This window comes from Protobothrops mucrosquamatus, unplaced genomic scaffold, assembly GCF_001527695.2.
Source record: "Protobothrops mucrosquamatus isolate PMUCROS unplaced genomic scaffold, P.Mucros_1.0 scaffold6, whole genome shotgun sequence".
In the NCBI taxonomy this organism is placed as follows: domain Eukaryota; kingdom Metazoa; phylum Chordata; class Lepidosauria; order Squamata; family Viperidae; genus Protobothrops; species Protobothrops mucrosquamatus.
In genome coordinates, this window is record NW_015386393.1 from 3,331,032 (window position 1) to 3,395,117 (window position 64,086).

At 43.0% G+C, this 64,086-nt stretch overlaps 2 protein-coding genes across 2 annotated transcripts in view; one reads left to right on the top strand and one right to left on the bottom strand.

The window, feature by feature from the left end:
- The window catches only part of ANO8 (anoctamin 8), a 64,031-nt gene extending 36,947 nt beyond the window's left edge, over positions 1-27,084 (bottom strand). Inside the window, exons 1-5 of the mRNA XM_015809923.1 lie at positions 27,042-27,084; positions 26,406-26,540; positions 15,349-15,459; positions 4,805-4,937; positions 1,107-1,245 (exon numbers count right to left, since the gene is read on the bottom strand). Coding sequence (XP_015665409.1) covers positions 1,107-1,245; positions 4,805-4,937; positions 15,349-15,459; positions 26,406-26,540; positions 27,042-27,084 — 561 coding nt within the window. The remainder of the gene's footprint in view (positions 1-1,106; positions 1,246-4,804; positions 4,938-15,348; positions 15,460-26,405; positions 26,541-27,041) is intronic.
- Positions 27,085-33,248: 6,164 nt separating this feature from the next.
- GTPBP3 (GTP binding protein 3, mitochondrial) lies at positions 33,249-56,952 on the top strand. The gene is made up of 9 exons (XM_015809924.1): positions 33,249-33,316; positions 37,491-37,717; positions 42,843-42,929; positions 43,041-43,243; positions 47,901-47,973; positions 48,642-48,785; positions 52,865-53,030; positions 55,651-55,941; positions 56,721-56,952. The coding sequence occupies exons 1-9, from the start codon at positions 33,249-33,251 to the stop codon at positions 56,950-56,952; spliced, it is 1,491 nt and encodes a 496-aa protein (XP_015665410.1).
- Positions 56,953-64,086: the final 7,134 nt, after the last annotated feature.

Genomic DNA, 64,086 nt, shown 5'->3' on the forward strand with positions numbered 1-64,086 from the left:
CTGACCCTGTTTTGGTACACAGCACATGAAATAGCAGGAGTTAGAAAGGGAAGCTCTAAGTCAGGGATCTCCAAACTTGGCAACTTTAAGACTTGTGAACTAACTCCCAGAATTCCCTAGCTACCACAGCTGGCTGAGGTATTCTGGGAATTGAAGTCCACGAGTATTAAAGTTGCCAAGTTTGGAGACTACTGCCCTAAATGAACAAAAGCATTTGGCAATGAAGGGCTAAGTGAATGCTCCCACGGGATCCCACAAGGAGGAAGAACGTTTGATCTCCAAAAATGGAGCTCATGGGGTAAGAAGGGAGAGCCAGAGGAGGGTGTGTCAGTGTGCTCTCTTGTGTTCAAAATGCATCCAATGAATGCAAAGTGGGTGAATTTGCCTATTAGTCTAATTGAAATATTGTGCTAATTAGGCTGCCAGATTCAGAAGTCTGGATTATGACACGCCTAGCCATGAGGCATTCTTCACCTTGAATGACATTTGATTTCGTTTCCACTGAATTTCATTGAATTTCGCACTAAATGAATACAATCCTGTCAACATGATCCTCCCTCTTTGCCTTTAATAAACACTGCAATTTGTGGGCAGTGTTCACAGCGATTTCAGATGCCTCGTCCAAAGCTTTGGGGACATGAATGCAACGCATAGTCCTGTTTATTAACCGAGTTAGAAAGAGAAATGGAGGGCCATTAGCTATAAGGACTCTGCAGAGCCTCCGTGCAGAGTGGCAAACTATTAATAAAAAACAGCTCCTTGGGGACAGATTGGAAAGGTCTCTGCCTCCTTTCCTGAGATCACTGAAACAATAAATCTTTGTGGAACCCGGAGTTTGTCTGACCCAGCAAATCTTTCGATCAACCCTGCAGGATCGTCTGTAGAGGTTTTTAACAAACAATGGATTTCCTACCAAACAGCAACTAGAACCAAAGGGAAGGAGATTTTTCTAATAAAGGAGAATATTTGTAGCTCAGGGTTGACATGAGGGTTCCCTGGTGCTCTCTGAGCTTGCTTGTTTTCTTGTCAACGTTTCACTACCCAAACTAGGTAACATCATCAGCGCTAGGAGATTTTTCTCCTTTTCCCTGCCCCAGAGGACTCACCTGAGAAGTGAAAAAATAGAGTTCATTTTCTATGTTCTCATAGATGTAATCTTCCTCGCAGGAGAAACTGCGCATGCCACCCCCAAATTCGGCCTTCACAGGCTTCCGCAAACCAATCTCGTCCGCCCCCCGGAGCAAACTGCCAAGAGAGGGGCACGCAGGAGAGTGAGAAAATGAGGTTCACCTTCGGATTTTAGATGAGAAATCTGAAGATGATCTTGATAATGGAAGTCTGCAAAAAATGTTAGCTAGTACTGGAATCCATGCCAGTAGTTTTTGGCTGACCGAAAGGTGGGTGAAAAATATTTCAAATCAGCAATGGGAAAAAGGCCCTAAGAAAATCCACTTAGAATTAGAACACTAAACCTGTTACCCTTCAAGCTGCTAAACTACAGCTCCCAGCATTCCTTTTCCTTCACTATGCTGGCTAGAAATGTAAAAGAAGGATCACAATTTCTGCTCTACCTTGTCGTGTTTTCTACATTTGCTGGAATAATGTGGCTTCTCTCTGCCCGGAAGCACCTGATGGTGAGCTGGGTAGCATATAAATTTAATAAATAAATTTGTCATGTATTGATTTTGATGTATATATACCAGTCATTGGCAAGTTGGTGCCCCTCAGTACAACTATAAGACACCAGAATGAAAAAGACCGATCTACAACATTAAATATAGTAAGATCCACCTACTGCTTTCTGTAACTCGGCAAGTAGTTTTACTATTTTATGTTTACTTTGATTAAGGAGAAACTGGACTCAGCAGATGACCTTTAAGAGACTACAAGAATGTCACAGATTATATTACCTACAGTATGTTGCATTCTGCACTCTCTCTCCGATGGAAATGCAGTGGGGCAGAGGAGCAGTGGGGCAGAGTTTTGGCAACACAGAGCTTTATAACGGAATAACAGAGTTGGAAGGGACCTTGGAGGTCTTCTAATCCAACCCCCCCTGCTCAGGCAGGACACCCTATATACCAGTGATGGTGAATCTTTTAGAGACCGAGTGTCCAAACTGCAACCCAAAACCCACTCATGCATAGTCGGGTGCCAGGTGGGTGTGGCCCATTGGGTGGGTGTGGCCCATTGGGTGGGTGTGGATGAGGTGGTAACGGCAGACTGAGTGGGACTAAAAAGTTCAATCAATCAATTCCAACTTTGCAAGATCTTTTTTTTCCCGCGAGAAGTTGAAATTGACTGATTGATTGAACCTTTTTTTTTTACACGGCGGCGGAGGCCTAAAGCGAAAAGGTTTTATAAAACCCAGCTGAAGGCCTAGGACTGGGGCGATGGCGTGCGTGCCTACAGAGAGGGCTCTCAGTGCCACCTCTGGCACCCGTGCCATAGGTTCGCCACCTCTGCTATATACCATTTCAGACAAATGTGTGTCCAATCGCTTCTTAAAAAGTTCCAGCTTTCTCAGAGAAACTGTGGAGTCTCTTATGGGGAGGATAGCTACACCCTAGATAATCTCTCAGGATATATCTAACAGAGCAGAAGGTTACACAGGTAGTTCTTGACATACGGCACAATTGGGACCAGAATTTCCATTGTTAAGGCAATAGTTAAGTGAGTCACACCCAATTTGATGACTTTTTTTGCCATGGTTGTTAAGTGAATCATGTAGTTGTTAAGCAAAGCTGGTTCCCCCATTGACTTTCTTGTTGGAAGCCAACAGGGAAGGTAATGAATGGTGATCACATGACCCTGAGATGCCGCAATCATCATAAATACATGCTGGTTGCCAAGCAACCAGAATTTGATCATGGGAATGCTGTTACAGTCGTAAGTGTGAGTACTGGTCATAAGTCACTTTTTTCAGTGTCCTTGTAATTTTGAATATTCACTAAATGAATGGTTTTAAAAGAGGACTGCTTATAGCTTTGTTTGGGACAATGCTGTCAATTAGGTATAAGCAAATAAAGCGTGAAACTCAATAGGATTTTGCTGTGTCATCTCTGGGTTTGGGCCTGACACTGTCCTACATTAAAAGACCAGGAAGAAATGTATTTTCAGCCATCTTTTCTGTAAGTCTCACAGTCACTTGTCTGAGATGGTATAGGTTCTCCTGCTTGAATGGGGGACTGGACTAGAAGACCTCCAAGGTCCCTTCCAGCTCTATTCTATTCTATTCTATTCTATTCTATTCTATTCTATTCTATTCTATTCTATTCTATTCTATTCTATTCTATTCCCATTCCATTATTCTATTCTATTCTATTCTATTCTATTCTATTCTATTCTATTCTATTCTATTCTATTCTATTCTATTCCCATTCCATTATTCTATTCTATTCTATTCTATTCTATTCTATTCTATTCTATTCTATTCTATTCTATTCTATTCTATTCTATTCTATTCTATTCTGTTCCCATTCCATTATTCTATTCTATTCTATTCTATTCTATTCTATTCTATTCTATTCTATTCTATTCTATTCTATTCTAATTTTGCATGCATAAGCTCTTGGGTTCAACTCCAAGCTCTCCAAATTAAAAGGTGATAGTACAAAAACTGTCTCCCGAGACCCTTGAGATTTGTTGACGTTAGAGAAAATAATCCTGGCTCAAATGGACTATTACAGGTAGTCCTCAACTTACAACAGTTCCTTTAGTGACCATTCAAAGCTACAACAGCACTGAAAAAAGTGACTTATGACCGTTTTTCACACTTACAACCGTTGTGACATTCCCATGGTCATGTGATCAAAATTCAGACATGTGGCAACTGACTCATATTTATGACGGTTGCAGTGTCCCAGGATCATGTGATCATCTCTGGCTACCTTCTGACAAGAAAAGTCAATGGGGAAGCCAGATTCCTATGTTACTAACTTAACAATTGCAGTGATTCACTTAACAACTGTGGCAAGACACTTCATAAAATGGGGCAAAATTCACTTAACAAATGTTTCACTTAGCGACAGAAATTTGGGGCCCGGTTATGGTTGTAAATCGAGGACTACCTGTAGTCTGATTCTATATACGCCTGTACCATGTAATATTGGAAAATATATCCATTTTCATAGTTTTGCTCCATCTCCAAGTCTTTAAAGCAATGTTTCTCAAGCTTATCAACTTTAGGATATTTGAACATCAACTCCCAGAATTCTCCAGCCAGCATGCTCAAAGGCTGAGAAACCCTGCTTTAGACTACCCTTCTAATCTAGTGCCTCCTCCAGCAGTAGTTAAATTACTAGGCCAGTGGTGGCGAACCTATGGCACGGGTGCCAGAGGCAGCACTCGAAGCCCTCTCTGTGGGCACACATGCCGTTGCCCCAGCCTCCCCTCCCCTGAAACCCCCTCCTCTCCAGCAGCCCCCGTGAAGGAGAGTCGCCCCTGAGCGTGGCCCACGCGGAGCAGCACAGCCAAGGACATGGCAGCCAGGCAGCGTAGACAAGACTCTGCCCTCACACCGCATCATGCACAGTTGATGCTGCAGGGCGCGGGCAGAGGGGGTGACCGCCATAGCGCTGCTGGGCTGCCTGGATGATCTGCGGCGGGCCCTGGAGGCGGTGAGTGGCCCTGCGGGCAGGCGGGATGGGGGATAGGGGGGTGGAACGGGGGCGCGGCCAGTTTTGGGGCACTCGGTCTCTAAAAGGTTCGTCATCACTGTACTGGGCTGTCTAAGTCTTTTTTGCCCATCTATTGCTGACAGCTTGCCCATCTTTCCCTCTTGCCAACCTCCAAGAGGATTTACCTTTCATAAGTTGCTGTGACAAAAAATGCATAGACCCGGGTGTGCTTGTGGTGCCGAATCTGGATGATGAGCTCTGGGATTCCCAAACGGATGTGGTTCAACAACCATAGTAATGTGTGGTCATCAGTTGTATCTGGTAGGATGAAACACAATTTCTAATTATGCGAAGACTAGTAGCGCTTCCCCCAATTGGGAGTTAATGGCATTCATTCATTCATTCATTCACTCACTCACTCACTCACTCACTCACTCACTCACTCACTCACTCACTCACGCCAAACATAAAAACACACCCCAAATACCCACATGCATGATTCCAATGCTTTTGAGCAGAGCTGGAAACCTACTATGGTACTCTCTGGATCCCTGATTATTAGCTATGTTGGCTGGGCCTTCTGGGGATTAGAGTTCAGCTATAATTAGGAGGCACCAGTTAAGTCTTCCCTGCGTCATAAATAATGCCCAATATGACATTGGGTAAGACTGACACTCCCAAGAGACAGAAAATAAAAGAGCAATCACAGGCCTTGGCATAATTTGGTATAGTGACATGGGGCCTCCATGTCAGCAAAAACCAACCTAATTGGTGGACATCCATTCGTGTGGCAGCTCTGTCACAAACTCTCAGATGCTGAGATGAATATAAAAGTGTTCAACATGATGTACGTGCCAAACAACTTACAAAACAATGCAGAAAACCTTCTTCCTGGTTGACATCAAACGTATCTCCCATGGATAGCCACTTCCAAGGCTCTGTGCATCAAAGTCAGCAAAATGGCAGAGTCACTGACACAGAGTCAGTGCAAACTGATGGACTTTTTTTGTGATACTCCATTTGCCATCTTGCCAATTTTGACACAGTAATCCAATTTTGCAGAAACTGCTGACTATAGGGGTTCTCTTACCGGTATATACTGTAAATCTTCCTGAGGTTTCAATTAGCCCAGGAACCAAATGGCAATCAGTGGTATTTTATGATAGCAGCTAGCCATCTCACTTGCTGTTGTTTGTTGCATTCACTGCAGTTTTCAAATCATGCATTAAGCAATTCCCCCATCAAAACTGACACATCTATTGCATCAGCCTGATGACTCTATCCTTGTCCAGGAATAACTTTAGCCTGCGCATCACCAAAAGTGTGGTTTAGTGTTCAAGGTCAGAATCTCCTCTTTTTCATCTGGTTACACCTAAGCTAAAGTCTCCCACACTTCCATTCCAGCACAGCCAGTGCAGAATCTTTATTGCTCACTAGAACCCAGCAGTTAATTGTCTTCTGACAGTTGTGGTTGCTGCAACCATGTTATAACCTTCAACGTCCTCCCTCCTTTTTCACAGCTTAGAGAGGATGCCCTCCTTTATGCTTCCCATCTCTGTGCAAGGTCACAGTGGATTATTTACATTGTCAGCACTCCTGTCCTAGGAGATTCTAGCTCCCCATATATTTTGCTGCAGTAAATATCAAGGATCAAACCCATCTCCACTATGAAGTACACTGATGGACTTGAGGTCAGTCCTTGTCTCTCAGCAAAACCTGCCTCACAGGATTGTGGCTGTGAGCAAGAATTGGAGAGAAAGCTAGATACGTAGACTTTCTTGAGTTCTGGGAGGAATGCCAGAATATAAATCTAATAAGCTTGGTAGGCCTTTAGTGAAAATAGTTTTAGGCTCATTCCCAAAGTATGTAGTGATGCTGAGTGAACGCAACCCAATTAAGTATTATTTTCCCAGGACAGTGAAAATAATCTCCACGAATCATTCTATTTACCGCCTCCTATTGCTGCTGTTTAAAACCTGCACAGTCTCTTCTGTAGTAGAGAAAAAAAACAAACAAACTGGCACATTTCTTCTCACTCCAATTCTCTTGCACAACTTTCTGTCTTTCTGTCTCTTGAAGTTTCCAGCTGTCATGTGCCTATGATGCTATTTAAGTCTAATTAATTAATTGCTGGACCACATATGATCTTGTTATGGACATCGCTGAGATGACTGCAGGCTTATTTTAGAGAAGGCCAGGTATTAATATTAATACAAAGTAGATTAAAGTCATTAACGAGCATAAAGTAATGTTGGGAGTGAGCATGTGCTTTTAAATAACAAGCAGTAAGTGCTATCAGTCATAAGTCACTGTAAAGATATTCCATCTTTCTCTATTTAATGGATTTTGTGAACGATGAGAAAAAAAATGGAAATGACAGAGGAAAATAGAGAAAAGTTGTAAGAGAGGGTAGTGGTATCTGGGCCCCATAAATCAAGCAATATGATTGCACAATATAATCTATGATTGCTGACACTCTGGACAGATTCAGATAACAGCCTAAAGCAGGATAATGAAACAAGAATTGCTGTGCTGATATGTTTTAACCAAATAAACCATACTATGGATTAACATAATGCCTTGGTTCCAATCAAATGTGAAGAAAAGAATTGTGCTCTTGCAGCACAATAGATCACGCATTACCAAAACCCATTTTAGCCTGGTGTAGTGTGAACTCAGAGTTGCTGTGTTTTCTATCACATGGTTTGGACACATTTTATAGTGAATAACTTTACATGATAGATAGATAGATAGATAGATAGATAGATAGATAGATAGATAGATAGATAGATAGATAGATAGATAGATAGATAGATAGATAGATAGATAGATAGATAGATAGATAGACAGACAAACAGATAGACAGACAGACAGACAACCTTCATTGTCATTTTTTTACTGTGAGCACAATGGCACACATTAAAAATGAAATTTAGTTGCTTGCTCTCAAAGTGTACACATACATAACACACATTTAAACATACTATATATACAACATATGTATAGACCTACACCCTTACATCTGATCTAGTTACAGAGAGTGTACAGTTTCCCGTGACATTATAAACAGGGATACTTTTCTTCTTTCATACCAACAAATCCATGAACACAATAATTAGTTGAGCCCTTAAATCCATACCAGCTTTGTAAATTCATGTCACATTTTACTTCCAAACCAACTCCTTTTTACAATTTTTCTGTTTAGGGCAAAACGTGTACCTTGTTAATTTGTGAAAATATCGGAATACTGCATATGCTTTTAAATGGAACCCAACATTTGCAAGAATTTATGTTTTTAGAGATCTATGTTAAGCCCTAGCATGGAGTATTTGGATTTGGTATTTAGCGTGAACCTGTTTGGTAGATACTGGCCTCTGGTATCCAACCTTTGGACATCAAATCTCCCCTCCCCCCTGTGAGATTGGCCCCAACCCTTCCAGAAATTCCTTAAAACATGACTTTTTCAGGAAGGCTGGGGATCACCCGCCAACAGAGAGCCCACGTGTGGGCTGCATCATGTATAATAATCTGATATGTTCCCTTTTGTCACCTTGTTTTTTTATTCATATTTAACTATTTTAAATGGCTTTTGTATAATGTTTTATGGGTAGTCCTCAATTTACAAGAATTTGCTTAACAACTATTCAAAGTTAGAACAGCACTGAAAAAAGTGATTTACAGCCAGTCCTCACACTTACAACCACTGCAGCCTCCCCACGGTCATCTTATCAAAATTTGCTTGCTTGGTAACCGACATGTATTTACAACTGTTGCGGCATCCCGGAGTCATTGTGATTGCCATTTGCGACCAGGCCAGCAAGTTTCTGACGAGCAAAGTTAATGGGGGAAGCCAGATACACTTAACGACTGCATGATTCACTTAACAGCTGCAATGATTTGCTTAACAACCATAGCAAAAAAGGTCATAAAATGAGGCACAACTCACTTAACAGCCACTTTTCTTAGCAACAGTTCTGGTCACCAACTGTGATCGTAAGTCAAGGACTACCTGTAGTTTGTTGAGTTTTATTGCAAGTGTATGCTGCCCAGAGTCACTTCGTGTGAGATGGGTGGCCATATACATTTGATTGATAAATAAATGGGAAATCCTCTGTGAATGAATGAATGAACGAATGAGAAATTCTCTCTAGGTCCAGATGAATCCACTACCATGGATAAAGTGAAGGATGCTGAGAGGACCTTGTTGCTCTCTGAGCATGGTTGCTTTCTTGCAGATGTAACATCATCAATGCTCTGATGATGTTACTTGGTTTGGGTAATGAAAGATCTGCAAGAAAACAACCAAGCTCAGAGAGCAACAAGGGCTCTCATGTCAACTCTGAGCTACAAATATTCTCCTTTATCAATACTGGAAGAACTCAAATCCATCACCACTGGGTAATTCATTCCAATAACGAACCACTTTGGACCAAGAATTTCTCCCAACATTCAGCCAAAATCTTGCAACACAAGATCTATCCACACAACAAATGTCACACATAGACTCATGCCAGCTTGATATTTTCTTTAGATTGGGTTAAGGTTAGGGTTATATTTAACTCACGGTAAAGAGCCTATGTTATATCCACATTTTTAGAAGGAAATGCTAACTACGCTATTATTCTTTTTTCACTGACTGTATCATGTCCCTTAATCATAATTTGTTGAACTGCATCTCTATTTGCTAAGTGCTGTATTCTTTATTCTGCGGATTGAAAAACCAAGTGCCATCAATTTTTAAGTTAAGGGCACATTAGCAAAACACTGTCTTTCAGTAGGTTATTGCTGTGACTGAAATATGCATCTGCAGCAAAACTTATGTAAAACAGCTGGATGCCTACTGCAGGATGCCCTAATGTTCATACATATCCATTGATATCAAACAGAGAAGATGCATCAATTTGCCCATTAGCAAATTAACTGCTAGAAGGCTTGGAGGCCATGCAGTGTTGAAGACATAGGTCAAAGCTTGCAAAACGGACGATGAAACCTATGCCTGAACAAAACCGTCAGGTAGGAACATTGATTGTGATGGGATATAGTAGGCTGCATTCCCAGGAGAGTGCATTCCAGAGGAATAAGAGGCAGCTCATTCCAGATATTAAATGTGAGAGAAAGAGGATGAAGACAGCCCTCCCTAATAGCTCAGAATATATGCCGGATGTCGCTAGTAGAGTACTTAGTTGCCACAATTCTGTCTATCGGTGTGGAACAATAAAGAAAATTCCTATTAGTATTAGTACTACTTTATAAAACCTTAGTAAGACCGCACCTGGAATACTGCATCCAGATTTGGTCACCACGCTACAAAAAAAGATGTTGAGACTTTGGAAAAAGTGCAGAGAAGAACAACAAAGATGATTAAGGGCCTGGAGACTAAAACATAAGAACAGTTGCAGGAAGTGGTTATGGCCAGTCTAGAGAAAAGGAGGACTAGGTGGTGACATGATAGCAGTATTCCAGTATTTGAGGGGCTGCAACAAGAGGAGGGGGTCAACTTATTTTCCAAAGCACCAGAAGGCAAGACAAAAAACAATGGATGAACACTAATCAAGGAGAGAAGCAACCTGGAATTAAGGAGAAACTTCCTAACAGTGAGGTCAATCAACCAGTGGAACAGCTTGCCTTCAGAAGTTGTGGGTGCTTCATCACTGGAGATTTTAAAGAAGAGACTGGACAGCCTCTTGTCTGAAATGGTATAGGGTCTCCTGCCTGAGCAGGGGATTGGACAAGAAGACTTCCAAGGTCCCTTCCAGCTCAATTCAGATTCTGAGTACCTCATGTGTAGCCAACCAATGAGATCAAGACAAGTATAGAAAGTGGAAAGAGGGACACATAACTAAGTCAGAATATCAGCAAATAGCCCGAACTTGCAAAGACAAAGTAAGGAAAGCTAAGGCTCAAAATGAACAAAGGCTTGCAACCAAAGTCAAAAATAACAAAAAAAAGCTTCTTTCAAAATGTAAAAAATAAGAAAAAAGTGAAGGAAACGATTCGTCCATTACTGGGCGAAAGTGGCAAGAAGGTGACAAGCAATAGGGAAAAAGCAAAACTATTTAACTCGTTTTTTGCATCTGTCTTTACACAAAGGGAAAAAACAGACCAACCTATTAAAAATAGTGCCATAAAAAACACAAGTTAAGATAGGCAAGAAAATGATAAGTGAGCACCTGTCCAGCCTAGACAAGTTCAAATCACCAGGACCAGATGGATTACACCCCAAGGTTCTCAAGGAACTGGCAGATGTGATCTCAGAACCACTGAACTATATTTTTCAAAGATCTTGGAGCACTGTGGAACTACCAGAGGACTGGAAAAGAGCTGATGTAGTTCCCATCTTCAAAAAAGGGAAAAAAATGGATCCAGGAAATTACAGACCTATCAGCCTGACCTCAATACCTGGGAAGATTCTGGAAAAGATAATCAAACAACAAATCAGCGAACACCTAGAGGCAAACAAAATCACTACTAAAAGCCAACATGGGTTTGTCAAAAACAGATCATGCCAGACAAACCTTATTGCATTCTTTGACCAAGTGACAAAATTAGTGGATCAGAGGAATGCTGTGGATATAATTTACTTGGACTTCAGTAAGGCATTTAATAAAGTAGATCACAACTTACTACTCGATAAGATAGAAAAAAGTAGGCTAGACAGCATCACCACCAGATGGATTCATAGCTGGCTGACCGGCCGTACTCAGCGTGTGATCCTCAATGGAACCACATCTACATGGAGGGAAGTGTGTAGTGGGGTGCCCCAGGGCTCTGTTCTGGGCCCAGTGCTCTTCAACATCTTCATCAATGATTTGGATGAGGGGATAGATGGGGAAATCATCAAATTTGCGGATGACACCAAGCTGGCAGGAATAGCCAACACTCCAGAAGACAGGCTTAGGATACAGGAGGACCTGGACAGACTTGAACACTGGGCGCTATCTAACCAAAATGAAATTCAATTGTGAAAAAAGATTCCAAGATGTAAATCCGTTCTTTTTGGTTTACATGTCCATATCATATCCCCCATGGAACGAGTTATCATCATTGACACTCTCCCTAGAGCCTCAGGATCACCTGTTAGTGAATTTATACTCGGTCGTCACACGACGTCGACGGTTTTTTCGGTTGAGTCACGACCCGACGTAATTGTCTCCCTATCTATCAAGATCATGTGAAGTATTAATACTACTTTACAATGCCTTGGTAAGGCCACACTTGGAATACTGCATCCAGTTCTGGTCACCATGATGTAAAAAAGATGCTGAGACTCTACAAAGAGTACAGAGAAGAGCAACAAAGATGATTAGGGGACTGGAGCTAAAACATATAAGGAACGGTTGCTGGAATTGGGTATTTCTAGTTTAATGAAGAGAAGGATGAGGGGGGACATGATAGCAGTGTTCCAATATCTCAGGGGCTGCCACAAAGAAGAGGGAGTCAAGCTATTCTCCAAAGCGCCTGAAGGCAGGACAAGAAGCAACGAATGGAAACTAAGCAAGGAGAGAAGCAACCTAGAACTAAGGAGAAACTTCCTGACAGTTAGAACAATTAACCAGTGGAACAACCTGCCTCCAGAAGCGGTGAATGCTCCAACACTGGAAGTTTTTAAGAAGAGACTGGACAGCCATTTGTCCGAAATGGTATAGGGTTTCCTGCCTGAGCAGGAGGTTGGACTCGATGACCTCCAAGGTCCCATCCAACTTTTTTTATCATCATCATCATCATCATCATCATCATCATCATCATCATCATCATCATTATTATTATTATTATTATTATTATTATTATTATTATTATTATTATTATTATTATTATTATTATTATTATTATCTGATTCCAAATTGCTTGGAAGAATCAGCACGTGTCTTTCTTGGTTTGGGGCCTGACATTAATTTATCAGTTATGAGAACTTTGGGGCTCCTCTGGACTTGTGGGTGAATCATTACTCCTACAGAATATCCTTAAATGTCGTAACAGATCATCCTTTGCAATAGTGGCTGAAGAGCTGCACAATGCAATTAGTCATTAGTTTTTAGCTATGTTTTTGAATGACTTGGGGTGATGCAAGCTCCTTTCTCCCAAGTGATATCTGCTTGTAAATGCCTCCCCACTGGCAGTGCTTCAAAAGGAATCTGAAAGCTTAAGTGCAGAAGTGTTCCTTCCCCCACCTTTCCTGCACCTCCATATTCCATTACGATTTGGCATCTGTCCTGGGTTGGTATCTCCTTTCAAGCACACGTTCTTCCTTCTGCTAACACAAAGAGGCAAAAAAACAACTTCTCACACCCTGGCTGAGCTCACCTATCACGTTAGGTCATGGTCTGTTTTATCCATGCTTCCTTGAATTAATCATAAGCGTCTGGTTCACATATATTGGTAATCCCTAAACTGGTTTCTAAACCACACTGGTTTAGTTCTATTCATCACCTAAACTGAGAATTAGTTTGGAATAGTGGTTAAGGTGTTGACCTAGAAACCAGGAGGCTGGGAGTTCTAGTCCTCCCTTAGGCATGAATTTACAGAGCTGAGATAACTGTGGTTAGGCTTTTATTTTCCCAGCTGTATCCTTGGAACTGAACAACACAGTTATGGATGGGAAAAAATATAAATTGGATGTTTGAGAAATGCAGTTTTAGATAGGATAGGGAAATTAATTAAGCTGCAATTTACAAACACAAATAATTAAGTTGGTCTGCTTACTTCAAAATATACCCCATAGAATTCCAAGTGGCTTATTTCTGAGTAAAGGTATGTTGGGCCTATAGAAGCAGTGGGAACGACTCACATATGTTGAACTATAACTCCCATCAGTTTCTAGCCATGCTGACCAAAGGCAATGGAAATTGTAGTCTGACACACCTAGAAGCACTAGTACAGGTAGTCCTCAACTTACAACGGGTTGCTTAGCAAGAGTTCAAAGTTACAACAAACTTCCCCAGGCTACTTATGAACCAAATTCAAAGTTATCATGGATGCCCCTCCCCCAGTTACATGATTGCATTTTGGGGCTCAGCAACTGGCCCAGATGTGTACGGCTGTTTGTGATGTCCTGCTGTCACTTCACCAGATTTACATTTTTTTGTTAGAAACTGGAGTTTACTTCGGATTTCTGACAAAAACGCCCATTGTGGACAATTTGCTTAATGAACATTAGAAAAAAACACATATATTTGGGCATGATAATATGGTGACCTCCTTAACAATTAGCACAACTTACGACCATAATTGTGGGCTCAATTGGAGTCTCAAGTCAAAGATTCCCCATATAAGGAAGGTTGCTACACTTGTATTTGGAAATATGTAGAAAAATAATTATTGGTGGGAGGGGGGAACAAGTTAAAGTAAAGGTATATGAAAGTGTATAAACTCTATTCTAGAGTTGACCAAAACATTTCTGGGCTTAGCATATTTTCTTTAATTTGATCTGTCTTCCTAACTGAAACTGTTAGCTGGTCTTAAATTCTACTGGAAGAATTCTCAGTCAGCATGTGGATCATTCCATTGTAACAGAAATGCAAGCCAGGGTCTAGTTACACGATGCCTTTCAGCACTGTGACACATGGGATATTTTTCTTATATAGCGTGAAAATTATTTTAATAATAAGTTTAAACAATAGCTGTCATGTGTGAAGTCTCCAAAAATGTTGCTGTTCCAACCTGACATCTTGCAACATTTTCCAAAGAACACAACATCTTGTGAAATTTGGCAATTTCCTGAGGTTTTAGTCATTTTGGGCACTTGCAGCTAGGTTAATCTGGACCACCATTGCCGGTTCTCACACTGGGAAATGTTGCTTTAGAGACAGAGCAATCTCACCAGTTTGAAGTTTGCTAGTTCCATTGTTCTTCACAAGAACAACTATATATGGAGGCTGTCATCAGGAGTTAATCCAAGGGTAGATATTTATTTATTTTTATTTCTTTTGTTTTTGCTGAATCATTTAGTTTTGATGTCTCACTTGTCCACCTTATTACTTTTATTCAAAACAGATCCTGGTTGGATATATTGAATAAAATTCCCCTAGATTAGTATTTTGGCTTATGCACTCCTCCCATATAATGGATATCTACTCTCAGGTAGATATTTGTAACCACGTTGTCCTTTAAAAATAAAGCTATAAACTTTGGAGGAAACAACAAACAAGGATTGCCATAAATCATTTCCTCAGGAGTAGGATAATATTCAACCAGCTATATTGCACAAACATTACGTGCAAAAATTCACAAAGTTATGAATTTTTAAAGTATGGGTTTATCAATGTCTTGAAATTGGATGAGCCCATCCAACCTATTAAGCCCAAAGCAAGCACTTTGGTGCACTTATTTATGAGATTGATCTGAAATGCGTGATTCTGGATGACTAAACATGTGAAAAAAATACAAAAAAACCCATAAAACCCATAGCAGCCGGTGGAAAAAATTATAGAAGTAATAGATCAACACAGCTCTAACAATGGGTCTACATAGCCCTAAACGTGATCATCTGAATCCAACTCTAATTTGGTTACTGTGAATCCTGAGAATAGAAGGCCCAGCACCTGGAAGCCACCACAATCTACAAGATTACCTTCAGCAACTCTATTTCAGCAATCAAAACTAGACTGGTTCAGAATGTCAAACTGCAGAAGTTCTTTGAGAGAAGCCGCAGAGAGAGAGAGGAAAATTAAAATCACAATTCTAATTACATTTGGAGAGAATCAACGGCAACCACCTCCCTGACCCCACACACCTGCCAGAGTCATCAGCACATCACAGTTTTCTGTGGGGACCGTTTTCATCCACGATTTATTGGACATGATGTAACGCCCAGCCTGCAGCAGACGTTTCCCAAACAGCTTGTCTGTAAAGAGAGAAGTACAGATGGTGAATCATGGAGTGCTTTTGGAACCGGCATCTTTTAATTAAGCTGAGATGCATTGAAAGGAGACTTGGATGCCCTCTCTTTTCTCTCCTGTGAGACACCTGCCTTTCCTCTCCTCTGAATCGTAGAAATGTCAGGACCAAGCCCGGAGAAGACACAGCAAAATCCAATCAAGTTCAGTCTTTTATTTGCTTACATCTAGTGAACAGAATCTTGCCAAACTAAAACTATAACTTTCTAACCTACTGGATCAGTGGTGGCGAACCTATGGCACGCGTGCCAGAGGCGGCACTCAGAGCCCTCTCTGTGGGCATGCACGCCGTCGCCCCAGCAAAGTTCACCAGAGTAGCGAGCATGTGGCATTTGGAAGTGACAGGGCAGGAAGTGAGTGAGTGAGTGGCATTGGCCCCCTGGGGATGCCCCGGAGATAGCGAGGGACTGGTCCCTACTACCCTGGTCCCAGCCCACCCACCCCAGCCATGCCCACTTAGTCTGCCGTGACCACCGCAACTGTGACCACTGCAGCTATGCCCACCCAGCGGCCATGCCCACCCAGTGGGCCATGCCCCCCTGCTCCCCCTGAGAGCACCACAATGCTGATGCGGCCCTGGCACTTTGCAATAAATAAGTGGGTTTGGGGTTGCAGTTTGGCCACTCGGTCTCTAAAAGGTTCGCCATCACTGTACTAGATATATCCCGAGAGATTCTAAGATGTGACTACCCTGAACCTCTTTCTCTTTCCCCCATCCAGCTTAGGACTGCTCAGGCTCTGAATGCTGGCTTGTCTCTGGGGAAGCTCTGGGTTGCCAAAACTCCCCCCATTGCTCCTCCAGGTGCAGTTTCCCTCACATGAAGAGGTTGGAATGGGATGCTGGATTAGGAGCACCACCCTCTTCTGATCCAGCAGGGCTTATCTTAGGGCTATCAATTGCGACTCTACCTTACAAAGCCACCAGAGCTTTCATGTTCAGAAGATGTTTCAGAAGACCAAGTGTCAGAGAAAATAACAGGGAAAGATTTTTTTCCCAATGAAAAATCTTTTCCCACCCTCTCATTAGGTTAGGCTACTGGTAGTCCTCGACTTACAGCCACAAGTGAGCCCAAAATTTCTGTTGCTAAGTGAATTGTTAAATGAGATTTGCCCCATTTTAGGACCTTTTTTGCTACAGTTGTTAAGTGAATTATTGCAGCCGTTTGGTTAGTAACATGGCTGTTAAGTGGCTTTCCCACTGACTTTGCCTGTCAGGTCGCAAAAGGTGATCACATGACCCTGGGACACTGCAACCGTCATAAATATGAGTCAGTTGCCAAGCGTCTGAGCTGCAATGGTCATAAACACTTACAAGTGTTTATAACTTATAAGTCACTTTTTTCAGCGCCGTTATAATTTCAAACAGTCACTAAACAAATGGTTGTAAGTCAACGACTTCCTATACAATTATGTCCAGCTAGTGACAAGAATATTCGTCCTGGCTCAGGATGATGGATATTGCAGGCAAGAAAATTTGAAGACACATGGCTGGATACCTACCTAGCCACAATGGGAAACTGATACTGAACAAGCCAGAATCTATATTTTTAGCATGATAGGAAACCCTTCAATATTAAACAGTACAACATTAAATTCTGAATGAACGATGCAAATCTACTGATAAATTGTTCAGACAAACTTATGCAAGCACATCAGTAAAAATACATTTCTATTCATGCTTATTTTTTTAATGCATGTTCAGAAGGAGTTCTGGGGGCCACCCATGACCCCATGGCAATCTGAGTATTAGGGCATATTTTGACAGGCTGGACTCCGATGGGAAATATCAGTTTCTTACTTTGCTGGAAAGGATCTATAAACACTTTGATTACATAGGAGCAGAAACATTTCAGTGCAGGAGTAACAATAAGTAAGGCCTGAGGTAAGGAAGCAGGAAAGATATAAAGCTTGGTGGAAAACAATTTAGATTATATCAGACATGTCCAACTGGCGGCCCTGGACAGCTAGTTATACGGCTCCCCACAATGTTATAATGAAAAAATATAAAAAAAATAAAGGAAGTTTGTTATTTAGATACATTAGCTATATTATATATTTTATATGCAGCCCAGGACAATTCCTCTTCAATGAAAGTGGCCCAGGCAAGCCAAAAGGTTGGACACCCATGGATTACACAGTCTGCCTTTCCTCTTTCATATCCCCAAACCGTGCCTTGGTTAAGTTTAGCTCCTTCTTCATAGGGCTGCCAATCCTCTCCTCTGCCAAAAGTATTGTGCCTGTGCATTTAGCTGCCACACAGGCAAAAATTTGAGAGGTGAAGTATTTATCACCTCAAGCTGGGCTTGATTTACAACTGCAGCCCTAGAAGTCTACGTATCGCAGTTGGAAGTCCATTGATCTGCCATTCCAAAAATAAAAAGACAAAGATGTTCTAAAAAAAAAAAATACATATAAAAGCCAGAATAATTTAATAACCCATTATACGTACCAATGCTTTACCTCGTCAGTGCCTGCTTCTTGCACCATCAAGAAAAATAAAGTGCTCTTTATTCTTTTATTTAGTGCATTCTTCTTGCAGTGCTAGTCAGTTCTTGCTAAATGTCGTATCAGACCTATAAACCAGCCCCTCTTCAAGAGACTCAGGTTTTCTTTCTCTCTGGTTCATCTTGATACGCAGATAACACACACACACACACACACACACACACACACACACCAGCTTGCACAAAAGGGTCCCTTTTATCCTGTTGCAAGATAGCACCAGCCAGACGTCACCAATAACAGCTTTCTTACGTATACTTACTATTGGGAAATCTCCGCTGAAAAGATGGAGAAATGGGGAGGGGGAGGCGGTGGGAATGATGAAGCTAGACATTTCTATGGCAACAACTCAATGATGGATTTCCCAGTAGTTTTGGCTTTTTTCAGCCTAGACTGACTCCATTGATCTACATTCCCCGCTGTCCACTAACAAGCTATATAAAAGGTCCAAAATTGGCAGCAGGAGCAAAAACCAGAATTTGGTTTGCCTTGCATCAGACATCATGTGCAGGAAACAAAACCTTCCCTAGTGAGATGTGAAGAAACTTCATTTCCCAGAATTTGAAGCATGGCCTGTAAGTGATAGTGGGGGTGGGTTCAGGATCCATACATACCTGTGCAGAAACATTCATGGCTGGCTATAATCAAAAAGGCACAATTTTATTTATTTGTTTGATTGATTTCTGTAGCTGCCCATCTCAACAAGTGAAACGTGATGATTTTTTGCATGTTTGTGTGGGCTGTAAAGCTAAAAGGTCAGAGAGAACACAGGCCAATGACTAACTCCTTGCATGCATGAATGTCATGTGTAGTTTCCTAACCCCATGTGCTTAACATGTAAACCCAGGCAGAGAAATATACTATAGGCCTGGCTCTTTTAACCATTGAAACAGATGTTACTTAACTCCAAAAGAAGATAAGCTCTAAATGTCTATAGCTTTTTAGAGATTTTTAGAATGGCTGAAATCTGTTGTTTTTTTTTTAATTTAAATTTTAAATCTAAAAATTTAATTTGTTTACTGTTTTGCTTAGTTACTTTTCGTGAGATGGACAGCACATAAATTTGATTTAAATAAGTAAATGAGTTTTCCAGTAACACCACAGTATCCCTAAGGTAAGCATGTGCTGCAGTCCCCAATTCTCCCATTATTGCTCTCTTGACTTATTGTGATACGGGAACCTGGTCAGAAAGTTGGCCTAAGGAAGGAAAAACTGGATCTCTTTGGAACAGAGTTGGCTATTAAGACAATTAACTATTGTATTCTTTTGATCATTATCTTCAGAAATGTTTCTGCCACATTGTCTTGTTATTCAAGAGCAGAATTCCAGCCAAGAACACCTGTAGATCCTTCTCCAAAAAGAGTGTTTTCCAGATGTGTCAGAACGCCAACTGCAAGGATGCTCAGCTAGTAAGTACAAGTAATCCTCGACTTATGACCACAATTGAGCCCAAAATTTTTGTTGCTAAGTGAGACATTTATTAAGTGAGTTTTACTCCATTTTACGACCTTTCTTACCACGGTTAGTAAGTGGATCACTGCAGTTGTTAAATTAGTATCACGGTTGTTAAATGAATCTGGCTTTTCCATTGACTTCACTTGTCAGAAGGTTGCAAAAGGGGATCACATGACCTTGGGACACTTCAACCGTCATAAATGTGAGTCAGCTGCCAAGCATCTGAATTTTGATCACTACTGCAACGGTCGTGTGAAAAATGCTCGTAAGTCACTTTTTTCTGTGACATTTTTCTGTGCCAAGTCGAGGACTGCCTGTATTCTGGAACTGGTCAGATGGAATCCAACCCGGAAATATTAGCTTATTGTTCCTAAATGTAGCAATGAGGACTAGAAGCTTGTGTGGCAAGAATCTAGCTGGACTGGAACAGGCAGTAGCAGAAAATGGGTGTGAAGGCAGGACCTAGCCCAAAGCCAATGGGCTACAAAGATCAGCACATCTGGAAGCAAACATGTCAAGACAAGCAGGACTTGTCTCCTTCAGGCAGTTGTTAATTGAGAGAGAGGCCCCAAGGATTCTCTGGAGTGTGAAACACACCCCACTATTTGGAAATAGTTTTATCTAGTCCTTTTCCTGATAAATAAATGTTTTGTTGCCTGGGCTAAAACTGGGGTAAGAGAAACCATCCTTTTATTTTCTGCAGCCTTCATGGACAAGTCCATGCAATTTTCTTATTAAAATTGCAAAGTGGTTTGTTATTAGCTTCTTCCAGGATGTGTAGGGTGGGAAGAGAGCGACTGGCTCAGATTAATCCAGGGGACTCTGTGCCTAAGAGAAAACTGGAAACTGTGGTTCCTACTCCACCACCTTATCCATTATACCAGGCTGGCTTCCATGCCAGATCAGCCACATCAGGGTTTCCATAATGGCTACACCAGGGTAGGCAACCTTGGCTCTTTTATGACTCGTGGACTTCAACTCCCAGAATTCCTGAAACAGCTGTGCTGGCTCAGGGATTCTGGGAGTTGAAGTCTACGAGTCATAAAAGAGCCAAGGTTGACTACCCCTGGGCTACACTGACAGGAATTCCGGGAGTTGAAGTCCGCGAGTCATAAAACAGCCAAGGTTGCCTACCCCTGGGCTACACTGAAAAGCCACAGCAGGGCAATATAGGTGGTCCTCGACTTAGCAACCATGCTAAGTGACCGTTCAAAGTTACAACTGCCCCGAAAAAAAGTGACCGATGACTATTTTGCACATGACTGTTGTAACATCCCCATAGTCACATGATCAAAATTCAGACGTTTGGCAACTGGATGGTATTTATGATGGCTGCAGTGTCCTGGAGTCACGTGAGCAACTTTTGCGGCCTTCTGACAAACAAAACCATTGGGGAAGCCAGATTAACTAAACAATTGTTTTAACAACTGCAGTGTTCCACTTAGCAACTGTGACGAGAAATGTCATAAAATGGGACAAAACTCACTTAACACCTCCCGTGGTTAGCAATGGAAATTTGGGGCTCAAATGTGTGGTTGTAGGTTGAGGACTATCTATAAGTGAAACAAAAAAAAGTGAGACATCGGCCTACTCTGCCACCTCCTGTGTATTCCTCACATTTCAAATGCAGAGTTATTCAGCCTCTGTCCTTGGACGCTTTGAAATAAACATGTCTTATAGCTATCATCAGAACAGGTCCCTGAAGTCAAAAGGAAAGGGTCCCTCTAGCTCAGGGGTAGGCAACCTTGGCTCTTTTATGACTCGTGGACTTCAACTCCCAGAATTCCTGAGCCACCTGCTCAGGAATTCTGGGAGTTGAAGTCCACGAGTCAAAAAAGAGCCAAGGTTGCTTACACCTGCTATAGCTCAATTCTCCCCAATCATATGCGCTCTGGGTATGCTGGATTACAACTCTCTGAACACCTAGTCCAGGGGTAGGCAACCTTGGTTCTTTTATGACTCGTGGACTTCAACTCCCAGAATTCCTGAGCCAGCATGGCTGGCTCAGGAATTCTGGGAGTTGAAGTTCACAAGTCATAAAAGAGCCAAGGTTGCCTACCCCTGATCTAGTCAGTATGAATTTGGAATTATGGGAATTGCAGTCCCAATTCAACTGGAACCCACAGATTATGGAAAGGTAAAATGGTCCACCTAGCTACTATTGAGAGCATTGTTGACTACTATGGGTAATCCTCGACTTACAACAGTTCACTTAGTTCAAAGTTACCACAGCATTGAAAAAAGTGACTTATGACCGTTTTTCATGCTTACAACTGTTGCAGCATCCCCATGGTCATGTGATCAAAATTCAGAGGCTTGGCAACTGACTCATATTTATGATCGTTGTAGTGTCCCTGATCATGTGTTCCTGACCATGTGATAACCTTTTGCGAATATCTGACAAGCAAAGTCAGTGGGGAAGCCAGATTCACTTAACAAGCGTGTTGCTAACTTAACTCCAGTGATTCTCTTAATAACAGCTGCAAGAAAGGTTGTAAAATGGGGCAAAATTCACTTAACAACTATCTCATTTAGCAACAGAAATTTTGGGCTTGCTTGTGGTCGTAAGTCGAGGACTACTTGTATTTGTTTCCAAGATAGTAAGAACAAAGTATTGGGCGACATCTTCCCCCATAACCAATCCCCACATTGTTTGCACAACTCCTAGTATTTGTTATTCAGAGATATATATATATGTAAATATGGCGGTTCTATTTAGCCACCATGAAATAATTGATATTAACCCTCTGAATGAATACAAGAGCAGATTAGATGAAAAGGCTTCCTAGGTAGGAGGCTATTCAAGACCAGAAAGACTGAAAACTAAATTATGAATGTGGATTTATCTACTTATATATAGTAACCATCATCACTTCTTATGGCAGAGTGTGTTGTAAATAAAGTATGTGCTCCTTTAAAAATTTACACTTCTTGGGAACTTTAGTGTGCTTCTCCAGTTTGTGGCATGCAACCAGCTGCTCTACAAAATTCTTCTTTGTTTCACGATCTTGGTTCAGAAATCGTTATGCTGTCACGAGTTAAGATACTAAGGGATGTGTTATTTTGTATGTGCCCACTTCTGAGATTCCAACACGCTGAGATTCCAATCAACACATATTGATTACTGCCAATATGGACTACATTTCAAAGAAGGGCAAAATTCCTTTCTGATCTGCTTGAGACTCAGCTGTATAAAATGGGGACGTGCTGGAGATAAAGCTAGTCACACTGATGCTCGTAGAATAACAACAAATAAATGAAACTCCCTGTTCAAAGGAAATCAATTCCCAGTTAACAGATCCCTGCAGGAAAATAACACAGGGAGGGTTGGCAAATTTCCTGTCTTGCTGATGGGCTTCTCGGAGGCATCTGGTAAGTCATTTTGGAAACACGATGCAAGACATCCTGTTTACAGATCTAGTAGATGTTCCTTGTATGTTGAGTACATTTTAGCTTGGCAGATCTTTTGGAATCCTTTAAGCCAACTTTCCCCAATCTGGTGCCCTTCAGCTGTGCTGGAAAACAAATTCTACCACGCTTGCTCAGCATCCCCAAATGTAATTGGAATTATTTTCCAATATATCTAGAGCAGCAGTTCTCAACCTATGGGTCGCGACCCCATTTGGGGTTGATTGACCATTTCACGGGGGTCGCCAAACAAGGCTGTCCGCCATTTTTTTCCCCTTTTCCAGCGGGTGCCTTACCTCCCTTGAGCTGGGCCAGCTGGTGGTCGGCCTGCTCCGTCTCTGCCGCTTGCCAGCTACGCCTCGGCCGGCACAGGGGGCGGAACCACGCATGTGCGGCGCTCCCGGGCAGGGAAAGTCCTCGACTTACGACCGGTTGGGTAGTCCTCGACTTACGGCCGGTTTAGTCCTCGACTTACGACCGGTTTAGTCCTTGGCTTACAACCAGTTTAGTCCTCGACTTACGACCGGTTGGGGGTCGCGGCATTAAAAAGGTTGAGAACCACTGATCTAGAGGATATTGCCTTTAAAGTTACGAAAGATAGATCTTATATTTAATTCTGGAATACCATCTGCTGATGGGAGAGAAAAAAATTAGCTGTTATCAGAAATAGGATCTCATACTTTGGTCTGATCCATTTAATTGTTTACCCTTACAGCTTTTCCTCAGGATATCTAACCCATATGGAACCTCCCTATGTAAGAGTAGTCTACATCATAATGCTACAAAATAAGGGGGAAAGAACGGGCTATAAAGATTTGCAGCATAAAACATCAATCCCTATTTCTCCTTTCCTAATTTTCAGGTTGTTTGTCTCTCCTTTCCCATACTAACAGTTTGCACAAGTTCTTCTACTAGGCTACGCTAAGAAGTTATACAACCTCAATTAAACAGATTCAGAACTGCAGCCTCCACGTCTTAGGAAAATTCTGGAACAAGGATGAAATGGTACAAGATTGAAAAATTATTCCCCATCTCAGCCAATCCAACGGGAATTGGGATTTTGACAAAGGAGTCCTGTCTTTGCCGATTGTGGGCGCTGACTCCAGGCAATGAAACAAACAGGCTGGGCATTGTGGGTGCCCAAAATCTCCTTGGCACAGCTGTAGTGTGGGCTGAGGTTGGCACTACAGTGAGAATATATGCACATGCACGTACACACACGTATGTCAGCAGGCTTCAATGCAAAGTCTGTACATAGCTGGATTCATATAACATGCTTAATCTGAGTTCCGAGTTAATTCATTTTCAGGATTCACCCTATATATTGAATCGAAACTGAATCAAAAGGCTAGGATTCTGACAAAACGCTAAGCTACTACAGTGTTACACAAGGTTAAAATCAACCAAACTCAGCATAGCATGTCAGTACAGCTGTTCCACTTTATTTGACCAGTTAAGCATTTTCTACTTTTAAGTAGCTAGAATTCTAGGTAATGAAAGCTTTCTGCTATTTGCACCAATAGATTAAGTTTGTGACATTAATTTACATATTAATAAGATATATTTCTGGGCCAAATCAACCCAAAGAATTGGAGGATTCAATTAATCTGCAAAAGTGCACATTCTTATAGGCACAACTGCAAAACTTATCTTTTTTGTTCAAACAACCCATCTTCAGGTTCAAAATCTCTGCCTAAGAGATCATACTTCTTTTTACCTTGCTTGATTCTTTGCTGTTTTATTCAGAGACAATAGTTTTAACTCACAGAACTAAATACAGGCTATAATCTTTGGTGGGGTGAAAAACTACTGTACTAGAAAGAAATAAGGTGGGTAAAAGAAAGCTACTACAATATTTTCTATTGAGGCTCTGTGCTCAGAAATAGCTGTTTAGTATTGCTGGAATTTCCTTCATCTGAGGAGGCAGAGATAAAACACATTCTTCTTTCCAATATCTAGAGACGCACCTATGCCTAAGCAATTTAATGTAATTGGCCATGTAAATCCTAGACGCATATTACACTAAACCATAACATGATTGTGAGGTTTTGGTTTTTCAGATATAAGGCACAATTACAGCTTGTCAACCATAGCTTAGGGCTTAATGCATTGCTTAGGGCTTAATGCATGTAGGTATCCATCTATTGTGGCTCAGGTTAATGGTTAAAACTACTAGTGGTTTAGCATACTATTTTAAATAATTTAATGTATTGTGTGGAACCAGCCAAGTGTGCTTTATTCAATAAATTGTAGCTAAAAAAATATGGTTTAACAGTTTATGAATCCAACCCATGTGTTTAACTTTAATTACGGATTTCAGTTCAGGACTGACTGCAGTTTGTAAGAGCTGAAGTCCAATACCTTAAGCCAGGGGTCTTCAAACTTGGCCCTTTTATGACTTGTGGACTTCAACTCCCAGAATTCCTCAGCCAGCGTGCCTGGCTGAGGAATTCTGGGAGTTGAAGTCCACAAGTCATAAAAGGGCCAAGTTTGAAGACCTCTGCCCTTAAGCCTTACTAGTTGGGAATTAAGGCACTTAAGTTCAACTAAGTTAAGGGGCAGCAGATCAGAAAAAAGCTTCATTAAAACAATGGGAGCTAGCTATCCATAAAGGTAGTGGAGCAAGACACATGAAAGCTGAGTGACCCATCCGGCCCCAAGATCTGCCTCTTGTCACTTCTCTCTTGCATGGATTCTCAATCCATAGGAGGGAGGGGAATCATGTCTCAAACAGATAATTCCCGCCCCAAACTCTTTCCCACAGATTTGCCCCAGGTTTTCCCCAGTTTTTCCACTGTTAACCTTGAAGAAAGATTAGACCTGTGAAAGAAATAATTTCCATCGCTTTACTTGTTAGATTTATATCCCGCTTTTCCTCCAGGAAGAACTCTTATACAAAAACATGGGGGGGGGGAAACAAGTGTGTGTGTGTGTGTGTGTGTGTGTGTGTGTGTGTGTGTGTGTGTGTGTAAGTTGTATCTAAATTGCACTGAGGAAAAAGTGGCCAAGGACATAAACCCTGTTGCACGTATAGCAAGTCACTGGGACTGCACGACCCGCACCTAGCCTCTTGGAGAAATGTTAAAATATCGAGTAGTGCATGAACTCTAGGTGCTCTAATATCACCCCATTCACACATTACCTGCACATACACTCAACTCTTGACGTGTCTTTCCACCCAAAATGGGCCAAAAGGGGAAGAGTGAGGGGGGGAAAAAAGACCACCTCACTCTGGCCAGAGATTTCCAACAGGTACACAGGGAGGGGAGATGCCTCATTTCCAATCTAGTCTGTCCCTCCTACAATGGCTGAGTTTTCTCTCTCAGCACAATCTCGAGAAATATTTCGGGCTTCTTCCCACCCGCGTTCCGGAGCCGGCGCCCTCCGGGCACTCTCGACTACAAGTCCCATCACCCGCAGCCTACGTCCTGCGCGTCCAGAAAGGCCGGGTTTGGGAGAAGCCGAGGCGCGCCCTAGAGGTCCCTCGCCGTGACCCTTTAAGGTCCCCTCGCCACGGCCACGCCGAAACCAGCCTCCCCGATGGCGGCGTCATCCAAAGGCACGGCGCGGATGGCCGCCGCCGCAGTGGACCCGCAGGGCCGGTCTCCTTCGGCCTCCGCCGGCGGGACGGGAATTTTGGAGGGGCGGGAGACGCCGCACCCACCTGCACCCCGAAGACCGGCAGACCTCGGGAGGAGACGAGACGGGTCAGGTCCGGGCGCTCGAGCACAAGTCCACGAGGCGCCCGTGTCTGCTGGTCGTGCCCAGCCACTCCCGACAAGGCTTTCGAGGACGCCTCCCTCCCAATTCGTCGATTGAAGTCGGTGGGCTCTTGGGTCGGGGGAGTCACGCCCGCTTGCGAGACAATAGACTAGCGGCGGCGGCGGCGGCGCGACTGCAGCCCCTTCCACGCCCGCACAGGCGCGCCTTCCCAGCCGGCGCCCTCCAGCCGGTATTCCCACCGGTGGAAGGGACGCAGCCGCCCTCCAGTCTTCCCCAACTTCGACAAAGTCCGCGCTTAGCAACATCTACGGCCGACTGCGGAAAAGCCGCCGGTGCGGGTCCCTGTTTAGCCACGGTCCCCCCCCCCCGCCGCGCGCGCGCGCGCCGCCATCGCCATCCCACTGCCCGGGCGGGACGGCAGCCCGGGGCAGCGCTTACTCACCCAGGACCCCGGTGGCAGGTGGCGCGGCCGCCTCCCCATCCATCGCGCCTCCCCCTCGCTTGTTCTCCTGGGCGCTCGCCGCCGGTCCTGCCGCCCCAGTCTCTGGCATCGTGGCTCCCGAGCTCAAGGTTGAGGGCTGCACCAGGAAAACAGCATCGCAGTGCGGCGTCGGGATGCGGGCGGCTCATCCGAGCCAAGAAAGCAGCCGGGGCTGGTCTCACAGCCGCCAGGACGGGAGGGTGGCGAGCACAGGACCGGAGCTGGGCTGAGGCGGCAGCCGGCGCGCCATCAGGGCCGGGCTGGAGCGACGGACGCCTGAAAGGGGGCTTCCCTGCTCGGCCCAGGTGAGCGGCACCTGCCCCGGATGGCCCTTCCTAACGCCTCCAGCGCCCCAAAGCGCCTCCGAGCGAGCCAGCGCGCAGACCGAGGGACAAAGGAGGGGGGGAAAGCGAAGAGACGGCAAAGAGCGTTTAATAATGTGGTTGGTCTGCGACTCCCGAGCGCCATCTGTCAGCAGCGTGCCCGGGGTTGAATTGGGATCCTCTGACAGAACTGTTAATACTTTTTTTCCTGGTTCTCCACAGCACACGGATAGTGTAATTTCCCCTAAATATATGTTGAATTTCCCCCCCCCTTTCTAACCCCGTTCTACATATTTCACCCAGACTAATGTATTTAGTAAATGGCTATTACTGGGTTTTAGCAGAAGTGAAATAAAAACAGTTAAGTGACAGTAGTAAAAAAAAAAAAAGCAGCCTTTAAGAAGAGGAGGTTAAATTAGGACAGAGCCCAGAATCAAAATGAAAACAGTAAATCCATGATGGAGAACAAAGCGATGAAATGGAAAACGATGGCAAAGAAGATGTTTTGTCAATCTGTCCCATATCTGAGGAGCTCAAAGATTGGCTGGCTTTTAATATGGATGTTCTACTTCTTATAAATAGCTGAGGATAGATCTCGTCTACTATAATGCCAAACCTTTCACAGTCAAATGCCCTATATTTGTGTCTGCCACATCTTGTGTGAATGAACCCCACAAATTAGAGTTTATAAGCTTGCATGATGGGGGCAATTTGGAGGTTTCTCTGTTCTTTAAAAATGATGTTCCACATACTTCTGTGGTCTACTAGAGTTTTTAGGGGTTTCCCGTCTCCGCGGTGGGTTGTTGCTTTTGAGTAAAAGATTTTTAAAAAGTAGCTGGATCTACAGAAAAGCAGATTGGGGAAAGTGTACAGCCTTTTGGGCCCACTTTTGAACTGAAATTGGATTGGATATTCCACTCTTTCGGGAAATTCTTTAATCTGTGCCACATCTATTAGCATGGTTCTCTCTAAATCCTTACATTTCATGACCTTTATCCTTGTTTTCCTATCTTGTCTTGACTTCAAATAACTTCATATCATAAAGGTCAAGTTGTTATTTCTAGACTCCTTCCAGAACAGGTGTAACTAGAGATAAACATGCCTTTTGCTGATTTTTTTTTTTAAAAAACAGCCTTATAAAGTACCTGACAATAAATGTGAAGGAAATGAAGTCACCAAGGGCTGACCCACTTTAAAGCTGATTTTTGGGCAGATAGGAAACTAGAAAACACTAATTCATGGGAAAGAATGGGGAAATTCATCTGGTGGAGATATAATTTCAAAAGCCACAGGTATATTGGCGCTTGACATCATAGATGGTGTCAAGATCCAGCTGATCTGGCTGATATCAAAAAAGCTAAGCAGGATTGAAACTAAATAGTAATTTGATGGAGGACTACCAGGAAATCTCTAGACTAGGAAATTAAAAAAAAAAACAGTAGCAAGCTAACTCCATACTGCTAGCCCTCAACTTACGATGACAATTGAGCAAACATTTTTTTGTTGCTACGCAAGACAGTTGTTAAATGAGTTTTGCCCCATTTTACAATCTTTCTTGCCACTGTTGTAAAGTGAATCATTACAATTGTTAAGTTAGTAACACGGTTGTTAAGTGAATCTGGCTTCCCCATTGACTTCAGCTTGTCAGAAGGTCGCAAGAGGTGGTAACATGACACTGTAACCATCATAAATATGATTCAGTTGCCAAGGGTCTGAATTTTGATCATGCAACCAGGGAGATGCTGCAATGGTCATAAGTATGAAAGGTCATAGGTCACTTTTTTCAGTGCCATTGTAACTTTGAGTGGTCACTAAATGAACTGTTGTAAGTCGAGGACTATCTGTATTGCTGCCAAGAAAACTAAATGGCCATCACTATACAATTATCAAGCTTCACTCAAAGACGTATTTACAGGCAATCCTCAACTTACAACCACTGTCAGGACCAGAATTTCCATTGCTAAGTAAGATGGTGCTAAGTAAATCACACCCAATTTTATGACCATTTTTGCCATGGTTATTAAGCAAATCACTGCAGTTGTTAAGTGAATCATACAGTCATTAAGTGCATCCAGTTTCCCCACCCACTTTGCTTCTCGGAAGCTGGGGGGTGAGGAAGGTCGCCAACGGTGATCACATGATCTTGGAATGCTGCAGCCATCGTAAACACATGGTGATTCCCAAGCACCCAAATTTTGATCATGTGACTATGAGGAAAGCTATGATGGTCGTAAATGCAATGTCCAGTCATAAATCATTTTTTCCCTGCTATTGTAATTTTGGTCACTAAACGAATTATTGTAAATCAAGGACTATTTGTACCATATAGATATGGTTTTGGCAATCTATTGCATAAGATTTTGTGGGTTACAGTTCATAGAAGCATAGTGTCTCATATTATGCTACTATATCTACTCTAATAAATGTCAAGGTAACACACATATCTTTGTCATATAAAACACATGGGGGAGGTAAGGGGGCAGCCAAATGATGACTGGTCTGCTACGAGCATCATTCTGTTCACTGAGCTACAGAAATTTTTGGATTCATTTGTGGCCACAAGTCAAGGAGTACCTGTACTTGTATTATTCACAATCACCACCTTGAGTTACTGAAAAAGTACAGGTGTCCCTCGACTCACAACAGTTCATTTGGTGACTGTTCAAAGTTACAACAGAACTGAAAAAAGGGAGTTATGACCGTTTTTCACACTTACGACTATTGCAGCATCCCCATGGTCACATGATCAAAATTCAGCTGCTTGGCAACTGACTCATATTTATGATGGTTGCAGTGTCCCGGGGTCATGTGATCACCTTTTGTGACTTTCTGACAAGCAAAGTCAACGGGGAAGCCACATTCACTTAACAACTGTGTTACTGACTTAACGACTGCAGAGATTCACTTAACTTCATTGACTTTGCTTGTCAGAAGGTTGCAAAAGATGATCACGTGACCCCAGCATACTGAAAACGTCATAAATACATGCCAACTGCCAAGCATCTAAATTTTGATCATGTGACCATGAGGATGCTACAACAGTTGTAAGTGTGAGAAACGGTCATAAGTCATTTTTTTCAGTGTCATTGTGACTTTGAACCATCACTGAATCAATAGGAGCTGTAGTAAAAGTGTGGGCAGTGAGCACTAGCCTTTTGAGTGTTTGGGTGAGTGTTGCCAAAAGACTTGTGTGGTTCTGTTGGCTCCCTGGGGTCTTAGAGCCCACTGACCTGGGTAAAGTTTAAACCAGAGGTCTTCAAACTTGGCCCTTTTATGACTTGTGGACTTCAACTCCTAGAATTCCTCAGCCAGGCATGCTGGATTAAAAGAACCTGTGATGGTACTGTATACAAATAACCAGTAATCCTGTTGGTCCTGTCAGCAGCTTCCATTAGATTTAAAAAGAAAAGCCTCCCCAGATTATTTGCACTTTCCTAAATTAGATACAGTACATCCCTATCTCAGTTTTCATGGCATAGCTTCATTTCAATTGACTCGACTTTTTGTTCATTCCAGGCTTTGCCTCGTTTCCAAAATAATTTGAAAAAGTTAAAGATGGATGCTGAATTTAAAACATAAAACAGCATGAGACATAAAACCTCCCATTCCCATCTTTTCTGCAATAGAGAAATAACTGGCCTACCTTACAAGATTTTTGTTAGGTTAAAACAGGGTTCCTCAATTTTGGCAACTTTAAAATGCACGGACTTCAGCTTCCAAAATCCAAGGTGTTAGCTGGGGAATTCTGGGAAATCCACACATCTTAAAGTTTGCCAAGGTTGAAAAATACTGGATTCAAAGATAAAAATCGCCCTTATAATATGCTTGATGTCTCGTAATTTTAAGGCCATAGTCAGGCTGTTTTTTGGCAACAATATGGAGGCAGTTTGCCTTTATCTTCAGCTACTCTTTATTTACTTGTCAACCTTATAGCCCTTAGATTCTTTGTGGCCTCCCATCCAAGCACTACACAGGTCTCATCTGGTTAGCTTTTTCAAGATCAGCCAAGGTTGGCTACATGCTGCCACCTACTGCAAATCTTTGCTTATAGCTAAGTTTCAAAAATTTCTGCTCAACTTTATTGCAATCCTTTTCACATAAATTAATGCACCCACAGATAACACCGTAGCACAATATAGGAAGATAAAAGCCAAAAGCAGGAATTAAGAGCAAGTTTTTAAAAAGACGTGCTGGAGTAGAAAAGGAACATTCCAGTTCAAATTTTCATGCCATAAATATTCATATGGGCGAGTAACTTTTTCTCAGATCTAATCTACCTGGGGCTGTGGTTGTAAAGATAAAAAGGTGGAAAAGCTCGGCATGTGTCTTAAATTCCCTGGGAGAGCATAAATAAATACATGATAAAATGAATAAGCAAAACAAAATAGGCCTGCAGATGAAAATAGCTATGATAATCAGATGAGCTCATTTTCTCATTTACTGACTCCAGATTTCAAAGTTGCCTAGCCTAAAGCATGATATGTGAATAGCATCAGATTAAATCAGGGCCGACAGTTGGTTTAAGCACCCAAACACTAACTTCTTTATTAATTTACCATCATCCCCTAAATCACGATCAGCCTCATGTCTCTCCAGTTTGTATTTGTAGGGAAACGGTCACGCCCGAATCAGGATGTTATGACTTTTGCATTTATCAAGTGGGAGGAGGCCTTTTTACAGATGTATAATTTATATAACCAGGGCCCCACAAGCAACATTCAGTGCAAATTCTAAATTAAATCTGCTTTGGGCTTTCAGTTTTAAACCTCGTTAAGCCCGTCTCCCTCTCGGCCACGTCCTAAGCGGTCACTTCCGCGGTTTTAAGTCTGGGGAAAAAATAAAGATTCAAAGCATCTTCCTCCTGCAGCGGCGAGCGGCAGAGGAAACCTCGGATAATAAAATTCATGTTTCTTAGGCACGGCTGCTTTGCGGAAGGGTGATTTATGTACGTTTTCTTGCAGCAAACAACCAGAGCTGCTGGAGAAGCGGGTGCTACAATGTGGTTTGCACGGGCTAAAAATATACAAATTTAGTATTGTAGTAACAGGTTTAAAATAAATCAGCAATAAAATTATACCGGCTTCTGTTCTCCTATTTTAGGGCTACCCACTTGCTGGCAGGATCCTTCCAAGAGCTTCCCACCACGCGGAGCAAGGCTGCTACGTCATCTCTCCGCTTGCGGATGCGTGCATGCCTTTTCCACCTAGGGAGGCGATGTACAGACAGGGATTTAATTGGTCTGAGAGCCACCTGCCATGCAAGACAAGCCTACACCTGAGCATACGAAGAGTGCGTGTTAAATCTCCTTCTGCCCAACAGCAGCCTCGTTTAAAAAAAATACTTCTCAGCTTCCTTTCCCCTCGCCGCCCTCTAATATTCCATCACCATCTCGCCCCCCGAATTAATTTTTTAAACACTGCACACTCCGGCCAAGAAGAACCTCACCTTAAAAAATAAGCTGAAGGTTACATTGAATTATGCAAGATTACGCTGCATACGTATTGTTTATCGCCTACGTAAACAAATCAAAGAAACAAATCAATACCCAACGGAAGGAGGACGCGCAGAGCTGCGAGTTACAGAACCCCGCAATAGAATACTACAAAAGGGAGACCGTGGCGCCCCGCCCCTTCCGAAGTCCCTCCCCTCCCCCTCCCCTCAACCAATCACATTGCAAAAGGGCACGTTGCCCTCAGTTGAAGCCAAAAACGAACGTCAGGTCGTGGTAGCAAAGGAAGCCTGGGGGATTTTGCATAGGGGAGAAGGCTGGACGGGATGGAGCTGGGGGAGGACAATTGGCGGGGGAAGAAAAGAGCGATTGTGCTCTAATTCCTTCTTGGGAGCGATGTGGCTTTTCTTGCAGAGAATGCTGTTGCCTGTAAGAAATCGAAGGGTCTGCAAGCTCTTCTGCAGGTGGGTGGCTGTAAATACTAAGTTTCGCCTTTGAGAAAGCACGTGAGAAGAGGTGACTTTCTTGATATGCAATTCCCCGCGGACAGGTTAGAATAACAAAGGTGGAAGGGACCTTGGAGGTCTTCTAGTCCATCCGCTGCACAAGCAGGAGACCCTATACCAGGGCTAGGCAACCTGGGCTCTTTTATGACTCGTGGACTTCAACTCCCAGAATTGCTGGCTCAGGAATTCTGGGAGTTGAAGTCCACGAGTCATAAAAGAGCCAAGGTTGCCTAGCCCTGCCCTATACCATTCTGGACAAATGGCTGTTCAATCTCTCACAAACAAAGGGGAATATATGTGTCCCACGATAATGTTGCAGGGTACAATCTGGGTTGGTCACTGGGACCAGAGGTTTTGTCTTCCAAACTTTCAGACTTGTGTGAGAGAAGTTCCTGAGGATGGGCTTCAGCATGAATCCGAAAACTCGAAAGATGTAACCTCTAGTTCCAGTGACCGACCTAGATTGGATCCTGTCCGATCTCTTCTTCAAAACCTTCAATGATGGAGCACTCACAAGTTCTGAAGGCAAGCCGTTCCGCTGATTAATTTCTCCTTAGTTCTAGGTCGGTTCTCTCCTTGATTAGTTTCCATCCACTGCTTCTTGTGTTGCCTTCTGATGCATTGGAGAATAGGTTGACGCCCTCTTTTTTGTGGCAGCCCCTCAAATATTGGAACACTGTTGTCATGTCACCCCTAGTCCTTCTTTTCATTAAAGTAGAATACCTTTCTCCTACAACTGTTCATATATTTTGGCCTCCAGGCCCCAAATCATCTTTGTTGCTCTTCTTTGCACTCTTTCAAAATCTCAACATCTTTTTTATATTGTGGCGACCAAAACTGAATGCAAGTGTGGTCTTACCATGGCTAATTCTGCCTGCTTTACTGCTGCCTTCTCTAAAAGAGTCGGTCCTTTGTAACAACTGCATAGAAGACAGGAATCCAACAGAGAAAGGTGCCTCTGTGTAAGTCAGTGGTTCTCAACCTTTTTAATGCCGCGACCCCAACCGGTCATAAGTCGAGGACTAAACCGGTCGTAAGTCGAGGACTAAACCGGTCGTAAGTCGAGGACTACCCAACCGGTCGTAAGTCGAAGACTTTCCCTGCCTGGGAGCACCGCGCATGCGTGGTTCCGCCCCCTGCGCCGGCCGAGGCATAGCTGGCAAGCGGCAGAGACGGAGCAGGCCGACCACCAGCTGGCCCAGCCCAAGGGAGGTAAGGCACCCGCCAGAAAAGGGGGGAAAAATGGCGGACAAAAAAAATGGCAGACAGCCTTGCTTGGCGACCCCCATGAAATGGTCGATCGACCCCAAATGGGGTCCCGACCCACAGGTTGAGAACCACTGGTGTAAGTTATAACAGCTTCAGGAGCATATTTCTCTTTCTTTGTTGGCCAGCTTTCTAGTTCTTAAAAATTCAAGAGCTCCATGGAGTGGACTGGGCAACCCTATTTGTACAGAGTTGATGAGTGCCCATAATACATAGTCTAGGAATACTTTCACTCTAACTTCTCACACAAGAGAGCAGTGAGGATAAATGATATATGCTTCTCTGAAATTCCTTTGCAGAAAAGTAGTTCACAGTGTTACTGTCAGCCTTGCAAGGTAATCCAGACAAGAAACATGCCTGCGATTATTGCATAGTCTTTACTGTAAGGTTACATTAACAGGATCTTGCAAATCTGAAAGTAGATCCCCCGCCCCCGTGGCATTTGCAAACCAAGAAGGGGGTAGAGGTATCCCTTCTGAGATGTTTGCTACACCCCCATTGCTTTGGTAGGCTCAGCTGCCTCTTATCTGACTGTTGCCTAATCTGTTGCCACATATCACTACAATTGCATATTTTATTTTATACTCCTCTGTTAAGAATCTGAGATTGGCATCACTGACCCCTGTATTTATTTATCAGATTTGTATTTAGACTTTTCTTACCGTGATAACAACTTGTAATAATCGAGTACCCTCTTCTCTCTACTTTATCTTCACAAGGTAGGAGGTAACTTGCTGTAAATTTGGGGTTCCAGTAATTTGGGCTCAGGTAACATTTTGATCAAGTGCTTAATCACTTAATCACAGCACTTTTGAATTAATTAATTAGGGATGGTCATTATCTGAATAAAGGCAAATATACATGTCCCAAGATAATGTCACAAGATCCAATCTGGGTTAGACACCGGAACCAGAGGTTTAGTTTTCTGAGCTTTTGGACTTGCATCCTCAGGGAACTTCTCTCTAACAGAATGTGTGCTTTGTAATATGTAATATTATGTGGTGCCTGGTTGTGTGTGGCTTTTTAGTTGTTGATTGGTGTGTTGATGGCCGGCTATTGGCTGTTGTTTCCTTGTGCTGCCAAGTCCTTGACTCCCAAGTACCTGATAAGTCGGTGATAAATCAGCACTCCTGTTGACTGACAAGGAGGTTTCCCAGGCTTCAATCATTTCCCTGGCTATCTTTGTACCTGCATAGCCAACAATCTTAGTAGCTGCGAAATTGAATGTATGTCTTTGTTCATTGCAGTGTGAGGCTACCAATGAGTTTAGGTCTCCTCGTCTGACTGCTTGCTTGTGTTCTTGCAATGTGGTGGTAGGCTTCCTCCTCTTTTATCCTACATAGTCACAGGGACAATCCATGCAGGGGATCTGGTAGATTACATTAGAACAGTGGTTCTCAACCTTTTTAATGCCGCGACCCCCAACCGGTCGTAAGTTGAGGACTAAACCGGTCGTAAGTTGAGGACTAAACCGGTCGTAAGTCAAAGACTACCCAACCGGTCGTAAGTCGAGGACTTTCCCTGCCTGGGAGCGCCGCGCATGCGTGTTTCCGCCCCCTGCGCTGGCCGAGGCGTAGCTGGCAAGCGGCAGAGACGGAGCAGGCCGACCACCAGCTGGCCCAGCCCAAGGGAGGTAAGGCACCCGCCGGAAAAGGGGGAAAAAATGGCGGACAGCCTTGCTTGGCGACCCCCATGAAATGGTCAATTGACCCCAAATGGGGTCGCGACCCATAGGTTGAGAACCGCTGCATTAGAAGAATCTCATATCTCCAAGTGATCTTTGTGATGCATGATTTGTCTTCGTATGGTAGCCTCTGGGCTGTGTGCGATGCACACTTGCAGATTTCAGAAGCTGTGTTCTACTGCTTCTGAAACACTGCCATATAGTGTTCTGACACAACTTTTTGCCAATGCTTGAGTTGTTGTTGGCCTTTCGATAAATCGTGGTTTCTAGGCTTCCGTCTTCTTATATCAGTGATGGCGAACCTTTTAGAGACCGAGTGCCCAAAAACTGGCCCCGCCCCCATTCCACCCCTGCCCCGCCTCTGCCCCGCTCCCACACCGCCTGCCCGCAGGGCCACTCATTGCCTCCAGGGCCCGCTGCAGATCGCCCAGCAGCGCCATGGCAGCCATGCCCTCTCCCCACGCCCTGCAGCATCAGCTGTGCGTGATGGGGCGTGAGGGCAGAGTCTTGTCTATGCTGCCTGGCTGCCATGTCCTTGGCTGCACTGCTCCGCGTGGGCCACGCTTGGGGCTGACTCTTCTCCAGGAGGGCTACTAGTGAGGAGGGGGTCACGGGGGGGAGGCAAGACTGGGGCAACAGCATGTGTGCCCACAGAGAGGGCTCCGAGTGCCGCCTCTGGCACCCGTGCCATAGGTTCGCAACCACTGTCCTATATGGTGACAAGCAGATCTAAAAATGGTAATTATTCCCGCCATTGTGAACTGTATGTCTGGGAAGATGGAGTTCAGTAGAGTATGAAAGTCTTTCAGTGCATTTCTTTTGATGATGACAAATGTGTCACCTAGGCAGCGGCACCAAAATCTAGGTGTGTAGTTTTGAAATGCACGGTGTTCTAGTAGTTCATGTAGGACTGTTTCTACAATGACTCCTGATATTGGGGATCCGATGGATATCCCTTTTATTTTTTCATACATTTCTCTTTTGAACGTGAAGAAGTTACATTGACAGTATTGGAGCAGCTTCGTGACTTATGTCCCCCTTTTGGGCCGATATATGGATGACATGTTTGTCATCAGAAGAAGAAATGCACTGACTTTCATAAACTCATGGTCTTCTATTTTCTAGTCTGGTGCCTTAACCACTAAACCAAACTGGCTCTCTTTTTTCTTTCCTATTTTCCAGGTTATATTGCCAGGCTGCAAAGAGGGACACCATCTTTGCCTTGTCTTCTGGTCAAGGAAAGTGTGGAGTGGCTGTGATTCGAACCAGTGGCCCAGTTAGCTGTTCAGCCTTGCTCTGCATGACAGGGACAAAGGAACCACCACCTCCAAGAACAGCTACTTTACGTAGGATATGTGATCCCAGCTCTTCTGAAATCCTGGACCGAGGCCTTGTACTATGGTTCCCAGGTTAGAATTTTAAAGTACCTAAGCGTAACTGCTATATTGATTCTTGTCCAACGTTAAAGCTTTATCAAGTTTCTGATACACAATTCTTTGTTGTCTTGGCAATGCCCCTCTCAGTTGAATAAATGTATATGTAAAATAATTGCACCTTTCCCCCCCCCAAATGACAGGGTCACAGTTCTAATGTGAAAGCATTAGATTATGGATACTTATTGGAGGGATCAAAGAAAGGGAAATTTTGGGTTCAGAGGTGGTCATAATTTGAGGACTACCTGTATGTTATGGAGTTACTGTAACTTGTTATAACCTGAAAATAATCAGTGAATGTAGGCTGGACCTATCATCTATAGAAGACTATAGAATTTCCTTGAAGACAGTATATGGAAACTATTACTAAAACATGAGTTTAATGTGAGAAAACAGAGTGTGAGGAAGAAGCTCAGGTTTGCCCCACTTTGATGCTCTCTGGTATAAGAATGAGGAAAAGAGAATGCTATTAGACTTTCAGCACTATAGCAGCCCTTCAAGGTAGATCAGGTATTGAAACAAATATATGAGAAATATTGGAATTCTACCTCAATTACATTACGGTAAGAGAAATTAATTCCCCTCTGTTGATTTAAACAATCCACTATCTACTAGCGATTAATATGTCTCTATTAAGTATTATTAGAGCATTAGATGTTGGTCAATAGTAGAATAATTCTTTTGGAAGCCAGCTTGTTCTTCCACCAGGAGGCTCTCCTGTTCCAATCAATCTCTCCACTTCTCAGTCACTCTAACACACACACACACATACACACATGTCTGACATCGCATCACATTTGCAGTTAATTAAGCAAACCGATGAGTCTGTAATTTGTTGAATTCCCTTTTGTAAAGATGGGAATTATCATTACAAGTAAATAGACATATAGGCATATTTATCTATAAATATAAACAGTAAAGCCAAAATTGGTGCCCACAGAGTTGAATTACTTTTAATTAACACAGGAATCGAATCATTGTGGAGCCTTTCCTGGTCTTAAATAAGCAATTAAGTTCTTAACTTCTGCAGGCAGGACCAGCACCACGCTGGTAAGTCTTCTATAAATGGCTTTTTAGATCCCAAAATTCATCTTTTTACATTTCCTTAAAATGCTTCAAGTGGAATAGTGCCATTTATAAGGAATAGTGCCATTTTTAGAATGAGCTTTGGGATATGCTAAAAAATAAGTCACTCTTTGGCTCTAACTGCTTGTATTAAACAAGCCCCCAAATCCTTCACAGCAGCATATCTCTTATATTTAAAAAGGTTCTGAAAGATCATGCAGTAGTATTATGCTCTCATTAGCTTCATGGACCTTGTTATTTCTAATAAGCTGTGTTCCTCTGGAGTAGTAATTTTTGTAATTCTTGCCCTAAATTGTTACAGCAATTAAACATTCAGATGGGTTTGTAACCTATGAAGGAAGAAGGCACAATCCATAATCATTGTGAAGAAAATTGGTGGTTATTATCAAGTTCAGTTGAAGGGACCAGTTAATGCAACATGATCTCCTTGAGGGAAGAAATGAAACAGATAAAGACCTTCTACACAAGGCTACCACATAAAAGATGTCATGTTTAATTAGACTGGTAGGAGATAGTTTCGCAGACTGAACAACAACAAGTACAGATTCCAGAAGTACAGACTCTACATAGTTCAGAGGTGAACTGATGAGTTTTTGGTGTTCTCTGAGATTGGTTGTTTTTCTGCAGACATTTGATTACTAGGTTAGATTATCAGAGCATGGAAGAGAGATGATATTATTGAGCCTGCAACATCTGCAAAAGGCCACCCAAGCTCAAAAAACCCCAAGAACCCAGCAATTTACAGAATGGAGCAAATTTCCTGTCACAATAAAGAAATAGGTAGCATTCCTTTTGGTCCTAGCTCAGTCTAGAACTAAAATTCTGCTGGGTGATCATTTTCATTGGTGCCCTTTAGAATGCATAGATTTCATTTTGTTTATTTATTTGTATTATTGATATTTCTATGCTAAATTCCACTCCAAATAGCTCTGAGAAATCTACAGCAAAAATAAGGATTAAAATAACAGACTATCAAAAAACCATAATGACACAATCCAACAGAGAGATTCCACAAGAGGAATGCCACCACTGAAAAACCTCTGCAGATAGAACTCCTTGGAGACAGGACCATAACAGATCCTCTCTTTCAAATCTCACAGGATGGAGAAATTCATTTTGGAGCAGGTGGTCTGCAGCATAAGCAGATCCTAAGCCATGTAGGACTTTACAAGTAAGCAATTCAATGTCTTGAATTGCACCTGGAAACTGACTAGCAGCTAATACAGTTCCTACTGTAGAGGTGTTGCATTAGTCAAGTCAGAAATGTTCATCACTATGTAGGCCAGGGTGTCAAACTGCCGCCCACAGGCTGGTTGCATCATGCGGAGGCCGCACCCACCCCAGCTCTGGCAATGTGAAAAAAGTCACCATACATCGTGACACGTCACATGATGCGGTGAGTTTGACACCCGTGATCTAGGCCATTGGATGCTGAACCACTGCAAGCTTCCTCAAGGGTAGCTGCGTGTAAAACTAATTGCTGTAGTCCAATTAAGGTACTGACTGGAGCAGCCTGATGGCTTAGTGGTGAAGACGCTCGCCTCCCATTTGGAAGGTTGAGAGTTCAATCCTAGGTAGCAGCAGATGTTTCTCTCTTAGGGCGCAAAGAAAAAATGTCTGCTACAAACTCTGCATAGGTGTTAGGAAGGGCATCCGGACCAGTAAACGCTTAACTCCATTAAGGGATTGCAGAATCGTAAAAAGAAAAAAAAAGGTATTGGCCATCTGTCAGCCCTTTGAAGTAGCTAAGGTCAAGAATGAGGGATTCCAAGAATGAAACTCTTTGTGATAGGGTAGAGTAACAGAATCTGTGCTCTCTGAGCTTGGTTGTTTGCTTGCAGATGTTTTGCTACCTGACTAGGTAACATCCTCAGTGCTAGTGAGTATGGGATTTGCTGCCTCTTTATACGCAGTAGATCAGTGGTGGCGAACCTATGACACGGGTGCCAGAGGCGGCACTCAGAGCCCTCTCTGTGGGCACGCGCGCTGTCGCCCCAGTCCTAGGCCTTCAGCTGGGTTTTATAAAATGTTTTCGCTTTAGGTCTCCACTGCTGTGTGCAAAAAAAAAAAGTTCAATCAGTCAATTTCAACTTCTCGCGAGAAAAAAAACGATCTTGCAAAGTTGGAATTGATTGATTGAACTTTTTAGTCCCACCCAGTCTGCCGTTACCACCGCAGCCACGCCCACTCAGTGGGGCACGCCCACCCAGTGGGCCACACCCACCCAGCACTCGACAATGCATAAATGGGTTTTGAGTTGCAGTTTGGGCACTCAGTCTCTAAAAAGTTCACCATCACTGCAGTAGATTGTAGACTGGCAGCTAATCTAGGCTTGTTGATTACAACTCTGGTAGCAATTGATGGGACTTGGCAGGAGGGGTTCCCATGTATTTAGGCCCAATTTCTTTTGTTTGGTTCAGATGACAAGTTTTCCTCTGTTTCATTTAACGATTTTTTTTCCTTCTTATCTGTCTCCCAAAGGGATCTTTTAGACAAGATTCCTGGCTTTTTGTCCACCCTGCTTATGTGCCTCCTTCATCTTTAGGTATGCTTCAGCCTCGGCTGACGATACCATATTCCATATTCCATTGCCCATTTCCTGTTCTCTCATTATCTTTGGTTAGCCTGTTAAGCCTGTGAAAGCAATTTTTGAGATTGATCTGAAGGTCGAGCAAGTTTATATTCCAAAACAGGATCCAAAAACAAGCAAGAAAGGAAATCTCTTTCCTTCCAGGAAAGGTGTTCAAGTTTTTAGAAAAGGAAAACACTAATGGAAAAATAGTTTAAGCTGGTAAGACCAGTTTGAAGAAAATATAAAGAGAGACATTTTTCTCCTCTTACAATATCAGAAGTCAGCGTCTATGGAGATTCTCAGTCATCCAGGTCAGTTGTCCCAAAGGCAACTGGATTTTGCTTTTCCTTAAGACATTTTGCTTTTCATTTAAGACGTTTTTTCAGTTCTGAAGAAGGAAAAACAAAATCCAATTACCTTTTGAAAAAGCACCTTTGGGACAATCAGAGTTCAATGTTTTCTGATCAGATTGTTTAGAGATGGATTCAGGGTGTGTGAAATTATTTCTTCACCTAATGTGGTTAAATCATTGCCAGAGAATATGTTTTTGATCACTGGCTTAAAAAGTCATCCAACTGAATTTATCATTACTGTCTGAATGATAAATTAAGCCAGGATAGTCTAAAGTTGCAGACTTTAAACCCTGCAGATCGAGGACAGTTTATTTTTGAATACCCATCAAGGATATTTTTATGATACAAAAAAGATGCTCAGGCCCTAGAAAGAGTGCAGAGAAGAGCAACAAAGATAATAAGGGCTCTGGGGGCTAAATCATACAATGAACGATTAAGGGAACTAGGTATGTTATTTAGCCTGACAAAGAGAAGCCTTAAGGATGACATGATAGCCGTCTTCTAATACCTGAAGGACTGTCTCAGGGAAGAGGACATTGATATGTTCTCCATAGTACCTGAAGGCAGGACAAGAAGCAATGGGTGGAAGCTCTTCAGAGAGAGATTCAACCTGGAAATGAGGAATTTCTTGACAGGATGATTAATGAATGGAACAGCTTGCCTCCCAGAATTGTGGATGCTCCATCGCTGGAGATTTTTAAGAAAAGATTGGAGATCCATTTTGTCTGGGATAATATAAGGACTTCTGCCTTGGGCAGGGAGTTATACTAGAACAGTGTTTCTCAACCTTGACAATTTTAAGGCATGTGGACTTCAACTCCCAGAATTCCACAGCCAGCAATGCTGGCTGTGGAATTCTGGGAGTTGAAGTCCACATGCCTTAAAATTGTCAAGGTTGAGAAACACTGTACTAGAAGAACTCCAAGGTCCATTTCAGCCTTAGGGGTCTAAGTTTCTTCAGCCACCAGAAAAACTCTCTTGAACTCTCTTAAGGGAGGAAGCAGAAGCCTCTCTCTGAGGAACTGAATGGACCTTGTCATTTATTGAATTCATTTGCTGAATTAATTCCCACTTTGTTATTTTTCTTCAGGACCGGGTAGTTTCACAGGCGAGGACAGTGCTGAGTTCCATGTGCATGGTGGCCCAGCTGTGGTGAGAGGCGTCCTGAACGCTTTGGGTGGGTCTTTCAATATTTTGGCTAATCCTTCTTTCCCAACCATTTTTAGGGGTGCAAGGGAAGGTTCTCTCTTTACTGGGAAAGCAATAGAAAGTCTCTTGCTGACTTCAGGTGCACTTCCTGAGCTGCGCTTTGCTGAACCTGGAGAATTCACCAAACGGGCCTTCCAGAACGGCAAGCTAGACCTCACAGCAGCTGAAGGCCTAGGAGACCTGATTCATGCTGAGACGGAAGGCCAGCGTCGGCAGGCCTTACGTCAGATGGACGGGGAATTGGGTCAGCTCTATCAGCGCTGGACCGACACCCTCACAAAGGCAAGGAGCAAGTTTGAAGGGGGGGGGGTTGTTTAGAAGTCTTAGAAACTGAAACATCTCCGTTTATTTGTTTATTAAATTTATATGCTGCCCATCTTGCTATTCAAAGTGCCTCTGGGTGGCTTATAATATAGTAAAAATAGAAATATAAAAACAATTATTAATACAGGTAGTCCTTGACTTACGACCACAATGGAGCCCAAAATTTCCATTGCTGACCAAGATAGTTAAATGAGTCTGCCCCATTTTATGACCTTCATTGCCATAGTTGTTAAGTGAATCACTGCGGTTGTTAAATTAGTAATGCAGGTTGTTAAATAAATCTGACTTCTCCATTGACTTTCCTTGTCAGAAGGTTGCAATTGTGATCTAATGACTCTGGGATACTGCAGCTGTCATAAATACATGCCAGTTGCCAAGCATCTGAATTTGGCAATCTTGACTTCAAGCAGTTAAAGCAGCAGGCTAGAAAGTGGAGACCATAAGTTCCAGTCCTGCCTTAGCCATGAAAGCCAGCCAGCTGAGTGACTTTGGCCAGTCACTCTCTCTCAACCCAAATGTCCTCACAGGGTTGTTGTGGGGAAAATAGAAGGAAAGTGTGTTGGATATGTTTACCACCCTGAGGTATTTGTAAAAATAATAAAGGTGGGTACAAAAATGGGTTGAGAGAGAGTGACTGGGCATAAACAAACAAACTGGAAGGTGCCTTCCTAGCTGTGAGGCCTTAGTCCCCATTTATAGTTAAATGCCTTGTGCAAACCCAATCAGCTGGGAACAAACTGCCACAGCACACGGCATGTGCTCCCATTTTTTTTTTTAAATGTTCTAAAATGCCCTTTTGGTCCATTGCAACATCTGAACTTGTCCAGATGTTAACATTTGCAAAACAGGCCTTTCCTAAAAATCTGGCAAGCATGAGAAGGTTTTCTCATTTTGTTCTCACTCTCCCTGCCTTTAAAAGGATGGGCCCAAAAAACACATTTTAGTTCTTCAGGCCTTTAACTATTGGCAAGGTGTACGTTGGTTTTATTTTCTGTTTTTGATGTTATTTTTGGATTCTCTGTTGTAATTATTATTAGTATTTAAGAGGAAAGGAGGGAGATCAATCAGTAACTAGCATTGTCCAAGCCTGTCTGAGATACCACCAACTTTCAATTTTTATTGCCGGCTCATGAAGGAAAGATTGGACAATCATTCGTCTGGAACCTAGATCTCCTGCTCGAACAGGAGTTTGGACTAGAAGACCTCCAAGGTCTCTTCCAGCCCTGTTATACTATGTTCTATGTGGTGCATATCTCTTTCACCCTCTTACTTGGTACTCTAGAGCAGGGCTTTTCAACCTTTTCACCCATTGTACCACTTTTAGGATATGGCAATATCCGAGGACCACCAGTCGCCTAGCAAGGTGTCAAAAACTTGATGACCAAAAAAAAATAAAAAAATAGCGGGGGTGGGGTGAGGGTGTTTGGTTTTTATTCCCCGCGTCTGCTGGGTGGTTGCAGCAGGTTTTGGTCACTTCACATGACCCTGGGACACTGTGACCATCATAAATATGAATCAGTTGCCAAGCATCTGAATGTAAATCACAAGACCCTGGAGATGCTGCAACATTCCAGCTGATTGGCGCTTCTTCTGGGCTCAGCAGAAGCGCCAGGATCAGCGCTGCTTTCCAGCTGATTGGTGCTTCTTCAGGGCTCAGCAGAAGCACCAGGATGAGCACTGAGCTCCAGCTGGAGCCTGGCGCTGATCCTGGCGCTTCCACTGAGCCCTGACAGTCTCGAAGAAGCGCCGATCAGCTGGAAAGCAGCATTGATCCTGGCGCTTCCGTTGAGCCCTGACATCCCTGCAGCTCCAGCCATCTCTTGCTTAGGCTTGTGCGGTGTGCCACTGGTTCAGCTCATTCCCCTCCCCAGCTACCACTTTTCTAGGATGGTCACGTACCACCTGCCAGGTGCCAATGTACCACAAGTGGTACCCGTACCACTGGTTGAAAAGCCCTGCTCTAGAGCAGGGCTTTTCAAACTTTGCAACTTTAACTTGCATGGATTTCAACTTGCAGAACTGTTCAGCTACTGCTGGCCAGGAAAATCTGCAAATTGAAATCCACACATTTTAAATTTCCAAGTTTGAAAAACTCTGTTCTAAAACACACCTGATAATTCCTTGTACTGAAGAATGAGGTACCCGTTACAGTAAACCAACAAAGGCTCAAATATTTGGAGAGGCTAAAAAAGCATTATATGGAAGCAGGAAAGCCCTGAAATGTGGATCGATATAGGAAGGAAAGGAAACACATTTCTTTCAAGTCTGGATTTTGTTTAAAAATAAATACTATGTATGCCTTCATTTTATTGTCTGGAACATAGTATTTTTTTGTCAAATTTCTAAAACTGGCTGCATAATAACTCTGGATTGTGTCCAATAATAAAAAGAGTTGAAAATGTTATAATCACACACACACATACACAAACACACACACAAGATAGTAAACATCAAGGTAGATTAATAAAGCATAGCCTTCAACCCCACATATTCCCACATTCTATAATCTAGGGCAGGGGTGGGCAACCTTGGCTCTTTTATGACTCGTGGACTTCAACTCCAGAATTCCTGAGCCAGCATGGCTCAGCCTGGAAACCTCTCCCTTTCCCCTCAGCATGGCTGGCTCAGGAATTCTGGGAGTTGAAGTCCACGAGTCATAAAAGAGCCAAGGTTGCCTACCTCTGATCTAGGGCTTTGGGAGGAGTCAAGTCAGCCTTTACTTCCAGCTTCTGTCAAAAAACACGCATTACGGACAATGGATTCACTTAATGACCATGATTTGCTTAACAACAGCTGCAAAAAAATGTTGTAAAATTAAGTCAGTCATATGATGACCCAGTTAACAACTGGCACAATGTACAGTACAAGATTACCTAAAGAGGTAGTCCTCGGCTTAATGACCACAACTGGGCTCAAATTTTCTGCTGTTAAGTGAGACATTTGTTAAGTGAATTTTGCCCCATTTTACAATCTTTCTTGCCACAGTTGTTAAGGGAATCACTGCAGTTGATAAGTTAGTAACCCAGTTGTTAAGTGAATCTGGATTCCCCATTGACTTTGCTTGTCAGAAGGCTGCAAAAGGTAATCACATGACCCCCCCCCCCCATCCAGGAAATTGCAACGATCGTAAATATGAACCAGTTGCCAAGCCTCTGAATTTTGATCACTGATGGTGGGGATGCTGCAAAGGCCATAACTGGAAAGGCGGACATAGTCACATTTTTCAATGCTGTTGTAACTTTGGACGGTCACTAAATAAGCTGTTATAAGTTGAAGACTACCTGTTTTGATTCTTTGTTTAGGCATTATAGAAGGAGAACCAAGTTAGTCTGTGGTGATGAAAAATAAGGAAACTGGAAGCACCTTTTCTGACTAGGAAATTTGATTGAAAGGGGTGGCTACATCATACAATGAATGGCTAAGGGAACTAGGGCAGGGGTCTGCAAGCTTGACAACTTTAAGACTTGTGGACTTCAGCTCCCAGAATTCCTCAGCCAGCATAGCTGGCTGAGGAATTCTGGGAGCTGAAGTCCACAAGTCTTAAAGTTGTCAAGCTTGCAGACCTCTGAACTAGGGTACGTTTAGCGCAACAAAGAGAAGGCTTAAAGGATACCTGATAGCAGTCTTCCAGTACTCAAAGGGCTGTCACAGGGAAAAGGAGGTTGATTTATTCTCCAAAGCACCTGAGGACAGGACAAGAAGCAATGGGTGGAAGCTTACCAGAGGTAAATTGAACCTGGAAATAAGGAGGAATTTCCTGACAGCATGTTTGTGGAGATTCTCAATCATCCAAGTCATGGTTGTCCCAAGGTGCTTTTTCAGGAGGCAACTGGACTTTCTTGTTTTTCTTTGAAGACATTTTGCTTCTCATCCAAGAAGCTTCTTCAGCCCTGACTGGATGGTGGGGAATGGAAGGATTTATACTCCTTACAGACAGCTGGTCATTTGCATACTTTTAGAGAGTCATTGAGGCCACTTGGAGGTTTACCTGTGTCCTCAATGTCACCTGAGTAGTGCAAATATGTGTGGAGCCTTCTTGACTGCAGGATGAACAACCTTTGAAGGGTGCGGGAGTATAAATGGATTTTCAGAAAACATTGCAGACTACAGGAACCATTTGCACTTCAGTTTGAGAGGCAGGCAACAGACTCATCCCCAACAGCTTGCGCCTGTCTTCAACAGTGAAGGGACGCAGGGCAGAAAACATCCTGCAGCCAAGAAGGCTCCACACACACTTGCTCTACTCAGGTGACCCTGAGGACGATATGATGATATAATGATATAATGATTGCTGCCTTGGGCAGTGGGTTGGACTAGAGAACCTTCAAGGGCCCTTCCAGCCCTATGAGTTGCTACTTACTTCATGCATTGAGTGACTAGGCCAATGTAGGGGGTCATATCAGCTCATAAAACCTTATGCCTTTTAATAGAATTATTAGCCCATCAGAAAAGGCACTGTCAGACTCATTTATTAGATTAGACTATTACTCATTTATATGGAACAGTCATCAAATATTCCATAAATATTTAAATATCCTTTCTCTGCAGACTTCTCCCCCTCTTCCTCTTTCTTTCCCCCTGGAGAAAAATAGCTCTCAGTCCTTTTCTTCTGCAGACCCTGGCTCATCTCGAGGCCTACATCGACTTCAGTGAAGATGACAACATTGAGGACGATGTCCTTGCTCAAGGTGAGTCTTCCTTCTGCTCAGGGGTGTCCTCAGGGTGTGGTCAAAAAGGCAAGATGTCAGCCACAGCGGCACAATCAAGGCAGCATCTGTTTACGTGACACACATAAAAAGCAGCCAGAGCTTCAATCACACAGTCACGGCCAGCCCTTGAGTTTTTTTAATCACTCCTTGCACATAAGTGCTGCAGTGCTTGTACACCCCTGTGTCCCTTCTTTTCTTTGGAAATTGCTGTTAGAAACTCACTGAGGCCAAGCTGCCCTTTGGTGAACAAGCTCCAGGAAATCCCAAAAGGTGCTTTTCAAAAGGCAACTGGACTTTATTGAAGATGTTTCACTTCTCATTCAAGAATCTTCTTCAGTTCTGGCTGAACGATAGGGAATTCCCCACCATTAAGCCAGAACTGAAGAAGCTTCTCGGATGAAAAATGAAACATCTTCAAGGAAGAAACCCCAAAACAAGAAAGTCCAGCTGCCTTTAGATAAGCACCTTTGGGATAATCATGACCTGGATGACTGAGAATCATTCCTAGACATGAGCTCCAGGAAAGGAACCAGAGGATTTCTTTCAAGATCCTAGTCCTCCAGAACAGCGGCAGGGAGGGAAAGAAGCAGGGGAGGAAGGGATGGCCAATGCATCCGCCATGATGGTCTTTTTTTTCCTCCCCATAGTGGAAGACACTGTCAAGGCATTGGAGAAGGAGCTGAGGGAGCATTTGCAAGATGGCCGCCGCGGGCAGAGGCTGCGGGACGGCGTCCATGTAGTCATTGCAGGACCTGCTAATGCTGGGAAGAGCAGCCTTCTCAACCAGTTGTGTGAGTAGCCCTGGGGACATGTGAATGGTGGAATGGGAGAGTGGGTTGTCAGAGAGTGGTCAAGGGATGAAGACAGGAGTCTTTCAGGATTTTGCTGAAAGGTTCATCAGTCACCTTTTACGAGAAACCTCCTCAAGACCCTGAACAACAAAGCTGAGACCATTAAGACAAAGGAATGGTTACCACATGAGCTCTCTGAAGGCTGTGATCATGTTTTAATATGCTTTTTTGCCATTATTTCATTAAACAAAACAAACTGAAACAGTAGCAAACATAAATAAAAAAAGAAAGGCATCTGGTGCAAGTACCTGCCACAAAGCATCCCAGACTTAACAGTTGTCAGTTAGCAAGACAAAAAAAACCTGGATGGTGGACATTGCAGTGCCTAGAGAGAGAAGAGAAGAGAAGAGAAGAGAAGAGAAGAGAAGAGAAGAGAAGAGAAGAGAAGAGAAGAGAAAGAACTGGAGAAAATCACAAAATACAAAGTCCTGAAAATAGAACGACTGTGGCAGAAGAAAGCAAATATAATGCCAATAGTGATAGGCACCTTGGGTGCAATTCTAAAACAACTGTTGCACCATTTGAACACCATTGGCAATGACAAAATCTCCATCAGTCAGTTGCAAAAGGCAGCTTTACTTGGAACAGCTTACATCCTGCGATAATACCTTTTAACACCATCAAACAACAGCATCTGCCTATCTCAGGTCCTTCAAAAAGATAGGTGGATAAAAATGCCAAATCCTGTCTAAACATCTGATTTTCTATGTGACCAACTATAATAATATTTTTTTCCATATTTTCTAAAGTAAAAATCTTCCTAATTTCTAAAATCAATTTTAATGCCTGCATACTCCATAACGCCCATTTAGCATTGAAAAATGATCAAAATGCAATTTTTTAAGAAATAGTATACTGCAAAATTTAATTGATGTAACTTTGAATGCAAGTAATTTTAAATACTCAAATATGTATCTTTGTTTGTACTGTATGTCTTCTACTGAAAAGTTCAGGGTCCTTTTCCTGATTTGTCAATTTTGTTTAATAACAGAGCATGTAAAAGATTCCCCCCGGAAAATAATATTGTTAGACTATTAACAATACTACGATTTGTTCTGAAAGAATTCAAGGAAATAAAACAATAACAAGGAAATCCATTTTAAAAACACTACTGTCCTTGGAGTAACAAAGAGCAATCCTAAGATAGCTTTAGCAATGTTACACACAACTATTAAAAAGGAATAAGAAATTGTAATAACAAAAAATTAAAACATGAAATAAGAAAAAGAAAAGGAAATCTAACTAAAGGTATTTTTCACTGATACTGTTCATTATATATCTCATCCTTTTCTACTTTTACAAACCATTCTTGCTTCCATTATAGGTACATCCTGCTTAATACACTGAGAATGGTCAGCCTATTTATTAGTCTTCTGCAAGACAGACAAACCTCTGTCAAAAAATAGACTGGCTGATAGGCTGATGGAATAGAAAAGGAATATCAGGTGAAAATCTTGGTGGTCCTCCAGAGCCACCAAAATCCAGAGAATTTTGATAGTTGACATCCACACATTTAACAATTACAAGCGTTGAAAAACACTGCTTTACTCTACCAACCTGTCAGATGGGCTGTTTTTTAGATGAAAGTACCATTTTTCTAGTCTTGGGCTAGAAAGAGAAACTACAGGACTCTCAATAGTTTCTCAACTGCCTAAATGTCCCAAATTAGTAAACGTTACAAGGGAATGGTAATAGCAAATGGCCCTAGCACTCAAACTCCCAAACTTTGGGACACTCAAACCTATCCCATGGGGTGCGCTACACTGGTAAATGAAATTTATATATTACTAAAACTCTACTGTCTGTTTGTAACCTTTGATTAGCCAAAACAGTGGATCACAGGCCAGCGATTTTTGAATCAAAGCATCTCAAGTATGCCAACTTACAGAATATGTACAAATCCAGGACCCATTACTCCTGTAGAGTTGAAATTTTAAGAATCTTCAGACCAATTATATTTGCAAACTTTTGAGGCCCCTGCAGTGCTGTCATAGTCACGTGACACTGTCTGCCAGCTTTGCACAAGCAAAGTCATTGGAGAAGCTGGAAGGAAATTGAAAGTCATTTGCCTGTGTTTATCTCTTTAGATAAATAAATATTGACAAAGGATGACCCACTGGGTCATTGGTTGTCTATTGAATGAATAAAAACTCATGGGCAGGTAAAGGCAAGCTGTTGTTTAGGAAAGGTGTTTTTTTAGAAGCCGAAATCCTCTCCACTACACATCAGAGGAAGATTCATTTGGACAGACTATTAAAGGTCAACATGATTATGCTATGAGAATAGTTACCAAACCATGAGCAAACCAATAATATGCAAAGCAAATGTATTTTCACCTCAAAGTGTGTTAAGAATTTTCCCTGTTGTTCCTTCTTGCCCTTTTGCGGAGACTCATTTTAATTAGCTTTGTGTTATTCTGTAAATCAGGGGTAGTCAACCTTGGCTCTTTTATGACTCGTGGACTTCAACTCCCAGAATTCCTGAGCCAGCTTAACTGGCTCAGGAATTCTGGGAGTTGAAGTCCACGAGTCATAAAAGAGCCAAGGTTGACTACCCCTGCTGTAAATAGTCAAGGGGAGATCCCTTTTCTTTGTTTAAATTATTTTAGGGAGGGTGGTTTCCAGATGCTGGAAACATCTTCAGATGTCCTTCAGAAAAAATTTTGCCCATTAGGTTTAAGGGAAACTCTAGCCATATTGGCCTTTTTTATGTTATGGCAACCACTTATGGTTCAGGAAACTCTTAATGGCTGGGATTCCCAACACGAGGCTACTCCCTCGCAGCTTATCTTTCCCCCAATGTTATTTTAAATTGAAAAAAAAAACTATCTAGAAGGAAATGAGCATGCTGCAAAAACAAATCAGAATAATATAGTATTTATTTCCAACAATCACTTATAAAGTCTCCAGGGGGTGGGGAGGGGGTTGGGGAATTTAGAGTTTACACTTACGGCTTGGATTAGTTTATGTAGCTTAACCAAGATAGCTAAAACCTAGCAGCTTCAGGGAAGATGCTGAGCTTAAGTGAATGTATTTGTTCCTTAGAATTATACCCTAGCTTTCTTTAGGAGTTTGTCTAAGGCAGTGATGGCGAACCTTTTAGAGACCGAGTGCCCAAAAACTGGCCCCGCCCCCACTCCACCCCCCTGCCTGCCCCCGCTTTGCCCCCCCATCCCCCGCCCCGCCTGCCCATAGGACCACTCACCGTCTCCAGGACCCGCCGCAGATCGCCCAGGCAGCCCAGCAGCACTATGGCGGCCACACCCTCTGCCCGCACCTTCCAGCATCAACTGCATGATGGAGTGTGAGGGCAAAGTCTTGTCTACGCTACCTGGCTGCCATGTCCTTGGCTGCGCTGCTCCGTGTGGGCCATGCTCGAGGGCGAGTCTCCTTCAGGGGGGCTGCTGGAGAGGAGGGGGTCGTGGGGGGAGGCAAGGCTGGGGCAATGGCATGTGTGCCCACAAAGAGGGCTCCGAGTGCCGCCTCTGGCACCCGTGCCATTGGTTTGCCACCACTGGTCTAAGGGGATACATAGCTCCTCCTTCCATTTTTTCTCATTCCAACCTTGGGCAGAAGTTGAGCTGGAAGAGAGTGAGCTTTGGTGGATATGGGTGGATTAGACCTAGATCTCACTGGGCCTGGTTCAACATTGTCCCTACTACATCACTGGATCTCTAAAGTGAATCTTTTTAATCTTGTGTTTGGGGTGTTGGCTTAGTCTGTGGGAGTTTACAGACAGTTGGTTGAATCAGAGGTCTCCAACCTTGTCCAACTTTAAGACTTGTGGATTTCAACTCCCCAATATTCCCCAGCCAGCATGGCTGGCTAAGGAATTCTGGGAACTGAAGTCCACAAGTCTTAAAAGTTATCAAGTTTGGAGACCCCTGGGTTAGATTATGATTCATTGTATTGCATGAACCGAGCAAGTGGGTTAATTCTGTAACTAAACTAAGCTAAGAATATCATGTGAATTGACCCATTGTCTTCCCCTTCTTGACTGGTACAATCTTTACTCTCTAGGCCAAAAGCCAACTGCTATCGTCTCTCCGGTGGCAGGGACCACGCGAGATATAGTAGAGACTGCCTTGAACATTGGCGGCTTCCCTGTGGTGCTAAGCGACACGGCAGGCCTGAGAAAGACCACAGATGTGATTGAGATGGAAGGAGTGAGCCGGGCTCGGCAGAGGTGAAAGGAATTTTGGAAGGGGAGGATCAGAATGGGAGGGGGGTTATGCATTGGGAGCCATCTTTTACCCCTCCCCCCTTCACCAATATTGCAGTACAGGGCACAGAAATGTAAGTAGGGGACCCAACTTCCAGCTTCCAATAGTGGTTAGCTATGTGGCTCTGAGAAGTCACAGGTAAGCTATCTCTAGAGATTTCACTGAGTAGTTGTGGTTAATTGTGGTTGTCTTAAGGGCCTTTCCCCCTTGCTGAGGAAGAGTGCTACCCATCCAACTTTACAAGTAATCCTTTACTTACAAACACAGTTGGGACCAGAATTTCCATTGGTAAGCAAGGCAGTTATTAAGTGAGTTGCGCCCAATTTTAGGACCTTTTTTTGCCACCGTTGTTAAAGTGAATCACTGCAGTTGTTAAGTAAATTGCACGGTCACTAAACAAGTGGTTGTAAGTTGATGACTACCTATAGTGGCATGAAACTGGCTGTCCTTCTTGTCAATCTCTTTCCTGCTTTGATGGCCTCCATCTGCAATCATTGCCAGTCCCCAGCATAATGCCTGGCAGAGCCTAACAGGTCTTAACGTATATTGAAGCTGCCTTTGGAGCCTGTTGGAATAAGGAGGAAAATCTGGCTTTAACTGCAGTCCTTCTATGGACAATCTGGGCCTGTCTCATGGGCTGGGTAGGAGATGGAGGCAACCTCATGGGGACACAGCTGAACAAGCAGGTCGCAAGTATGCTTCTGCTATGGTTTGACACAAGCAAAGGCCTAGCCTAGGATCCAAATTAAACAGATTTAGATCATCCAACAAGCAGGTTTCTTAGATGAAGAACTATCCCAAAAAACATGAGGGCTGGGTGCATGGCTTCATCTTCTACTCGTCCCTGGTCCCCCTCCCCTCCCAGGAAGGCCATCTTGTCTTGTCTTTTTCCTGCTACCCATCAAAACTAGGGGTTCCACTGTGTTCATCCCAGCAATGATGTCTGGTTTGCCTGCAGCACTAAATTTCATGATAGGCAAACACGTCTACTATAGATAGTCCTCGACTTAACAACATTCGTTCAGTGACCATTTGAAGTTACAACGTCACTAAAAAAAACCCCTGACTTATGACCGGTTTTCACACGACCATTGCAGCCTCCCCATGGTCATGTGATCAAAATTCAGACACTTGGCCCCTGGCATGTATTTATGACAGTTGCACTGTCCGGGGGGTCATTTGATCATCATTTGTAATCTTCCGAGCCAGTTTCCGACAAGCAAAGTGAATGGGGGAACCCAGATTCTCTTAATGACCACATGATACACTTCACAACTGTGGCAGAAAAAAAGGCTATAAAATGGGGCAAAACTCGCTTAACAACCACCTGGCTTAGCCACAGGGCTCAATTGTGGTCGTAAGTCAAGGACTACCTGTAGAACTAACTACTCTGCACTGTTGCAGGAAAGCACCCTTCCTTGCAGTCAGTAGTTGCTGCCCTCCGTGGTGGTTTTTCTTTTTTCTTTTTTAATAAGTTTACCAGTGGAACAGTGAAAAGCTAGACTTTTTTTTAAAGAAGCTCACTTACGGAAGAAGGAAACACCGGACCCATCTTTTTTTTAACTAGACCAATGTTTAACTAGACCAGGGGTAGGCAACCTTGGCTGTTTTATGACTCGTGGACTTCAACTCCCAGAATTCCTGAGCCAGCCATGCTGAGGGGAAAGGGAGAGGTTTCCAAGCTGAGTCGTGCTGGCTCAGGAATTCTGGGAGTTGAAGTCCACGAGTCATAAAAGAGCCACGGTTGCCTACCCCTGAATTAGACCAATGTTTCTCAACTTTGGCAACTTTAAGATGTAGGGATTCAGAACTCCCCAGCATACTGGGCTAACGGTGAAAAATAATATGGCCTCAAACACCCACAAAAGGAAAGTGATTGGTACTTGCTTTCCTACCTAGTGCAAAGTGCAGGGTAAGGATGTAGGAGAAAAATCCATCAGTTGGGAGCCAGGATAAATGCGGTCCAGATAGAACATCTGGCTATCATCATGCTCAAAACAGAAGAAGGGGTGGACATCCAGAGGGTAATTTATTAAGCTCCTTTCCACCCTGTTTTTATATGTGGAATAATTAAGGCTGCATTGTGGAAAAAGCTTCATTTTCTTTATGATCTGCATCTTTTCATTGGGGATGTCTGTTAAAATAAACCTTAAGATGGCTCTCGGAACAAAAGTTTATAATTAGGAAATTAACAACGATTCTTGAGGGTGTAGCTTAGGAGAGAATTAAAGCATGATTTTTTTTAATTATTTCCTTGTAGGGTTTATAATTAGAAATTAACAAGGATTTTTGAGGGTGTAGCTTAAGAGAGAATTAAAGCGTGATTTATTGTTGTTATATTATTATTATTATTATTATTATTATTATTATTATTATTATTATTGATCATCGCATAGTCAGCCAGATGTTCAGACTGGATTTGGCATTTTTGTCTACCTATCGAGTCCTTCCCAAGGACCTGGGATAGGCAGATGATTATTTTTTATTATTATTATTATTATTATTATTATTATTATTATTATTATTATTATTATTATTATTATTATTATTATTATTATTATTATTATTATTATTTCATTGTAGGGTCCATGATGCAGACCTTGTTCTGGTCATTTTGGATGGGAAACTAGCAGCTCAGCAGCCTGACCACTTAACTATGTCCATGGTAGATGTCCTGTCTCCCGACAAGCCAAATGAGACACAGCCCTACCTTCTGGTTCTGAACAAAATGGACCTACTCGGAGAAGAAGACCAAGCAGATCTCCTGAGGACCTGTGACAGACTAGGTGTAGGCCCTGCCTGCTTGTTGTCCTGCAAAACTGGAGATGGGATTGTGGCCTTCCTGAACGCATTGCAGGAACAGCTGGCACGCATGTGAGAACAGGAGAAAAAAAGGCAGTGGGGAGAATTGAGGGTGGATGTGTATATTGTAAGGAACATATGTTTAAAAACTCCATGACTTGCATTTTTTACATGGTGGATGATGCTGGGCGGGGGCTGAAATATCTGATGAGGGAACTGCCAGTCATGTTTCTTAGAATGTTGTGCATTAAAGCTGTATAGACAACAATGCAGCATGGGCTTGTTGGGGGTGTATAGTAAGTGGGATAATATGGTGGCTACAGAATAAAGGGCAATATTTCCTGCCAGCTACACAAACAGGAGCACATCAAAGAAGTTGTGTGGATGTGACCTGAGATAATATCTTAATTTAAGCTGTTGGGAATTGGAGATAGAACCTTTAACCTTAGGCGTATATACAGATAGGCCTTGCTTAACAACTAGTGTGATTTTTCAATGTTTTTTGCCGGTTTCTGGCAAAAAAGACACCCATTGAATAAAATGGGTTTGCTTAATGACCCCCCCCCCAAAAAAAAAGGTTGCAAAATCAGGCATGGTCATATGATGATCCGCTTAATGACCACCATGACTTATGACTGTGATTCTGGATCAATTACGGTCATAAGTCGAAGATTACCTGCACAGGTTGAGAAGATCTTGTATCTTGTTGAGGCATTCTTCTGTGGATCTCAGCTGCAGATGCTCAGAGGCTCACATTTCCTGTTAATATGCAAGTAACAACCCAGCATAATTCATACATGCCAATAAATCATCTATTTCAGAACTGCAAATCTTATATTCTCACTCTGCAGGTGCGGCGACCCCCGAACTGATTCCCCGAGCCCAACGCAAGCACGTCACCAGCTTAGCTTGCAGAAGTGCCTGGAGGCCCTGAGATACTTTGCTGAGTACCAGGTTACGGATTTGGTGTTGGCTGCAGAGCAGCTGCGACTGGCACGGCGACAGCTAGGGCGGCTGACAGGCCAAGTGGGCACCGAAGAGCTCTTGGCAATCATCTTCAGAGACTTTTGTATTGGCAAATGAAGGAGGCCCACAAGCCATGAACTAGTCCAGGGCTTTTCAACCTTTTCACCCATTGTACCACTTTTAGGATATGGCAACATCCAAGTACCACCAGTCGCCTAGCAAGGTGTCAAAAACTTGATGACCCCTCCCAAAAAAGAAAAAAGTGATAAAGTACAGGTACTTCTCGACTTACAACAGTTCGCTTAGTGACTGTTCGAAGTTACAATGGCACTGAAAAAGTGCCCCGCAAGCTACAGCCGAGCAAGATGCCTGCCCGCCCGGCAGCGCTCTTCCTCCTGTCCAAGGTTTTCATTGTTGTGAGCATTTCTGTTGATTGGCAGCGGGGGTGGGGTGGGGTAGGGGGGTGTTTGGTTTTTATTCCTCCCCGTCTGCTGGGTGGTTGCAGCAGGTTTTGGTCACTTCACATGACCCTGGGACACTGTGACCGTCATAAATATGAATCAGTTGCCAAGCATCTGAATGTAAATCACAAGACCCTGGAGATGCTGCAACATTCCAGTTGATCGGCGCTTCTTCTGGGCTCAGCAGAAGCGCCAGGATCAGCGCCGAGCTCCAGCAGGAGCCTGGCGCTGATCTTGGCGCTTCCACTGAGCCCTGACAGCCCCGAAGAAGCGCTCACCCTGGCGCTTCCGCTGAGTCCTGACAGTCCTGCAGCTCCAGCCATCTCTCGCTCAGGCTTGTGCGGTGCTGCCACCGGTTCAGCTCATTCTCCTGCTCCGCTACCACTTTTCTAGGATGGTTGCGTACCACCTGCCAGGTGCCAATGCACCACAGGTGGTACCCGTACCACTGGTTGAAAAGCCCTGAACTAGTCAGCACATGGCGCCATCCAGAGGCTGAAGGTGGTTCTGCACTTGTGGAAGTGCTTGTGGAAGATTAAGGGAGAGGCTGCCATGGGAGTTTTATTTAAGGCAAGTGTGTTGCAAACTTGGCAACTTTAAGATGTGGGGACTTCAACTCCCAGGATTCCCCAGCAAAGTTGGAAAAACACTGATTTAGGGTTAGAAGCTGTACTGGTGGTGGTAAAGAGAGGATTTTGGCAGAAGAATAGAAGGCATGTTGAAGTGGTCCCTTCAAATGTAATAATTAGACTCTCCCACTAAACAAGTGACTAAGTGGCTTCCGCCAACTTTACTGTCTAATTTCTTCTGGATTAAAGTTTTCAACAATTATCTGAAGCTTTAAAAAGGAACTGAATTGTATTCAAGACAAATAGTCACGAAAGGGATCAGGCAAATTCATGGAAATAGTTGAGTTTATTAGTAAGTTTGAAGGAAAAGTTATGGTGTTTGGATGCTGCATATGAAATTTTGGGTGGGTGAGTGGGAATTTTATTACAGGAACCAGGATGCTAGTTTAGGGGGAAAAATCCCAGAAACACTCTCCTTACTGATTGTTTCCCATATCTTGAAATGGTTCCACTATCCCCCAGCCGTTGTGACTTTAAAAAGATTTACTAGCACAATTTATGAAGCCAGCCAGTTGAGTTTTATTCAATAACATTAGCAGAGGTTCTCTTCAGTGAAGCTCCAGGGAGGTGGGGGGGGGGGCTCAAATGGTTTTGAACAAGGCATGGGTGGAATTTTGTTTCTTCTGTTCTATTTTCATTCTTTAAATTGGGGGTCCCATATGATTGGTCTGGGGGGAAAAAAGGACATGGCCACCGAAAACTCTCCAGTCTCTCTCTCTCTCTCTCTCTCTCCTTCCTGGCAGACCTGTCTGCATGAAGGCTTCACACTGGGAACACAGCCACATTTCCTGCTGCGGGACTCTGAGCGGAAAATCAATTCAGGAAGTGGCTGACTGGAGTTTCCCTTCTCAGGCGGCTCTCGGTCCATCTGTAATCATAAAGACAATTGGGAAGCAGATATTTCCTGGGGAGCGATCGCCATTATCCCTCCAGAGGCAGCCTTGGGAGTGGTGGAGTTAGTGTCTGCTACAGCAGCTTTCCCTAACCTGGCGCCTTCTAGATGTGCTAAGAATTTTATAAGTTGGGATCTCAATGCAACTTCCCTGAACAGGTTAGAAAGCCTACAGCAGAACTGCAGGATTTCTGTGGAATCCACACATCATCATCGTAATAATAATAATAGTAAAGTTGGAAGGGACCTTGGAGGTCATCTAGTCCACCCCCCTGCTCAGGCAGGAAACCCTATACCATTTCGGACAAATGGCTGTCCAGTCTCTTCTTAAAAACCTCCAGTGTTGGCGCATTCACCACTTCTGGAGGCAGGTTGTTCCACTGGTTAATTGTTCTAACTGTCAGGAAGTTTCTCCTTAGTTCTAGGTTGCTTCTCTCCTTGATTGGTTTCCACCCGTTGCTTCTTGTCCTGCCTTCAGGCGCTTTGGAGACTAGCTTGACTCCCTCTTCTTTGTGGCAGCCCCTGAGATATTGGAACACTGCTATCATGTCCCCCCTAAGTCCTTCTCTTCATGCTTCTCTGTATGCTTCTATAGTCCTTTTAAAACAAGGTGCTTCATGCTGGGTGTATCCTTTATTAGTCTGAATGAGGCGGTATCCTGTTTTATAGTCAACAATTGCTACAGGTAGTCCTCGATTTACGATCACAAACGAGCCCCAAATTTTCATTGCTAAGCAAGACAGTTGTTAAGTGAGTTTTGCCCCATTTTACAACCTTTCTTGCTATAATTGTCAAATGAATCTGGCTTCCTTATTGACTTTGCTTGTCAGAAGGTTGCAAAAGGTGATCACCTGATCCCTGGACAGTGAACCATCATAAATACATACCAGTGGCCAAGCATCCGAATTTTGATCACATGACCACAGGTGCTACAATTGTCGTAAGTGTGAAAAACTGTCATAAGTCATTCTTTTCAGTGCCGTTGTAACTTTGAAGAGTCAATAAATGAACTATTGTAAGATGACGACTACCTATATATATATTACAGAGGAAACTGGCATGTCATGCAGTCTATTTATTTAACATATGGCATATCATACATGGACTAGCCATATTGATTAAAATTTCACCTAGATCAGTGGTCCCCAACCCCCGGTCCACGGACCGCTACCAGGCCGTGGCATGCCAGCAACCAGTCCACACAAACAAGCAAAGCCCCATCCGTGAGATGCAGGCAACACACAAAACCACACACCCTCTTTTGCCAATAACCAGAAATAAATGCTGGTTTTCTGTAAAACCAGCTTATAACAGTTTGCTTAATGACTGCAGCGTTCACTTAATGACCACTGAAATGTCATTAAAAGGGACATTTGTTTTATGACCATTCAGTCATAAGTCAAGAACTACCTGTAGAAAAGCTGATTAGGAATTATTGAGATTTGTATCCAGCTAAAAGATTTGATTGCCCATAGCCAGATCTGTCTTGGTTCAGAAGCTGAGATTTGCTTCAAAGATATACAAGAGGGATTCTCAAATCTTGTGGGGTTGAGGCCCACTGAAAGTTTGCTGTGCCATGGATCCCTTTCAGAGTCTGGTGAAACCTACAGCTAAATTTCAGATATTTTTTCCCATCTAAGTTCATGGAGCCCCTGAAATCTATCCACAGTTAAGAATCCCTGCTGCAAAATAATAATTTATGTAACACCCATCCTGTGTTATTGCTGTCAGTAGAAGCAGCTGAGCTAATGTGCCATTCTTCGAATAGCTATCCAAAGCCATAAATGGGCTGCATTCTTCTTCCTGTTGCTTGTATGCAGGGGGTCTGTGGGTAGGGTTAAAAAAAAATCAAGGTGGCAATCACATCAGTGCCATTAAAGCTTTGATAATCAGCTTTGATCGGATGGTTGTGGCCGCCATCTTGATTTTTTTATGCCTACCCCACAGTCCTTTCTCCCAGCAGTTGTTCTGCAGATGCTGTGCTCCCATCCAACTTTCTGGATGTTTAAGGATTATAGCAGTGTTAATTTCGGACCTTGACTGCATTCACCCAACATGTGGGTGACTTGTGGGCCTAGTGCACTGGGTGATTCCAGCTCTCCCAACTCCATCTATTTCCCATCTTGATTAATACACAGAGAGAGAGACAGGGAGAGAGGGAGAGGGAGGGAGAGAGAGAGAGAGAGAGAGAGAGAGAGAGAGACCAAATGGCCCTTTCCTTCTTCTTTGCCAGGTTCCCCACACAGTCCTGTCTCCTCCTTGTCTTGCAGAGATGTCCTGCCACCTGGCTTTCAACCCATTTGACCACCCAGACCTTATTTCCTGCTTGAGCAGGGGGTTGGACTAGATGACCTCCAAGGAACCTTCCAATTCTGTTATTCTTCAAATCTGCTTGTGATTACAGTCTGAGAAGTCCCTCAGAGAGGAATCTGGATTCAAAGCAAAATCAGGGATGACAAAGGGCAAGCCTAAATGTTCATTTTGCCTAAATCATCTGTTTGAGAAGGCCTGGTCCTGCCTACTTTTTCCTCCTGGCATTCTGTCTTTCCTTTAGCAGCTTCAGTTGCCTTCAGGAGAAAGTACCAGATACTGAGTATCTCCGTTTGTATCTTGGTTAGAATCAGTTGCTTCCAACTCTCCAGAAGTTTATGCCACTTGAAAATTCAGATTCCGAAGAGGTCTTCCTCCCCTCGTAGGCAGGAGAGAGGCGTTCACTTCCAATTGTTGCTGAGTGATCTGTCTCACAAAGGATTTTAGTTTTTTCTTCTGAAGGTGAAGAGGAAGGAAACCTCCAAAAAGCAGCTTTATTTAGAATGTAAATATAAGACTAATCCCTCTTTATCCTTTGATCATAAAGAAATAAAAATAAGTTTGGCTGTCCTTCTAACATTCCATAATGATGGAACAAACCATCACATGCGTAAAATATTAATGACATGCAAGAGAAAATAGCTTCCCCAAATGTACGCACATAGAGTTGGGAACAGCTGGAGCAACTGTGCAAAAGACATGAGTGTTTTAACAAATTATTAAAAGAGCCATAGTTTTTGTGAGGTTTCCCTTGTAGTGCAGAGCAGTGTTTCCTCATCTCGGCCATTTTAAGATGGGTGGATTTCATCTCTCAGAATTCTGCAATTCTGGAAGTTGAAGTCCACTCATCTTAAAGTTGCCAAGGTTGAGAAACACTGATGTAAACCACCCTATTCTTAATGCCTTGAGCTTTTACATTATTATTAACATCTCAGAATAAGCAGGTAAGAAAAGCAAAGGGTTTTTTCTTACCCATATCCTTGTATTTCTCTTTCCTGTATTTTTTTTTCTTTATCAAAAGCTCAAGGCTCCATCCCACACCAACGTTGGACAGTGAGACTCAAACTTATTCTGAAGTGAACATTTCATGTTTTGATTAACCTTGACTGGCTCTATCCTGGTTTATGGTTTGATGGAGTTGGCTTTCTCTCCAGCTGGATCATGACATGAGGAGAAGGGAACTGATGCTATCTTCTGCTCTTGGTGGAGTTTGTGTTATTTCCACTTTCCCTGAAATAGTTTACACAATAGCCGAGGGAACCAACATATCTTCAGGCGCCTGTCCGGTTTCCTTGTCTCTCTTGAATTTATTGGTATTATTTTATATTGTTTTAATCAAGGAAAATAAACAAATGAGAATCTGCCGTATTGCAAAACTTCCATATTTATTTCCGAGAATGTCTTGGGTGTTCACAAGTACTAAAAATGGAACTGGCTAATGTCTTAATAATTAAATGGGATATGCAAACAGCAAAACGAGAGGGATCTGGATAACTTTCCTATATTGGATTTACAAAAGAGATTTGTTCTGGCTTTGAAGAATTTTGTAAAAAAGGAACAAAGAAAAAATGAAAAGAAATCAAGTTCTAAGACATTATTTGTAGTGATCAGAGATCAAGAACAAAAAAAGAATAGAAAGTTGGTTTATTTGATCAGCATTAATGATTTATAAGAGATGAGATATGAGGAGAAGAAATCATTTACTGTGTTTTAAGAGAAGGTGATATGTTATTAAAATTGTTTATACCTGTGATGAAGGGAGAAGTCATTTCTTTATATACCGTATTTCTTTTTGTTTTCTTTATTCTTATTTTCTTTCCCATTTTTTTATTTTTTCATTTCTGCATCTTCTCTCTTCTTTTTTTTTTGTTTGTATTAGCATTAATCTTTTTAGTTGTAACTTTTAATAAAAATTACTATTAAAAAAAATGAGCACTAAAAATAGGTAACTTGCAACCCAGTGTCTCAAAGATGCATTTTCAAAAGGCAATTTGACTTTGCTTTTCCTTGAAGATGTTTTGCTTCTCATCCAAGAAGGTTCTTCAGTTTCTGACTTCAGAACTGAAGATGCTTCTTGGATGAGAAGCGAAACGTCTTGAAGGAAAAACAAAGTCCAGCTGCCTTTTAGAAAAAGCAACTTTGGGGCAACCATGACCTGGATGACTAAGAATCTCCATAGACATTTGTAATCCAGTGCTTTGTTTGGAAATCTGCCCACTGCTGGGACCCCAAGAACTGCCATCAGTTGAAGCTTCTGAATGCTCTTCAAAACTAAGGACACCCATGTCAATGATTCTGTGAAACAACACTCCCAACTAAACAAGCTTTGGCTTCTCTTCTACTACTACTACTACTACTACTACTACTACTACTACTACTACTACTACTAATAATAATAATAATAATAATAATAATAATAATAATAGTAATAAAGTTGAAGGGACTTTGGAAGTCATCTGGCCAGTGGCAGAATGATCTGGAAATGGGGGAGATAAATATAGAGCCCTTGTCATGGTCAGATCATGCTCTCCTTAGGATGGACTTCCGGACCACTTCCCCCCGCCGCAGGGAGACGGAACCGCCTAGATGGTTCCGTCCCAGGCGCCTGATGGACCCGGAGAAGTTTCTGACGGAGCTTGGGCCATATCCGGAGGATCTAGGTCACGACTCGGCGGAAGATCAGGCTGCGGCCTGGGATGTGGCCGCAGCCGCAGCACTGGACCGAGTCGTGCCGTTGCGGCCTCTGACCCGACGTAGATGTCAATTAGCTCCTTGGTTTACTGAGGAGCTGAGAGAGATGAAACGCCGGAAAAGACGCCTAGAGAGCAGTTGGAGGACTACCCGAACCGAACCCGACCGAACACAGGTAAGGATACATGTTAGATCCTACCTTGTGGCAATGAGGGTGGCGAGGTCTAATTACTACTCCACCCTCATTGCGTCATCAGATAATCGCCCA

Excerpts from the sequence above, each read along its gene's own strand:
- GTPBP3 (XM_015809924.1), top strand. The coding sequence starts at position 33,249 with ATGTGGCTTTTCTTGCAGAGAATGCTGTTGCCTGTAAGAAATCGAAGG. Across the intron at positions 33,317-37,490 it reads GTCTGCAAGCTCTTCTGCAG|GTTATATTGCCAGGCTGCAA; the intron begins GTGGGTGGCTGT and ends CCTATTTTCCAG. Across the intron at positions 53,031-55,650 it reads GTGAGCCGGGCTCGGCAGAG|GGTCCATGATGCAGACCTTG; the intron begins GTGAAAGGAATT and ends ATTTCATTGTAG.